Genomic DNA, 72,089 nt, shown 5'->3' on the forward strand with positions numbered 1-72,089 from the left:
TAAAAATTTGCAGCACCGAAGCATTGTGCAGTTATGGGTCGGTACTACTCTGCGGTGGGAGAAAATATGCGGACATCTTGATCCGTCATGCTCTTTGGCAGAAAACTCCTTCGTCCTTTTGAGAATCAACCCGTAATACAAAAATCATTGTGTAAAACAATATTTTCGCAACCCGGAGAAACCAGAGGGCCGACTAGAATTAGAACTCCTATCCAATCCCCTCCGTAAAGACAGGTCCCCACTCTCTCCTCACTGCGACCTCGAGGTGCCGGCTCGATCACTGCTGCCGCATCCACCCCTACCTATACTGCTACCTAACGCGATCTTTGATCCGTCCACCCTCCTCTCGTGCTACGATTCATCTGTCATCTAACACGGGCTATGTGAGATTTAGCTTTTGAAGGGACATATCTGCAAAGTGCATGTAGTTGTGTTTTTTTAACTAGGGAACAGTATCCGCAACACAAAGGACTAACAATTATTGTTATGAACAAGCCAAGCGAGTTATGATGGAGACCAGTGACAATGGGGTGTAGATGCTAATGATCCTGACCCCTCGCGAGGTCATCAATCAACTCAATCTCTCGGGAGTACTCACAGGGTAGGGTGTGCGTGCATGATTCATAAGGGTGAGTGTATGCACATGTTTGTGTACTCCTGCGTCTGAACTGTGTTTCTAAAAAAACTCCTCCACCAGGAGGTGGGCCGTCGACCTGACTTATTCTCTCACTCCTCAACGCCAAGTTGATGGAGCCTATAGATAGATCAATGAATGGCGTCGTGACCAACTAAGAGGCACAAAAGGCAGGCGTGGAATTTAGCCGCTTGATATGGTACATCCGTACATGTGAGGGCATTCCTTGACTTTTTTCCGACTAGAAGATTACAAATTTAAAGTCATTGTGTGAATTTTTATTAAGTTTAGATTTAATATTTATAGATTTAATATTTATATAAATGTGTAGTTGATATGCAGTATGTAAACAAAATCTTAGAAGAATTGCTGAAGAAATTATTTTAGGGAGTTACTACCTCCATCTAGGTTCATTGGCCCCCTTCATGTTTTTTGTCAAATTTTGACCATGGATCTGAATAACAAAATATAAGTTTATGTCACAAAAGTTATACTGTTGGATTTATATTTGAAAGAGATTTTGATACTATTTTGTGTATTAGCAATGCTAGTCTCAAGGATAAGTAACCACAACCACAGCCACCACACGTATGACAATACATGCTACACTTAGACCAACCTCATGCCATTGACGATGAGGCAAGCCACAGAGCAACCAAGCCACATTGCTAACAACGCCGGAAACCTCAGCAACATGACCAAGACTCAAGGACAACATAGACCAACGTCCCACCACCCATTGCGCCAAGAAGAAGTTGGAAAGTGGACAACAACGCTTGGGCGGAACTATAGAAGGCATTGTCAAGAGTGTTGCTTGTTGTTTCATAAGAGTGATTGGGATTCCCCGGGTGTAATGGTGATGTAACCTAGCAGTATGTATTTCCCTCTGTTAGAGAATCAAGGTTTATTGAACCAGTAGAAGCCACCTTCAGACCAAGTGAACAGTACACGCAAAACACAAAACATAAAACACGCTTGTCCCCAACACGGCAAGAGGATTGTAAAGCCCATTGTCTTACTAGTTAAAAAAACGCAAGTGATAAAGATAGTTGGTAGTAAAGGCAACAGGGCATCAGAGAATATATTTGTTTTCAGTAAAGGAGAATACCCAGGAGGCCATAGGTTCACTAGTGGCATCTCTCTCAAGCATACAAGTGTGGTGTGGTGAACAAATTATAGTCGGACAACAATTAAATTACAATATTTGTATTTATGACTATGATCATTCATTGTATAATCTCATATAGGCACTACGTCCGTAATAAATAGACTATTATTCCAACTGCATCTACTACTAATGCTCCACTCAAAGACCTCTATCCAGCATGTATCTCGAAGTATTAAGTTTACAAGAAACAGAGCATTGCAATAAGCATAATGGCATATTGAAGATAGCAATATGACGAGACACCGTTGTTTTATCCTTAGTGGCAACAATACAATATGTGTACGGGCCCTTATTATCAGTGGGTTAGTGCACCACAAGATTGAACGGGCCACAAAAACACCACTTCCTCTGAAGAAAAATCCATCAAACATGGCCAGAGAAGACAGATAAATCAAAGAGCATGAAAGTGTTTCCCATTTAATTATAGAATAAGAAAACATCAAATGATTCAATTGTATTTAATGAACAGTCTGCTCATAATGTGATAATTCATCATATCTCAGCAAACACACCGCCAATTACATCGAACTGATCCCACTAAAAGTACAAATTTCCTTCTTGTGAAAAAAAGGGAAAATACAGCCTACGCTTCTAAAAAGTTACCTTCTTGTGCAAGCATAGATGGGCTTCCCCGCAACGTGCTTCTGGGCTCCAGGTTTTTTCTTCCTTTTTTCGCTATTCTTTTACATTAACCTTTTTTTCGGCTTTTGTTCTTCTCTGCGTTTTTTGCATTCGTTTTATTTTATTTCATGTTTCTGTTTTTTTTTTGAAAAAAGTTCGTCGAAACCTATTAACATAGATTTAGTTTTGAAAATCTCGATGCGAGAAATCCAACCGTGAAAAAGTTTCAGTATTTGACGCGCGGTTCAAGAGATAAATTAAGAAAAATAAATCACGAAAAAAGAAAAACTTTCAGGTAGCGACAAGTGGCACACATGCAGTGTGCCATTTGTCAAATCAGACAAGATGACGGAGTGACCATTTCAAGGGCTTCACTAGTGATTTTGGATTTTTTTTTTAAATTGCACATTTTCTGTTTTATATGTTTTGCAATATGTTGTGAACTTTTTCCCAGTATGTGGTGAACAGTTTTTCAAATATACGCTGAACCTTCTTTAGTATATGGTGATTTTTTTTTGAAATACACACGAACATATTTTTATAGCATAAGAGCATCTATGGTCGGACTTTGCAAATCCGGCCGCCTGCGAATGCGACCAGGCGCGTCCGCGGACAGTGACCGGTCACGTCACAAATTAGCCACTTTGCATCCGCCTCTCTCATATTTCATTTCGTAGATCCATACAAAGCATGTAAAAGAAATCCTACCTACTACATCTACGTACTACCCTAGCTACTCTTCATCGTCGGAGATGTACAGGACGACGGTGTCGGGCGCCGGCTGGACGGGCGGGTAGGAGGGCTCCGGCTCATCCTCCTCCTGCTCCACCTCATCCATGTAGGCGAGCATCTCCGCCTCCTCCGTGGCCTGCTGCGCCTCCATCTCCTACCGGCGATGGCGTCTGGCCTCTACAGCCGACTTCGACCGAAGGGAATCGAGGATAGTCTGCTGCTCCGCCTGCAGATCCCCGTCGCCAGCATTCCCCACATCCTCCTCCTCCTCCTCCTCCTCCTCCAACTCCTCCTCCGGATCCACTGCATCCGGAGGTAACCACGCGGCGATCTGGGCTTCAGGCCTTGCCCAGATCTGCTCAAGGAGCTCGAGCCGGCGCTCCGGCGTCAGAAATGGCTCGCTCCTCACCCGGCGGCGTGGGGGCATGACTACTAGGCGGACGAGTGGAGTGGAAATTGGCGGCGGCGACGGACATGAGGAGGAAAATATGGATGGATGGTAGGGTTCCGGTGCCGCGATCGACTTAAATAGCCGGGCTAGGTACTACGCGGCCCGCCGGAGCTGCGCCACGCGGCGCCACCGGTCCGACAGAGGAGACGAGATTCGGACCACCGGGTTTCAGGGTGTTTCTGGCTGGGACCCCTTCGTCAGTCCGACGTGGCGTGCGTGCCCAGGCGCCCCCATTTCCCCCCATATTTGGGCTGGATATGAGGGGGGTCAGCCCGGGCATTTTTGGCCCATTTGAGGCGACCGTCTGGGTCGAAAAATCGTGACCGGTTAGGACAGCCCGCCCGGACGATTGAGGAGGGTTTGAGGCGCCCAGCTGTAGATGCTCTAAGATGAACATTTTTATATACATTAAATATTTTCCAATATATGTTGAACTTTTATATTATACGATGAACATTTTTTAATACACGCTGAGCATTTCTATAAAACACATACTGAACAATTTTCCAAAATATAACTTTATGTGTTTTTAAAGGTCTCGACTTTCCAAGGCTTTTCTTTCCTCTCTTCCAAGGCTACTTGGGAAATTCTTCCTCCCCTCGATCTCCGCCAGCGAGCCTGTGGATTCGCCTCCCCTCCTTGTGCCGCTCCAGCGGCCGGTGGTAGAGAGGAGAATCCTGGTGTCTCGTCTCCGCCAGTAGATCGGTAGGGTTTTAGTCCTCGTGGGGGCGATGTTTGGAGGGATGGCGGCGCTCCTTCTTCGAGTCGGTCTTCCAGGCTCCGATCCTCCTCAAGTTCGTCCGTAGATTCCTGCCAGCTCCTTGGGGTGGCGAGGTTAGGCTTTCTCGTTGTGCATACGCAACAACGATATTTGGTGTCAGGTTCTTCAGATCAATTCAAGGATTCAACGGCGACAACTGCAGCTCTAGGGCGCTGGTCCTTAGGGGCACGTGCACAAAGACTTTCCGGCTATCATCGATAAGGTCAGGCCGGCTCCGGTATGGGAACGACAACAATGGCGCGTCGGCGGCTCGTTCTGGCGGCGGTAATGGTTGTTCGGTGGTTCATGGACTTGATGTAATTTTATTATGTTTGAGGTGCTTTATACTTCCGGTGATTTTTCGGCAAAAAAAAAGGTTTTTTAAATATTTGGCTCCTAAAAAAACAATAGACTTCTTTGGAAAAAACGACTAAAACCAAAGAAGGAAAATAGATAGAAAAGAGCTCGCTGGCAAACTGGGCGAGCCCATCTTTAGCGAAGCGAGCCCTAGTTGAAGCAGATGTCGGAAAAGCGGTGGTGTCTCCGTGACTCCTGTTCGCATGTTCATCTCTCATACCCGTTTCTCAGCAAAATAATATAATAATAATAATAATAATAATAATAATAAAATCTCCCACTCCCACGCGCCGCCGTTGTGCCCCGTTGTCTCCGCGCCGCCAGTGCAAACTTTCGGGACAGAACTCATGGAGGATATATATATGCCCCTAATGGCTGCCGAGGCCAGATGCAGGATCGTTTGTCTGTTATCCCTTCCCATGCATTTGTTCGCTCTTAAGACTATTTGCTTGTTTACTGATGATGAATCTTTCGTCCCAAGATCCTATAGGTTCGCAGTCATTTGGGCATACATGCTCGAGAGTCGAGACTCCTGGTCGTCCTGAAGGTTGAAGGCACCGGCAATCAATTCAGCTTCGCCTGGTTACTGGTTAGTTACTCCCATCACATGGTCCCTCCCAACTGAACATACACACACGACACATGCCACTGGTTTCTGGTTCCAATCAGTTCCAAATGAAGCGATTCTGGGGACGCCTATAATTCATTTTTTTTCTATTACTTGGAAAATTAATACGCGGCCCCTTATTGCATTTGGCACCGGGGCCTCAAATTCCTTGAGACAGCCCTGGAGTGTGTCGTCGGACGTTGCAGCGGTGACTAGTTTTTTCTTTTTGACAAAGGGAATATATTTATATCACGAAGATATCAATTACACCCGGTTTCTGTATCAACAAGATGTCCAAAGACATCAAGGATACACACAGCCAAAAAAAAAAAAACAGAAGAAAGAAAAAATACCCCGCCATGGTGAACAATACTAGCAGCAGCAGCACTCTAACCACCATCAAAGACAACACCTGAAATACAAAAGAGGTTCTTCAAAAGCAACGCCTCCAAGAAGGAAACAATGCACAAGCGTTGTTGTTGCCCGATCAAAGATCTCGGGTTTTCACCCAGAGAAAGTCCGAGTTCACCCAAAACAATGCCTTCAACAAGGCCATTACCAGGTACAACGAATAAAGGCCAGACCTTGGGTTTTCACCCCGGGGATCAAGACTCGGTACTCGAGGAGCACCACAAAAATGCAGTCCTCCAGTGCTGCCGCCCCTGCTTGCCGAGGCCGCTGTTACAAGTCACCATACACCTGGCACACAATATTCATCGCATCCAATACACCCTTTCACCGAAGGTTAAGACCTCCAATCGCAGCCACCATGACTTTCCCCACCTCTATCAATGCCTTGAAAATCTTGACTTAGACATGTCCCGTGGCATGGATAAGAAAGCGAAGCTTCGCGCCTGTCCTCGTAAGGCCTTGTTGGCTGATAATATGAACGCGCGCGACCGGAACCTTTCCGATCTAGATATCCAGGGGCGACATACGCCAATCCATATGGATCTTCGACAGGGATGACCGGAACTCGTGAGCAGCCAGATCCAAGAGATCAATATCCGATAGAGCGATGACTTGGCAGAAGAAGATTGTTAGGGCCAAGATCCGGCAGAACCAGATTGGGGCAAGCGACACCATGGAAGGGAGGTCCACCTCGACCCAGCCCACCGCCGGACGGGCCCTCGCCTGAGCCGCGTGCGCCGGCGAGAGAAGGCCAGGCCGCCGTCCAGCAGGATTCCCGCCAGCCGTCGGCGCGCCTCGCATTGCCGGCCATGGCCCAGATGCAGCGGAGCCGGCTGGATCCAGACGAGGCCGCCACCGCCCGGGGTTGCCCTAGCATCCACGAACAGGATCCTCCAGATCGTGGATCGGATCTGAGGGTAGATGAAGGTTGACCAACCTTGGAGATGAAGGAAGATGAGAGCCGAACAGGTGGATCCCGCCGCCGCCGTCAGCACCGACGGCTCCTTCGGCGGCGGCGGAGGAGATGGCCGGCTGTGGTGGCCTGTGTTGTGGCGGCAGGGGAGGCCTCCGGAGTCGCCTGTAGGAGCAACCCGGGAGGCAGAGTTGGCCTTCGTGGAGGTGACTAGTTATTCTGAATATTCATTCATCATCTGTTAGTAGCTAGAACTGATGCAGAGTGAATTGACATATCCTAGCTTTGTTAGTCGTGTACAGTATTGATGTGTATGACCTTCTTAGTAGTCCAAAACATAAGGTTGAGGCCGTGATCACTTTTTCCGAGGGACTTCTTTTGACGAAATTGAACGGATGACTTGCTTCTGAAACAATAGCAGAAATTAGTAGATCAACGTTGCTCTTGAGTTTCAACTGCTGACAAACATAAGACATGGAGGATCATTGTAATGGTGAGAGCATTTTGAGATGACCAACTCATCTTTTGGCTGAGTTTTAGTCTTTAAGATGGAACCATTCATATCTACATTGCCAAACAACAACAAAGACCTATAGACGACTGAAAGGGATACACTTGAGAAGAACAAGATCATACACTGGAGAGCAACCAAGGTGAGGCATTCCACTGCACATTAGCACAATTTGCGCACCACGAATTACTAAAAATGGATTACTGGCAGACACTCCACAGTACACTTTTTATTCGAGCAACAAGTAGAAACCTGCCCGGGTCCAGTATCTCAGTGTGACGACCATTGTAACATTCACAAGGGCAGAAATACTTTAAAACGAAAGAAAACAGAAAAACACATTGAGGGTTCGCTCCACCACATCAATGGCCATTAACAGGCATAGAACAATGTATTCATGGGAAGAGGTAGCAGGGGATATCTTGTTCAGCGCATCAACACCCGGTGTTCGGGGTTAGCAGGTCTCTCCATCAGTCCTGCATTTCTTTGGTGCCATCTTAAATTGGGACTCTGCATCATCAAATTTCGAACAGACGCACTCCACATGACATGTAAACAAAATGTTCTTTGTGAAGATGGTAATTTCCCTGCTTAATCTGCAAGTGGAAAAAAAGACAGCTATTGAAATCTGAATGAATATGGTCTTTATCTCTTAAACTGTTAGTGCAAAAATATTCAAACAAAGAACGGCCGAATGGGTATACCAAAGATTAATCCTACATATATCAGATTACAAAGCTGTAAGGTAGATTCGATGAAACAGTCGCAATAATTTCATTAGCATAAGACCACATTTTTCAGAACTTTAGAACAACAACACTGTAATTCTTATTTCCACTTATCTTTCCATAATAACCAAATAAAAGGAAGGTAAGGTATACATGTTCTGTGCAAGTGAACCATATAAGGACATGCATGGCCATTATGCTTAGGTTGGTTGTTCAGTGTTTCAGAATCATTAAGAAAAAATAAATCTCCCAAACAAATCTCATGCAAAATCTGAAATGCTGTGTATAGATAAGCAACATGTTTAACTTTCACACAACAAGACGAGTAGAAACGAAATACAAGACCATGGAAATTATTTTTTATCATACCATTTTGATCGTGCATGTTATAAACATTGAACAAGAACTTCAGGTTCAGGATACCCCAAATTCTTGTTTATCGCCTTCAAGACCTCATCCTCAAGAGCTTGCCAAATGCTAGGTGGCCTTGGTCCATCACCGCCGCCAGTCTGCGTGGCCATGAAGAAGTCATGGTGGTAGATGTTCACCTTGCATGTCATGAGGCTCCCTAGATGCTCGATGCCTTCAAGTACAGTATCAGCCCGCTGCACTGCTCTTGTGTGACACTCCACAGTGAGATTTTGAAGCCTGGGTGTGGCCCCTGCCCTGAACTTGAGACAGGGCACTTTACATCTGAAGAAGAAGCCCTTAAGATTCGGAAATGCTGCACCAGGGATGACAACGCCCTCTGCGGGAAGAGACTTCCTAACAAATAGTCGGAGGTTCACCAGCGAGACCAGCTGGGAAAGAATATGGATACCCTCCCTTGTCATGGAAAGAATTTCAATTTCCAGACTTCTGAGGATGGCGAATTGGGTGATCCAATATGGGACCACTGAAAAGGGGCAGTCCTGCACATGTAATCTACGGAGTCGGCGTGGAGGTGGAGACCAGCAAATCAACACATCAACAGGGAGCCCTCCATTGATGATTAGGGATTCAAGGCTGCCGAGTCTGCTGAAGGAGGATAGTAGAGAATCACAAATGGCAACTCCACGTAGATGAGGAACATAGTGGTGTTCGGGTTTGGCAAGGGATTCCCTAAAGGACAGTTGACGTCCACCTGTGTTCCAAACAGATGCGCTCACATATAGCCTTAGCTCCCTTAGGTCGGCCAGATTACCGAGCCCCTTCATTCCCTCCATATGTTTGATATCACCTATTGCTAAGGTAGCTAAACAAATGAGGGATCTCATCCTTCCTATGTCACCAAGTAGCTTTGCAAAGACAATCAGATGCAACAGCGTCAAGGGTAACTCACCAATGTCTAGGTAAACATCTTCACTTCTTCTGTGTGCGATCTCCAGTGTCTGCAGATGTTGCAATTTACGCAATTGTTTGAGAAATCCCGTGCACCAAATGCCTACAATCCTCAGATATTTCAGTTGGAACAGGTTACAAATGCAAGACAGATCATAGTTCTCATCCCTGTCACCAGAAACAACAATATGTAGAACTCGGAGAAGTTGGAACTTTGAAACAGAAGGAATGCTTTGAGCAGGACCCCAGAAGTTAAATGACCTAGCTTGGGTGAGAGCTATGTTTTCCACCAGGTCATTGCATCGAGAATTTTTTATTTTTTGGAGGGATAACCGGCGAACATCCAGACAGCCTTTCGTGCAATGCAGATCATTCATTATAGTGACAAAGTTTTCTTCTGTGGACTTCAGTATGATAAAATCAAGCATGATATCATGGACTCGACAAGACAACACATGCCCGCAGTCATCAATATTAGCTATTTGGATCATGTTTCTATTAATCAGCTCACTGAAGTAACTTTCTGCAATATCATGTGGGCTACGACCATGCTTTTCAGTAACAAAACCCTCGGCAATCCATCTTTTCACCAAATCATCCTTCATTATTTCAGAGTCTTCTGCAAATATACTAAAATATAGCATACATGTCTTAAGGTCCAGGCATAAATCATTATAGCCAAGATTAAGCACATGCCTTATCCACCCTAACGCACGATGTCCTTCCAAATAGATAACAAAATGATTATGTATCTTCTCCCAGATTTCTGTTGAATTTACCTCTTCATGACAAGCCAGTATGCTGGCTACGCTAATTATGACTAATGGCACTCCTTCACATTTCTTCAAAATTCCACCACGTACAGTCTTCAGTTGCTCAGGACAATTAAGAGGAAAAATCCTTCTGTCAAATAATCTTCTGGAGTCAATACAATTAAGAGGTTTGATTCTGTAGACAAGGCCATGGAGAGAAGAACAACATGCTTGAGCTATATCTTCAAATCGTGTAGTTGTTATAACTCTACTGCCAAGACTGTTCTCCAAGAAGCAACCTTTAATAGCATTCCATGCTTCCATTGTCCATATATCATCAATCACAATAAGGTATCTGTCAAGTAATAAAACAAAGTATGTCATGCCAAGAGTATAAGACATAAGGATAACTATTACCACTAAAAAAGTTGAGACTATATGATATGTGAGGCTTTTGGTTTCTCAAGCTTACTTTTAATAAAATTTATGAATTATATTTAAAAAATTGTATCATGGACGTAGGAATGTGTAACCAAATAATAGTTGAACAGGGTAGTGTGCGCTAAACCACTTTCATATAGTTTTACCTATATCTTATCTTTATTTTATTTTATGTAGGTACATATTTGACTCCACCTCCTGTTAACCACGTTGCTTTGAGAATTTTAAAGTTTGCTACAACTAATATACAGACAGAAATTTCTATGCAACAATTGTTTGTGTAATTACAGAGATATGAAATTTGGTTGAAAACCATTGTCCTTAACTTTGCAGATTATCAAGAATCTGGTTCATGGTTATATCAGCGTAATCTTTGCATGCATATATGTGACATGTATATGGTTTCAGATTTAGTTTGAACTTCTATCACTACTTCTCATTTTTTTTTTACTTTATTGATGTGCGGGTCTAGACCTAAACTAAAAATGGCTAAGCACCATTCCGCAAATTCTAATGAGCTACCCGCAGTTAGTAGTACATTTTATCAGTTACATCAGTCGTCCATGATCTATACACCATGCATCCATAAACTGTTGGATTACAAATCTAAACCGGCTATTGTTTTACAAGCGAGCAGACAAGAGTATTGGATATAAACGAACGGAAGAGAACATTCAAGTCTTTATTCATTCTAAGCCCATGGACAAATTTCATAAGATTTTCTTAACAATAACCAAACCGAATAAGTTGCTAACAAGTCAAAAGAAGTAACGTGAGTGTTGTTCAAAATATCAAGTAAGCTTCTGGTGTGGCAAACCTACCTAGTTTACCCAATTACTATGTAGATATAATGTTTCTAGTGTGAGCCCTCATACCTTTTGTCTTCTAGACTATTCCTGAGCCGGTCAATGATTAGCCGCTCATCATTACAATTGGTGTTTGGGTCCGTCGTTGCCGAATATATATCTGACAAAATCTTGGCTATATTTGGAATCCGAGACACCGATACAAAGGCCGTGCAATCAAACTGGCCTTTCATCTTGGTATAAACTTGGTTCGCAAGAGTTGTCTTGCCCATACCTCCAAATCCAGCAATGGCTACTAGTTTAAGTCGTTGTGTATCACCAACATCCATCCTCAGCAACTCGATGAGCTTCGCCTTTTGGGCATCAATGCCAACAAGGCTATCAGGATCTACATAGAGTGCCTGTAGACGAGGGTCAACCTCCACAAGGGCCCTAGAGCTAGGAGAACCAATGCACTCATCGGGCTTGTATCTGTTGTGACGATTGCTTAATTCGACAACCTGAGCCCTCAACTCTTCAATACGGTGGCCAATCTTGTACCGCGCCTTGATCTTCTTAAGCCTGCGCCTCAGTCCACCCTTGGCTTCATGCCTATCAAGCTCATGCGTGAAGATGTCGATGCAGTCTTCTATATCATAGGACAGCTCGCGCACCTTGTCACGCCAGTCTTTGTCTCGGGGAGTTAGCTCCTCCAGCCCAGCTAGCGTCACGAGCAAAGCACTCATGCTGCTCATCTCATGCCTCAAGGAAGTGATCTTCTTCCTCACTCCACCAGACAGTTTGTACTTCTTGTGTAGCAAGGCAGTGAGCTTGGGCAAGAGCGTCCTTATTGCTCCGGTCACCGCGCTCGCCACCACCGCCACCTCCATCGTCGGCACGGTGGTCAAGCGATGCCAAAGGCGCTATAGTACTGGAGGTATGAGTTTGAGGAAGAAGCATACGTCTAGAGGTGCCGTGTATGGGCTAATGTGCACACTCAGCAGGCTGGTTAACAATTATTGTTGCAAAAAGGTTGTGAGCTGTCGAATAATGTTTCCGCGTAGCGTTCACCGCGTTGACACTGGATGTGGGCCAACCACTCTAGCTGCGTGAGCTGACACGGCTGCTAGGAATCCGAGGCAAAGCTGTCCACCTGCTCTAACATTCATCTCCTCTAAACGTCTGGTAGGAAAATTTACTCTAGGCCGGCCTCCTTTTTGAAAAAAAAAAAAGGAAAAACTGCTCTTTGCTTCTCAAGTAACATGGGACAGCTTTCTCGATTACCAGCTGGTTAACGATGCAAAATGCAGTGTTCACACGGAGTATTGTTTCTACATTAGAATTAGTATTTGCTGCATCAAAGTACGTACGTTAATTTGTTTGTTTAATAAACCTAACATTGAAGTTAGCATCTTGGTTAGTGAGCAAGCGGTGCTACCACATGAAGATCTGCTTTAAGACTTAAGAATCACCCATCAAACTGTTGTGTTTGACTTTGCGCGGTCCGAACTTCCAAGCACCTTCTGGCCATGCATGCTTCGATGCAGCTTCGAAGCGTTGGCTAGGATCTGAGAGGGCGTTTGACTTTGGGTGGTCTGGCACGTGGGCGCACGTTACCTTCCCCCTCTCCGCATTTACACTTATCTTCATCTCATTCGTCATCTTAGCCCTCGAGGCCAAGCAAAACCAAGGATACTCCCAATGGCTACTCGCCATTGCCAAAGGATCGTACTAAGTTGGCAACTAAGCTAAGTACCGAGTGAACATCTAACTAAGGGCCTGTTCGATAACTCTCCAGCTCCTGGCTCCTCCAACTTCATATACCGAGCTGGCCCGCATGGCCTAACTCCTGGAATTGCCCAAGAGAAGCTAGCGTACTGTTGTAGTACAAACTAGATTATGTGTGTTGCGGCGCCTGTCAATTTTGACGATAAGATGCAGGAATTTATAAATTATATGAAGGTATGCGAGATGAGCTTTTAATGCTTCGAACTATTTATTATTCTAAATAACAAAAAAATGATAATATTACACTGACAAAAACATAAACAATATCTGTCAAACGATGATCTTGGAGAAAGGAGTCAGTGGACCAAATCCAATCATTAGAAAATATCAGGTTTGGAAGTTAGCCTCTCACAATAATAACACAAAAACGTTTGTAGAAGTAGAACATTGTTGACAGGAATTCCTTCAAATGTCCTCGGATCTTCTTTAGCAGCAAGTTCAACTTAAGTTGTTGGATAATAAAAGTAAATACTTTCAAAAAAATACTACTCAAAAAAATACTTTCAAAAAATCGGCCCAGTCACGCCCCCGGGGGCCTTTTTTTCGCCGGCTCGGGCCGAAATTGGCGCCGGCGGACCCAACCCGAACCCGGCGCGCTGGGGGCGCCGGGCGAATCGTTTTTGGCGCGAAAGCGCCGCGGGCCAGCCGCGTCAGCGACACCGCCCGCCTCGTCTTCTCCCGACGACTCGGTTTCCCGCGGGGAATCAATGGCAAGGCTGCCGCCGGTCAGCTTTGCCATTGATTCCTCACGGGCGGCACGTTCACGGGGCGGCACGCCGACGCCTCCCCTCCCTCGGACGAGTACACACGGACGCGGCGCGGCTATATATGGCCTCGCAAGGAGGAGAAGGCCGACGATGGCGGCGACGACGGCAACTTCTCAGACTTCAACAAGTTTTTTTTATTAGTTTTTATATGTAATGGCGACTCGACTTAAATCCGCGAATATAAGCCCAAATTTGCTGAAATTTGGCGTGTTTTAGCCGAACTTTGCGTAAATTTGCTACACAAATTTTTTTCCCCGCGCCTGGGGCCGGCCCTGGGGGCGGCGGCTGGGAGCCAACTCGCCCCCAGGCCCATTTTTTTCGCCGGGTCACCCCCAGGCAGCGATTTTAGGCGCCCCCTGGCAGGCCAACGACTGAAGATGCTCTCATGGTCATGCTTTCGAGACTTGCCCAGGATCCACTTTTGCATTTTGGCCGGCCAACGACAGGGGCGTGGGCGGCGCGAGCTAGGGTTTGTCGGACACATGGAAGTGTGTGGAAGCTGATTGCAAGTGCACTAGCCAGTCTACGCACACGCGATTGAAATAAAAAGGACCCAGGCAGAGGCATCTGGGTGGATGACATGGGGGCCCCATCCACATGTTTGGATTAAATGGGGCCGATGGGAGTTGGTTGGTCAACTAACAGGCAAGCCCCAGGACGAACACCCACAGGTCCGTCTGCACGCAAATCCGGTCCAAATTTGCACTAAAAATGCATCAAGCCAGACAGATTTTGCGCCCAAGACCCCTGGTATTTGTCCGTCTCGACGCAAAGCGTTGGAGTTGGCCTAATGGTAGAAAGCTAGAGCGAATATGTTCCTTTGTGCTCCCAATTTGGTCCCAAATGAATGTTACATGACTATTTAGTTCCATGTAAGTGACGTGATACGTTGCAAAGACATTAAAATAGAGAATTCAGCCTACATCGTTGTGGATAGGCAATACAATCCAACACACAAAGGGCGAAGTGGACTTTTTCTCCGGGTGTAGAGACCATACGGTATATTTTCCGCAGCAGTTGCATCGACTTGTCTCGCTGACTCTCAAATATGTAACCAAGCATTTCATCTCAAGACTCCATCAACATGTCCAATCGCAATATATTACTATAGAACGCATTTTTCAACTTTTCGAAATGTGTATTTCGACAATGGGTGCATATGCACGTAGGAGCAAAAGGGAATATCCAATTACTATAGTAGTACTACTTGGCATCACCATAAATAAAAGGTTGCAGGAATGAAAAAGAGGAACATAACACAACTTTTACACTGAAGAGAATAAGAGGCAAAAATAGAAACAGGGGGGAGAGCTGCAGATTAGGTTGCACATACTGTGTACCAAAAATAGAAGGGCAGATTCAAAACTATCTATATACATCAAAGACCAAATGTAGTATATTCTTTGCTGATGCTCGAGAAACATCAGCAATAATGTAATAGTATTATTGCTGATGCTTGAGGTGCCATAGTTCAGAAAATGCATGAATGAAAAAGAGCAATGTAGCACAATTTATACAATACCACAACCAAGGTATGAGAGGAAGAATAACCATGCGCGAAATAAAATGCAGGAACGACTAAATGGGGGAATGCTGAGCAAAGAAACAGAACATATGCAAGTAACAAAGGACATACAGTTGAAAATAATAGCATAGTTTGAACAAAAGATGTGAAAATCTCTGCTTGCTTCCCGGGCCCTTGGCACACAGGATTGTTTTTTATTCAAACAAAGTAGAACCTATTGATGCATCACTAATTCAAAGCACATTCTGAGCATGTAAGTGTAAAATAGCTCAACATCCAGTTCGCCATGAGCGTATATCCCAAGTGTCTAGATGATAACATATACTACAGTGAGATCCCAATACTGCTATAAATCATTAACATATTGAGAAGAAAAACCAATAATATTCAGAAATATAGATGAAGCACATAACCACAGATTGTAGAAAGAGAGGTCATATTTATTAAAAAAATATGGGAGACTCAGAGTTGGCTCGTCTATCATATGGGCAACCCACTCTGTAACCGACAAGTTTAGTGATCAGCGTTTGGACATGCCCTTAAACCCATGTGAAGTAGCATTCAAATGGTTGCTCACAGAAAGCAAGCCGTCCCGATTTGCACACTTCCAGTCACACAAAACCCTAACCCTAACCCATACCATAAAAACAAGCAATGGTACCTGATCTCAGTACACCTCTGAATGAGCCTTACTCATCATCGCCGTCAACAGCACTTAGCGCCAATCCCACAAAAAGAATAACAGAGAGAAGCCAATTGTCAAAGAACAAAAGATGACCAGAAACCAAAAGAGAATCAATGAAAGCAGGAAGAATCACTATATCGGGAGCAAATCATGATCTGGTGGACACAAAAATTGGACATGCATAAGTAAATGGCTGAGACATACCCCCATCTCAACACCATGACTGAACTTCTGGTAGAATGACTTATGGACATACTCCTATTATTTTTGTGAACAGAGGGAGTAATAGTTAGCCGCTAAACTGGTTACTTTCTGTGACACAAGCCATCCTAGTTTAGCACCAACTGAATCAATTCAGGTGTTGGATAGAAGCTCTTGCAAGGAAGCTATATCATCACAGCCATTCATGAACATGACACGAAAGAATCAGTAATCTTGACATCTGAACTTGCCCTATACGTCCCTTAAATTGAAACCAGTAAAGAGTAACCAAAAGAAAAAACTGATAAGTAGATAAAGAGTAGGGTAGAAAAGAATGAAATTATCGAGTCAAATAGCAATTGAAACAAGCAAACTGACCCAGCACCAAATAAGATAGTTTCAAATACTATCCAAGGGACTTAGGAACAGCAGAATCAGCATAGCAATTCAAGAAAAAGGAAGAACAGAAGACAAGAATAAGTGCAGCTGCAGTACTATTTCTCAAACAACAGAACTGGTTGACATACTGCAAAACCAACAAAATGTTAAGAAATAGGTAAAATATAAACTTGCAAAACAGTCCTTTGTATCCACCAGAACATGATTTTACCGAAAGAACTAATATCATAACCGAACTATCAACATATATTTTATCTATACATGGATGCCAGTGAGCAAGAATAAAAATTCTCAAACAGGAAAAGATCAGTTCAAATTTTGTTGAGGAAACGATCATTTGTACTCAGAAGTAGCTCTATTTAGCAAGAGGCTCGGAGTTGGCCCATTTATAGAAGGTGGTATGGTATTTTCGCAACAAGAGGTTATAAGAAGTAAATGCAGGTGTATGACAATATTGTGATTTTCCACGTATGGGCTTCTATAAGCATTAATATGATCATCAGCAGAAAGCAAATTTGAGGCCAGTTAGCAGTTGCTGTGCTGGACAACAGTAGACAAAATATTGACAACTGGCCAACTTGAATGTACATCACTGCCAACAGTAACCATAACCCATACCACAAAAACAAGTGATGGTATCTGATCTCGGTACACCGCTAAATGAGCCTTATTCGTCATCTCCATCAACTGCACTTACCGCCAATCCCAAAAAAAAGAATAACAGGGAGAAGCCAATTGTCAAAGAACCAAATATGACCAGAAACCACACAAGAATCGGTGAAAGCAGAAAGAATCACTACATCGGGACCAAATCATTATCTGGCGACACAAAAACAGGGACATGCATAAGAAAATGGCTCAGATATACCCCCATCTGGACACCATAACTGAACTTCTGGTAGAATGACCATGAACATATTATATTTGTGGACGGAGGGAGTAATATTTAGCCGCTAAACTGGTTACTTGCTGTCACACAAGCCATCCTAGTTTAGCACCAAGTGAATCAATTCAGGTGTTAGATAGAAGCTCTCACAGGGATGATCTCACAGGGAAGCTATTATCATCACAGCCATTCATGAACATGACAGGAAGGAAACCATAATCTTGACATCTGAACTTGCCCTATATGGCTATTATCATCACAGCCATTCATGAACATGACAGGAAGGAAACCATAATCTTGACATCTGAACTTGCCCTATATGACCGTTAAGTTGAAACCAGTAAAGAAGTGAGGAGTGACCAAAAGTACAAACTGATAAGTAGATAAAGAGTATAGTAGAAGAATGAGATTGTCAGAAGTCAAATAGCAATTGAAACAAGGAAACTGACCCCGAACCCAATAAGATAATCTCAAAAAACTATCCAAGGGACAGCAGAATTATCACAACCATTCAAGGAAAAGAACAGAAAAGAAAAAGGCCGAATGCACCAAACCGGTTCCCACCATGGACAACAAATTCATGAGAAGGCAAACCAAACACCACGAGAGGTGATTTGTGTGTAGCTGCTCCTAATGAGATAGCAAATGCCACAACCATGACAATTCATCACTTTTAAACATAAAAAGGCGATAGGACTAAATAAATGTGTGGAGGGCACAATATTAGTTGCATTGAGATTTGAGAGGGCTCAGATTCGCCTTTGATAGATCATACAACCTAGCTCCACCATCTTCTTTCACCAGATCAACCCCCACCATTGAAGTCGAGCTCCTCTGGTTATCACTCAACAGAATGACCATCCAAGAGAGAGCCGTCAATATTCGGTGAGAATGAAAAGGTTCTAAAAGAGGGGGGAGTGGGTTTTTGATGCCCACAGCTCCTCGAATAATCGAAGAAAAGTTTATGTCAGCCAAGTTTTATCATCATCGCCCCAGATAAGTTTCCAACATGGTTCATTTCGTGCTGAGCTTTTCCAAAAAGGGTCAAAACACTGATTTCGGCCGCAACATGGTACACACATGCATGCATGCATGCATACGTCACTCTGGGGTTGAGAGTTCTGACACCATTGACAATGTCAAGGCCAAGATCAAGGACAAGGAGGGCATCCCCCCTGACCAGCAGCGCCCGATCTTTGCCGGCAAGCAGCTGGACGATGGCCGCAGCCTCACCGACTACAACATCCAGAAGGAGTCCACCCTTCACCTGGTGTCACCTCCGTGGTGGCCATCCATCCATCAGTCTCACGAGCTGCTCATACCTGGCCTCGACCGACCAAAGCTCCCCGCTCGAAGGACACCTCTCAGACAAGCTGTACGGTTCCCAGCCCACGCCACAACCGGATCCAAGGCAATGGAATGTCGGTGGCTGGCGGCACCATAGCGACGGGAACTGGGAGGGCGGCCACCGAAATGATGGGTCAGTCAGCAAGTCCGGCTGTAGATGCTCTTAGTACCCACCACCACCACCACCACGGCTGTCTTGATTGCTCAAGACATGATTATTTCAGCAACAATCTTCATCATCGCCCCGCCACTATTTTCTCTGATGAAAAAGAGGTTGCACGCCAAGCAACATGACCATGATATTTCTTTACAGAGGGAGTACCCATCAAATGCATGCATGCGTGCACGCATGAGGAGCTGCTCATACCTGGCGTCAGCCGACCAAACCTCCCAGCGCGGAACACGCATCAGACAGCACCGTATGGTTCCCAGCCCACGCCGCAACCAAATCCAAGCCAAAATGGAGCGGCGGTGGCTGACGGGGCTGTAGCGGTGTGATACTGAAGCGGCGTCCACCGGGAGGATGGATCAGCGATCCGGCACGAGCGCTCGCCTGATTCGGGTTAGGGTTTGGGTTCAGGTGCTGGCGTCCACACCGAGGGAGAGAGTATGCAGGGGACCAATAAACCAGACGGAGGTAGTAGTACCAAATCCGAAGAAATCCATGGACGGCGGCTCAGATCAGATCCCGCGTCGGCCCGAGAAAGCCCTCGAGCGGGAAACCCGCCGCTCGGTCCCCAGGCCGCGCGGCCGCGGACGGCTCCCGCACCGGGGGCGGCCCCGAGGGGCCTCCAAGCCGATGCGCGGTCCGGCGCGGGGGAGGGGAGGGCTGGCCCCGAGGAGCGGCGAGTCCGTCAGTCGGCCGGCTGCCTCCGTCATCATCGCCGCCGTCTGGGGAGGGGCGCGGCGAGCGGGACGGGCGGGGTTCGATCGGATCTAGCCAGAGCGGTCGCGTCGCCTGCTCTGCTCCGCGGCCGCCGCGCGCACTCCAACTGATCTGAGGTAGCGAGCTAGCTAGGGTTAGTCGACGGGAGATGCAGATGCAGATGCAGATCCAGATCTCCGCTGCAGAGGGGTGAGTGGGAGTGGGGAGGCGCGGGCGAACGCAAGTGGCCACTAGACTAGAGTTTTGACCAAGACTCCAAACCGGCCACCCTCGCCAAGGTTTCCAAAGGTTTTCGTATACACGGCCGCCGGTAGAGTTGAGGACATGAGTTTTTGTATATACCACTCGCCAGGTTCTCATATACGCGGCCGATCAAACAAAATACTACGTACTACTTAGGTTCTATAGTACCTCGAGGCTGGCTTAAGTTCCTTCGATCGCTCGTCCGTAAAGCTGTTGATCAGCGATGGAGCCGCGTCGAGCTCAGGTCAAAAGGTGATCTGTTTCATTTTCCTTAGCGGAGAGGGACAGGCGCTGGTTTTTGAATAGCACGTATATACACTCACCGCCGGTAGAGTTGAGAACACGGTCGGACATGAGTTTTCGTATATACACTCACCAGGTTCTCATATACGCGGCCGATCGAACGAAATACTACGTACTTACGAAAAATCTACAGTACCTCGAGGCTGGCTTTAAGCTCCTCCGATCGCGCGACGTAGGGAGTATCTCAACGAGGCATGGACCGTGACGAGACGACAGTGACATCGCTCCCGGAGGACGTGGCCAGCGAGGCCTCCTGCGCGCGCTTGAAGGACTTCGCCGACCTCTTCCGCTGCGCCAGGATGTGCAAGCAGTGGAGCCGCCTCGTAGCCGACATCCGTCGCTGTCGGCCAGACCACACGTCGTCGTTCATCTCCGGCTTCTTTGTGCAGAAAGGCAGAAAGATGCACCTCATCCCGATTCCGGGATCAGTGTTCGGGCCTCATCGCCGCTTCCTCGGCTCCTTCTGTCGCGGCACTCTCGGTCGCGCAATACCGCTCGGGGCGCACCATGGCCTCCTCCTAGTGCGTCTCCTCTCCTCCGACGCATCAAGCATCATCCATCTGGTTGTGTGCAATCTGCTTGCCGGCACATGCGATGAGCTCTCGCCGCTACAGATCAGCTGGAAGTATGGTGACAGTGGCTATGTCATCTTTACCGATGCTAACTGTTCCTCAAACGGTAAGCAACATTCCTTATGGCCATGGCCTACTCGACTCTTGTTCAAAGTTCTAGTCATAAGCAGCGATAGCAATCACCGGCCATGCATCCTTCACACGTTCTCATACAACGAGGGGAGATGGAACCAGCCTACAAATTTAGGTCGCGAGGCTAAGAATTTTAACAGCAGCTGTGGGTCACTCAAGCATTCCGACGCAGTCGTGTGCCAAGGCATGGCGCACTGGATTGCTGGGTACCACTATTACTTGCATATTGTTGATGTAGATGCTGAGACTTACCGTGTCTCCCTAACTAAGATCGTGACCCCGGCCGAAGACATTTTATCTAGAATGTATGATGAACCGCAACTTAGTGTTGCTGCTGATGAGACACTATCGTTGCTTTTCATGCAAAGACCAGGACTCCAAGTAAAAATGTGTATGCGGCAAGGCAACAAAGTGAGTGAGAATGGGGATTGATGGTTCTGCACCCGAGTCGTCGAGCTAAAACCACCCAAGCTGATTCGAGCAGAAAAAATGCACTTGACCTTTTTGGGGGAGAAGAGTGGCACATTGCTCGTCAAAGACAATTGCATGAATGTGCACACTGTCGACCTTAAAATTGGGGAAATGAAGAGTCTCATGTATTGCGGTAAAGATGTTACCCACTTGAAGGTTGTGCCCTTTGAGATATATTGACCGATTACCCCTACTTCTGCATCAAAATGATGTATGCACCCATATTATTAATCAAAGTACCCACCAAGTACATACTATCATACAAGAACTCAAAATGAGTTGAAAAGAAAATAACATTGCCACAACCGGCAAAAATAGGACTAGATGACTATACACCTATCCTATTGTTGGATCGCCATCCAACCCGGTTGTAGGTATCCCGTGCTACCGTTTACCAACATTTGCACAGTAACGGCTATGTACGGATCCAGTCAGTTGATCTGTAGATGAATTTCAGACTAATGGTGAGCTCGTGACACGAGTTTTGACCAAGAGTCCAAACCGCCAGACCCAAGGTTTCCAAGGTCTTCAGGTTTTGGTATACACGGCCGGTCGGACGGCGTAGCTCACCGCTCGCGAGAGACATGGTCCCTGAAGAGACGGTGGCGATGTCCCCAGGAGTCCAGGCCGGTTGGACATGAGGTCCGACGAAGAGTCCAACTCCAAATTGGCCACTCCCGAGTCCCGAGGTTCTCAAATACGCGACCGATCAAATAAAATAATACTCCCTCCGTTCCTAAATATAAGTTTTTGGAGAGATTTCATTATGGATCACATACGAAGTAAAATGAGTGAACCTATACTCTAAAATGCATCTACATACATCCGTATGTGGTTCATAGTGAAATCTCTACAAAGACTTGTATGTAGGAATGGAGGAAGTACGTACAAAAATCTACCTCGAGGCTAGCTCCTCCGATCGCACGACATATCCCACACGAGACATGGACCGTGACGCGACGACGGCCACGTCGCTCCCGGAGGACGTGGTCGGCGAGATCCTCCTGCGCGTAAAGGACATGGCCGACCTTTTCCACTGTGCCAGGACGTGCAAGCGGTGGAGCCGCCTCGTCGCCGACATCCGCCGCCACCGGCCGGACCAGATGTCGACTTCATTGCTCTCTGGCTTCTTTCCAAAGAGAGGCAAGGTGAGGTACCTCTTCCCCACACCCGGGTCCTTGTTCAGGCCAGATCGTCGCCTCCTCGGTTCCTTCTTGCGAGGCACCGCGAGAGACCTCAGTCGCGCAACACCCCTCTTCGCGCGCCATGGCCTCCTCCTCATGCGTCTCCCCTCCTCCGATGCACCAAGCATCATCCACCTTGCCTTGTGCAATCTGCTTGCCGGCACATGCGATGAACTCCCGCCGCTAAAGATCAGGTGGAAGTTTGACAACGGTGGCTACGCCATCATTACCGATGCAGACCGTTCCTCAAACGGTAAGTAACAGTCCTTGTGGCCACGGGGCTACTCGACTTTGTTCAAAGTTCTAGTCATGTACTACAACGATAGAGAGTATTACTCTCCGTGCGTCCTCCACACGTTCTTGTACAACGAGGGGAGGTGGATCGAGCCTACAAATTTAGGTTGTGAGGCTAAGAATTTCTCCAATTGCGGGCCGCTCAAGCATTCCGACGCAGTCGTGTGCCAAGGGACCGCGCACTGGCTTGTTGGGTACCATCCAAGCCACCACAATTACTTGCATACTATTGATGTAGATGTTGAGAATTCCAATGTCTCCATGACGAAGATTGTGACCCCGACTGAAGACATTTTATCTGGAACATATTATGAACCGCAACTTAGTGTTGCTACCGATGAGACACTATCATTGCTTTGCCTGCAAAGGCCAGGCCTCCAGGTAAAAATATGTATGCAACAAGGCAATGGAGGGAGTGAGAATGGTGGTACATGGCTATACACCCGAGACGTCGAGCTAAAACCACCCAAGCAGATTCGAGCAGAAGAGATGCACTCGACCCTCTTGGGAGAGAAGAGTGGCACATTGTTCGTCAAGGACAACTGCATGAACGTGTAAGCTGTCGATCTCAAGACAGGGGTGATGAAGAGTCTCACGTACCAAGGCAAGGTTACCCACGGGAAGGTCGTGCCCTTTGAGATATACTCGCCGATGTTCTAATCCTTTTTATTCTTGGTACTCGCTAGATGCACATGGACTTGACTTGAGGGAACCGTCCTCTCATAATTGTTTTTCATTTACTTTTATAATCAGTTCGGTAAATTGTTATGTTTTGGTGTGGATGGATACTGGCTTGTGAGCTTAATAGTACCTCGCAAAAAAAATACTCGGTAGTAGTATGAAATATTTCTCACTTTAGTACTTTGCAGGAAGTTAGATTGTATAAATGGATTATTTCGATGGTAATATGTAGATTATGAATAAGGAGAACAAGTGCAGAGAAAATATTGTCCCCACCTTTGCAGAAAAGGTAATGCGGAACTTAGATGTTTTTTAGGGTCACATGTTTCCGTTTTAGTCAATTGAGGGGTCACACGCTCTAAAGCATCTGAGAAAACCCTTCTGTATGGTAGGCTTCCCAGCTGTGGGCCAATTGCTTTAGCCCAAGAACTAAACATTGTAATGAAAAGGAGACATAACATTTGCTGATAATCGATCCTTATCTCCCCCCACCCCCCAAATGATACTCGATCCTCCTTCAATGACCCACATTGCACACGCGATCATGCTACACACAGAAGAAAAGATGGAAGATACGGTGGCGATGGTCACCATGTTATTGTTACGAAAGGAGGACGTCCGTGAGATCCTCATGCACATGGAGGACACAACTGCTGTCTTCCATTGCGCGGCAATGTCCAAGCTATGGAGACGCCTCCTTCCCCCGTCGTCGCTGGTCGGATGATCTTCCCCGCAAGGTTCTTCACTCACAAATGGATCGGACCCCATATCGAGCCCACCTTCGCGACGTTCTTAGTCACGACGCTGCTGTAAGTGTTCGACCCTAGTCTCGGCTCCCTCATCCCCGACAACACCGACACTCGCCTTCTAGACGACGCGGTGTCGCTGACCACACACAACGGCCTCCTCCTCGTGCGTCGGACCTTGGACATTGCTCATGCCTATCAATTTGATAAGTCCGCCATTCGTTTAACCATGTGCAACCTGTTGCTGGTGTGTGTGACATGCTTCCCCACACAATTTTTTCAAATGTTTTCTTTTGTGGAAATCCTGAAATTTAGGAGATTTGAATTTTAAATTTATGAACTTTGAAATTTCTAAAAGTGAATTTTCAATAATAAAAATTTCAAAGTAAAAAATTTGAAAACATCAAATATCTCAAGTTTCAAATTCTGAAAGTGCTACTTCTTGAGCTTGTGTTGATTTTTCCCTTGAAGAGGAAAGGGTGATGCCGCAAAGTAGACATAAGTATTTTCCTCAGTTAATAACCAAGGTATAAATCCAGTAGGACGCACAAGCAAGTCCCCAACAGATGCACCTGCACAAACTAACAAACACTTGCACACAACGCGAAAAAGGGGTTGTCAATCCCTTCACGGTCACTAGCAAGAGTGAGATCTAATAGAGATAGCTATAAAAGATAAATAAAAGGCAAAATAAAGTAAATATAAATAAATTGCAGCAAGGTATTTTTCGATTTTTTGTTTTATAGATCTGAAAATATATAATGAGAAATAAACCCGGGGACCATAGGTTTCACTAGAGACTTCTCTCTCGAAGAAAGTATATGATGGGTAAATTAATTACTGTTGAGCAATTGATAGAAAAGCGCAAAGTTATGACGATATCGAAGGCAATGATCATGAATATAGGCATCACGTCCGTGACAAGTAGACCGATTCCTACATGCATCTACCACTGTTACTCCGCACATCGACCGCTATCCAGCATGCATCTAGAGTATTAAGTTCATAAGAACGGAGTAACGCCTTAAGCAAGATGACATGATGTAGAGGGATAGATCCAATCAATATGGTAAAAAAACCCATCTTTTATCCTTGATGGCAACAATACAATACGTGCCTCGCTACCCCTACTGTCACTGGGTGAGGACACCGCAAGATTGAACCCATCACAAAGCATCCTCTCCCATTTCAAGAAAAACCAATCTAGTAGGCCAAACCAAATCGATAGATCGGAGAGAAATACAAAGCTATCTTAATCATGCATAAAAGAGTTCAGTAAAGACTCAAATAATATTCATAAATAATCTGATCATAAATCCACAATTCATCGGATCTCAGCAAACACACCGCAAAAGAAGATTACATCGAATAGATCTCCAAGAACATCGAGGAGAACATTGTATTGAAGATCAAAGAAAGAGAAGAAATCATCTAGCTACTAGCTATGTACCCTTAGGTCCGTGATAAACTACTCACGCATCATCGAAAGGGCAGCAAAGTTGGTGTAGAGGCCTTCCGTGATCGAACACCCCTTCGGCGGAGTGCCGAAAAAGGACCCAAGATGGGATCTCACGAGAACAGAAGCTTGCGGCGGCGGAAAAGTATTTTTGGTGTGCCCCCTGACGTAAGGGGAATATTTGGGAATTTATAGTGCTGGAGTTAGGGTTAAAGGAGCCACGGGGGGCCCACAAGCCTAGGGGGCGCTCCCCTAGGGCTTGTGGCCTCCTCGTGGGTCTTCTGGCGTCCTCCCGAAGCTTCCTAGGTGTCTTGTTGTCCAAAAAAAATCGTCAAAAAATTTAATTCAATTTGGACTTCGTTGGTATTGATTTTCTGTAAAAGTCAAAAATAAGAAAAAAACAACAAACTCGCACAGGGCACTAGGTTAATAGGTTTGTCCCAAAAAATGACATTGATGTTCCTAAAAACATCCAAAATAGATAATATAATAACATGGAACAATAAAAAATTATAGATACGTTGGACACGTATCGAAAGTTATGGGTAGAATTTTCGGAAGTCGGTTCTAGGATTTTTGTAAATTTACAAACATTGATGTTGCTAAAAAAAAGAGTGCCGAAAATGAAAATTAGCCAAACAAAAAAATATTCTCAAGTGACCGCACGAGAGCATTGGTACCGCTGTCTGCAAATTAGTTGTGCCCTTGTTTTTAGTGTCATCAGGCTCAATGATTGTCTTAAACCTTGTGGAGGTCATCCTGGGCAAAATTCAATGAAATTGGCAACCACTTTTCTGGATCAGATAGGTTTTGCAATCGTTACATGGATGATCTCTATGATGATGGATACCGCGACCCTATTAACAATGGAGATGGCGAGCGCTCTGCGTCGGCCCATCAATCACAACATGCGATCGGCTAGGCCTGAGCTGTCCGATCGGCCTCCGCATCATTGAATCATAGCCCAAACATCCCTTCCCTTACCAACCTCCCACCTCACACAAATGGGAAACAAAATTGGTAGGGCAGTGAGTAGTAACCATCGATGTCGTAGCAGCGCCACCCGCTATTGTTGCACCAACCATTGTTGTCGTAGCATTGACGTTGTAGAATCCATGTACCAACAATTCATAAGCTGGAGCAGAACATTGAAATGGCAGCGAATTAAAAAGAACTGAAATATTTCCCTATCTCTACTTTGTCTTCTTATTACGTGATCGAGAAAAGAGACCGTGTAGAAACCTATTTGATTGGTTGGACAAAAGGTCAAACCATTATGTATCTCGAGTGACAAATTATGCATCTCTACCCTTAGGAGCATCTCCAATAGAAAATGCAAATTTGAAGATGTAAAAATTTACATCCAAAAAAGAGGAAACTCCAACGGACGATGTATATTAATGATGCAAAAAGTCCAACTCCAATAGATGTTGTATATTTGGTGATGTAAACTGAACCTATTGTTGAAATTTGAACCTAATGTCGATACTGAACCACCGATCAAAATGGCCGATCCTCTCGCACGCCGCCGGCCAGATTCTCACGCGCCACCAGATTCTCAAGCAAATCGAGCTGCCGCTCCTCCTCACCCCTCCTCTGCTGCACACTGCTAGCAGCTGCTGCCGCTCCTCCTCTGCCCCGGCCACTCTTTGTCGCCTCCTCCTCCGTGGACACCGCCGGCCGGGTCATGGCCCGGGACGGCGTCGAGGCGGAGCAGCACGGCCATGAGTGCCTCCGAAAAGCGCGTGCGACCTCCGTGCGTGTCTGGCAACCTCCTCTACTCAGGCCACTCCTCTACTCAAGCGCGGCGGATGGCCGAATTCGGGTGGCGGGGCTCGCGGCCACTCCTCTGCTCCAGCGCGGCAGATGGCCGGATTCGGGCGGCGGGGATGGCGGGCAGCGGACTGGAATGGGTAGGGAAAGGGCCGGAGCTGGGGAGGGCGACAGAGTGGCGCCGGTGCTGGCCGAAATCGGTTGGCGACGACGGCGAGCGAAAGAGGACGGACGGCGGCGGTGGAGCGCCGATTTGGTGGAGGGTGGGGGCGCAGGAGTGGTGGAACCGGCGGCTGGGCCGGTGGAGCGCCGGGATCTGGCGGCGGCGCGATCCACCCCCCACTAATTTTTCTCCTTGTTTTCTTTTCTTACCGTGGTTTATTTTCATCCGTCACGGTTTTATTTTCCCTGAACCAAAGAGGCGATAACTTAGGAGTCAGGAGCCCAGCCCGCACACCCCTCTCTCTCCCCTCAAGCAATAAGGTGCGCTAGGGTTGGCCCGCCACTGACTGCGATGGCTATCAAATGGCAGCTAGGGCGATGTCGACGCGCTTTATCTCCCACCGCTGCCGCCTCCTGAGATCCCGATCCCGACCGTGGTGAGCTCCCTTCCCTTCCCCACTTCCTCGCTACCATGCCCCTCCCGACATCCGTTCCGTTCCCAAGGCAACGGCCGCTCCACGGTCCGTCTAACCTAGGAATAGGATTGTCGACCTGATCTGTCGGTGTGCACATGACGATGGTGAATTGGCGATGCCGGACTCAATCGCCCTGATTTGGTTTGACTGAGAATCATCCATGTGTAGGCGACAAGCAGATTTCCTTGCATGCCAATTCCTTAGCTGAAACAATATATAGTTCTCCGACTACCGTGCTCGATTTTATTCACAGGCTTCAGGACCAATTTGTGGTAAGAATCGAACTCATGTACTGTTTTCTTTTACTACTTTTTTGATGCAATCACAGGAACAGACGTAATCATATTTATTGAGTAGATAACCATATCATCCTTTGATGTAAGCTGGCGCACCATCTTTGGACAGATTTGGGTGTTCTTTACTAATTTTAATAGTACTGTTTTGTCATGGTCAACCGAGAAACATTAATATTAGTGTGTATGTGCCATGTGTCATGTGCTTGCTGCTCCACCAGATGTCTTGAAATGTATGTCATTCTGCTGTACATTTTTTTAGTTGAGGAAGACAGAGCTCATAGATGGTTCACTTGCTGATTCAACTGACCCCATGTTTGATGGAATCAAAAGCCTATTTGCCACTCTGTTGTTGGGTTTACTATGGATCTTGAAGCTTTTGCTTGTATCATCTATTAGATATTTTTCTGAACTCTCTATGTTATCCCCCTTTGCACTGACCTATAATTTTGGTTTGAGCAGGGAAAGTGCGGCGAACACGAGCAAATAAATTGGTAGAAGGTGCGGACAACTATCTGTGCAAAGGCTTGTGTAATATGTAAAGTGAATTGCAGATGCATTATCTACCTCTTTGATAAGTATTGGGATGTAGGTAAGACACATCTAATCTGAATTGAGATATGGATGTCATGAATAGTCTGTTTGTTCAATTTTCGATTGTATGTTGAATTATTATCAACTAGATCTGCCTCCACCGACATTACTAGCTCCTCCTTGAATATCAACTGTCGGAAAGAGAGCAATGGCACTGTGATTGTACTGTTTTATGCCAGGTGTTAAAGAATACTATTTGCAAGCAGTTAGCGACGAACTGATGGTGCATTATATTGTATAGAAGGTTCTTTTGATCCTACAAAGCCAACTGTGCATTTATTGTTCTGTACCTAATTTGGCCCTCCCGAATCTCTATATACTACATATACATATGATGGTTATGTCAAGTACTTTGTTAGTCTCCGCTTTTGTAAATCTTGTGACTTATCAGTGCCAGCTTACTAGACAATGCGAAGGAAGCCCAGAATTGTGATTCAGTGGATATATTGTTGTTGCATGTGCCTTGCATGCAAATTTAAGTATGAGGGATTCAAGGGCTAGGTAGTAGTCCTTTTCCCCTGGTGCTTCTACTTGACTGAATTTAAGTAGGAGAGATTATCAATTGCGTGCCGAGTCTTGTTGCACTTTCTGGGTTGTTTGATTTCCTTTGGTGGTTTTTCAAAATAATATTGATTTAACCATGATTTCCTTTGGTGGTTTTTTGAAATAAACTTTGTTTCGCAGCGGTATCACGGTGATTGCGCCTGGTCTACTCCACGTCTTTGCTTGTGGTTTGTGTTCTTCAGGTCTCCACTTGACATGATATTTCGGCTGGACGTGTTTACTTCTGATACATCTTCCAAATTACTAATGAATCTCTCTCTGATTTCTTGTTCTCTGTTCTAATTAGAGTCTGCTTCTGTTTGCACCTATTCGAGATAATGGTCGTGAAATGCAGCAGCCAAGACAACAAGATCAAGCTCTACTTAGGTCTGATGACAAATAAAATTAGATTCAGATGGTTCCTTGCATCTTCCACTCATAATTAAAACTGATAATACATTTTTTTGTGCTCTTGCTTCTGCAGATTCTAAAGAATTGATTTGTTGTTCGGGCATTTCGTGCATTTGGAGTTCACAGGTATCTAAGTTTCTCTGATATGTGTTTTCAAAGGATTTGGTACTAAGCACTAGAATTTTTTGTCTGAGCATGTCATCTCAAGGCTTGGGTAGAACACGAGCAATTGTGAGATAGAGCTATTTGCTGCACCTTTTAGAAAATAGAACTGATAAATTCTCGGTAGTACCTATATTGATTAGCTATGTGCTTACCTCTAAGTCCTTAGCAAATTATTGTAATTGTTAGTACATCAAGGTTTAAATAATTATTATTAAAAGTACATGTTGAGCACTGCTTATAATGAAAAATGTATGTCCATGGTTTAAAGAAGCTTTATTGTTTCAGTCTATACTGAAGCTTATATTGTTCCCCAGTTGATCTAGACATCAAATATTTTAAGCTTCTGTTTTTTGAGCCAACAGACGAACTACAACAACAACAACAAAAAAGCCTTTAGAGCATCCCCAACAGACGGGCGCAGGCGCGGCACGCTAAATTTTTTTTACAGCACGCGCAACAGCTGTTTTTGCGCCCGAGTAGGCAATTGCTTCACCAAGCGCTGCAAGTTTTAGCGCGCCACTGTAGCGGTTCAACAGGCGCGCTAAAATACAGCACACTGATACACATACATACGCAAAAACAAGACATACATATTTCAACCAACATAGACATAGTCATATTTCAAACAAAATAGCATATTTCAACCACAACATATATAGTTCATAGCATAGATAGTAAAAAAAAAGATACAAAAGCCCGCGGCTAAAAACTACTCGTCGTCCTCCTCCGCCTCCGACTCTGACTCGGTGGTGTCCTCCGACTCCGACGTCGTAATGAAGGCGTCAATCCACCATTCATCGTTGGAGCCCTAGGTCGACGCTTCTTTGAGCTAGATGTTGAAGAGCGCGGCCGCCTTCCGCATACGCTTGTCCTTGCGATAGGCGGCTCGCTCCGCCCTCCTTCCCGCCCTCCTTTGCGCGTAGAATTCGCGCTCGTTGACGACGTCCTCCGGGAAGCGTTGGCGTCACACAGCCATGGCCTCGTCATCCATCTCAACGATGCCGAGGCGGCGCTCCCGCCTCCGGTTGTCGCGACGGTCCTCGTCGGTGAAAAGCCGCAGGCGAAGCGCGAGCTCCTACGCTCGCTCCCGCGTCGCCACATTGGAGAGGTTCATCTCCCTACGAGGCCGCCGGAGGCGCCACGCCGCCGCGTCGTACGCGCGGGCGGCCTCGTGGGTGGTGTCGAATGTGCCAAGGCCGACGCGCATCTCACCGGAGCGGATCTTGGCATAGGAGTCGGAGGGGCGCGCACGGACGCGGTAGCCCGAACTTCCCTGGCGGCACGGCGGCATGGTCGCACGGCGGCGGCGAGGCGAGAAAGAGCGGCAGAGAGGGCGCTTGGCGAGGCAGAGCGATGGGTCTGGGATTTATAGCGCCCACGCGTCGACACGCGCCAACACTGCCGCACGCGCCCGTTATTTTTGCACGCCACTTTTTCCCGCGCCCGCTGGAGCACCCCGCGCGGACGCGTGCGGGGTAAATGCCATGTTTTTCGCGCGCGCGCTTTATTTGCCGCGTCTGTTGGAGATGCTTTTAGTCCCAAACAAGTTGGGGTATACTAGAGGTGAAACCCGTAGATCTCGCAACCAACTCATGGGTCTGGCACATGGATACCGACATTCCACGCACCCCTGTCCATGGCTAGTTCTCTGTCGATACGAACCTTCCTATCCCTCTTTACGGACTCCTCCCATGTCAAAGTTTGGTCTATCCCGACCTCTCTTGACATTATCGGCACGCTTTAGCCATCCGCTATGCAGTGGCGCTTCTGGAGACCCGCGCTGAATATGCCCAAACCATCTCAGACGATGTTGGACAAGCTTCTCTTCAATTGGCGCTACCCCAACCCTATCTCGTATAACATCATTCCAGACTCGGTCCTTCCTTGTGTGGCCACACATCCATCTCAGCATGCGCATCTCCGCCACACCTAACTATTGAACATGTTGCCTTTTAGTCGGCCAACACTCAACACCATACAACATTGCGGGTCGAACTGTCATCCTATAGAACTTGCTTCTTAGCTTTTGTGGCACTCTCTTTTCACAGAGAATGCCAGAAGCTTGACGCTACTTCATCCATCCGGCTTTGATTCGATGATTCACATCTTCATCATATCCCCATCCTAGCCAACGGGCAAACTAATAAGGGGAAATTTGTTTCATAAATAGTAGTGTCATTTACTACGCAGATGATACTCACTTCTCAAACAAGTCAGCATTATTTTTCAGTCAGTAGGTTTCAGAATAAGGTCGGAGTTCGCATGGAGCACCAACGATAATCTCAAGCAGATGCATCGGAGACAGGTGATGAACTCTCCTATGTTTCCTCACCTGAATCCTTGCTCCAATCACTTGATTGTTCGATCCAGTTTGTTGTGACAATACAATGATTTTCTGTTTTTCCTGTGGTGCAACCTCTGTTTGGTTTGGAAAGATGGGGACTTTCTGTTGAGTTATTTCAATCTTCCATTGACCATAACATTCCAGATTCCTTTTTTTTATTTCCTCTTTTTTCGTGGCTTCATTTCGTTGGTTGGATTGGACCTTGTACTGTTGTGACAATTTTTTTACTCCCATAACAATGGACGGTTATGTTTACATTTGATGATGATGATCTTTGTTGTGTTGAGCCAAAACAGTTCAATTCTTTGTTTTACAATCTTACCTTCAGACTTGGAGATTGAGATGCTACAGCAATACATGTTCAAGTTTCCTCACAAAGAAGTGAGGGAACAAATCAAATAACTGAGTGTAATAATTTTAGAATTATTCCATCTATAAAATTGATGCACCTGAGTTATTAAATGCCCTTCTTGATTCATTTTCTCTTACTGTGCTAGATTTTCTGCAAAAATAATAATATTATTTTCACAACGCACGTCTAGAACCACTAAACATGCTAGATGGAAGGTTGTGGTATTTTCTTCTCATACTAGGTCGTTATGGATTATGGCCCCCATTTTCAGATAAACATGTGTCTGCATTGCTCAAACTTAGTGTTTTCTTCTCATACTAGGTCGTTATGGATTATGGATTTGCGTTCCGACTACTCCTTAGTCGATTCGCCCCTTGGCAGTGATCTCCTGGCCTGGCTACTCCTTAGCTGGTAGGGGGTGTGAATCATGGCACCTTCCTGGTGTCTCGATTCCTGCTAAGATAAAGGGAGATGGAAAAATTATGATGACTTGGTGGCTAGCGTGGCTGTCCAAGTATTGAGGTGGTGTGATGATGACTCACAACTATAGGGGATCAATCATAGTCCTTCTGATAAGTAAGAGTGTCGAACCCAACAAGGAGCAGAAGGAAATGATAAGCGGTTTTCAGCAAAGTATTCTGCAAGTACTTAAAGTAGCGGTAACAGATAGTTTTGTATCAAGGTAATTCCTAACAAGTAACAAATAACAATAGTAACCAATGTGCAACAAAGTGGCCCAATCCATTTTGTAGCAAAGGACAAGTCGGAAAGTTCTCTTATAGTAGTCAAAGCGTTCTCGAGGACACATGGGAATTGTCGTCTAGTCACATTCATCATGTTTAGTTGATCCACGTTCGCTACTTTGATAATTTAATATGTGGGTGGACCGGTGCTAGGGTGATGTTCTTACTTGAACAAGCAACCCTCTTGTGATTACCCCCTCTCAAGAATCCGTAATTACAAAATAAGAATTAAGATAAATCTAACCATATCATGAAACATACGGTTCATAATCAGCCCCTTACGGAATAACACATAAACTCAGAGGAGGGACCGTTGCGCACCAAGCCGTTGAAGTCGCAGAGGTGCTGCTCGATCTCCTTACAAAGGAGGCGACAAGGGTGTGCAACCTTGTTTATGGCGTGATGTTGTCCTTGGAACATTATCAGGACCTGGTCATCGACAAAAGAAGATATCATTTCTCATGCAGCCCAACACAGAAATAAGAGCTCCAAACTTGAGAGAGACAGACAGACAGAAAGTAACATGGTCTTTACAAGCTTTACATTCGTAGTGCCCCCCACCTTCTATAAACATCTTATTATCCAGAACCAAAGATTTAATGTATTCTCCAAGTCCATTAATTTCTTTGCGTCCATAGAAGATTCCGAGAGCTAATACTAAAAGAGAAAGAAATTATATGAGCTATAAGCATATATAATAGAAACATTTATTGACAGGCCATGTTCTGACTGCAGCAAAGCGGTCAAGCATTCAAGACCTTAACCTTATTTAGGATGAACCAAAAAATAAAATTCCTTATTGTAACTCAATAAGTACTTTATGTAATCCAGAAGACCTTAACCTTATTCTTTATGTCCTTCAAGTCATCAGGGGTACTCATAGTGATCATTCTCTGGATGTTATACAAAATATCGACACCACAGTCATAGCCATTCTTCTGCTGAGGCACCTGTCAGAAAAAAGGTAAAATTGTAACATTTATAACAAAATAAAGTGACGAACAAACAAACCATCCGTTTTCAAATGCACGGCAGGAGCACTGCCTATTCTATTAAGGAGAAAATTTTGAAATTATTTATGGCGCAGCTACCTAGGGCGTCAAGATGTTGATGACATCTACTTTTAGTACTACTCTTGAGAATCTGCCCACAATATACAAGGTTTCAAAATATATCACAGAAGCCTACACCAAGTACTACATCAGTTTTTAATGTAACTTACAACAAATAGTACAACTGATAAATGTTTCTGACTTGCTGCTCAATATTCTGGAGAATAACTTTCCTCCGAATAGAACTGATTTAGTCCAGATGCAGTTCAGTAACAATGTTAACATCCTTGTGAGGCCTATATATGACGGTCAAGCTAAAATGATTCGTACTGAAACACATAGCAGGATATCATATTGCTAACCCCCAGTGGTATCACCATAGTACAAGATAGTAAATATCATCTAAATTTAATATTTCTTAACAAAACAATAAGATTTCATACCCTGTATGGATAGGGATAAAAATGTATATCTCGTCTGTGATGTGTTCCCAGAACCATTCTCCTTGCCCAGTAAGAAATTACAAGATATATGAGGCAGAAAATTGCCACTAGGAAGTCAAAACAAATTAAGAATGTTACCATTCTTTCCAGCTCAACCATATCTTTTTTGTCTATGAATGAATCAATTTTTGTGTATAGATATGCACTGCAAACATGATACAGTTCTTTCATTAGACCATTTTCAATAGCCTTCAGCGGTAGTAACCTATTCAGATGACTACAAGAAATAAAGTTAAAGTTATAGGTGTTATGAGAAAGTGAATAAAAGTAGATCCTAAAAATAGTGGATTCCAGAAAAGCGATACTTAGTTAGACAGTATAGCTCAATTAAATTATAGGTGAACCAAGCTTCATGTGCAAGGCCTCGAAGGTCCCTACGTAGAAGTGAGAGGACTATCCTATCATCATTTGCAGGATACTTAAAGTTTGGTGCGTATTTTCACCTTGGTTGGCTGTCGTCTTAAATAACAACTACCTAAACCATGTTGCAAAAAATAGATTAAACTTGTGTAGGAAAGAACCAATAAAAATTCCTAGATTTTTGGATACTAGATTAGCTTACTGTTAGTGAAGGATGATGTTTGTGCTTGCCCTTTCCTGGACAGGGGCTTGGTTCTGAAGAAGTTTAAGTTCACGAATGACAGTGTTAAGTGTTTCCTCAGCACTAATGTCACGGACTTAATGATTTTAGATAATTGATCGACATCACGTATTTCACACTGAAAAAGTGGGAATTACTAAAATATTAGATACTATACTGAAAAATTAGCACTATGGCATCACCTTATGTATATTGACTTACATCCACTTGTGACACATCTCCATCTTCTTTAGACCGGATGTTTCACCTTCTTTATTTTTGACATATTTATCACCGTAAATACTCTTAGAAAACTTTCTCAGCTGCAAAAGCAAGGATTTTCCTAGAGTTAGAATTTCTGTCATTCTCCTATAGTGTTGGATTTTCGTTTAGCCACCTTCAATTTGTCCCATGTTCCGTGGTGTCTTCTCAGCCACTTTAGATCCATGTCTATTTTAACCGAGGTCCGTGGAAAACCTCTGGCCATGTCCCGACCCACCGCCATGTCAAGAAATATGGCTTGTATGGAAATATGTTTAAGAAATATAGAAATATGTGTCAAAATATGCTTCAAGAAATATGGGCATATTCTGATCCTATTTACTTAGCACTAGCATAAGCATATTTCCATAAAGAGAATAGAGTATGCCTCTGTTAAGGTTCTTGATAGCCTGAATCAAATACCTGAGTACAAAGTCACACCAATTGTACTTGTTCATCTCATCAAGACCGAGAGATATTTCAGGAATCTTGCATTCACATTCTATGAACTATTGGAGCATAAGATACAACATAGCACAGTGGACGCGTAAGTCGAGCAGGTGAGTTTATTTTCTGCCTCTTTGAGACGATTTTGGAAGTTTTTGACATGTGGACCCCTGCTTCTTCCATCAGCAATACGATCGAAGACATGTGGACCCCTGGTTCTTCCGGTAGCCCGTCGCCATTTCTATCACATTTGCTAGCTCAATCTCTACTTCTCTATTCTCCCCTAACTCTAGTTCTCCTGTTTCTGTGTTCACTCTATGAACTAAATAACTAGCGAAATTCTCTGGTATGCTTTATCCCTTGACCTTTACTCCCAACGCGTTTGCACGCCAGGACTCATCGATTTATTCAAATTGCCTACGATCTCGGGGACGCATCTGTGCTTGAAATGGGGGGTATGGTTTATCAAAACTTTCTTGGGTCGACCCATCTTTTTGGCTTCCTTGACTTTGGGTCCTTCCATGCATCCTAATTTGGTCAAATAGAAGAAATTTGAACGCACCTCACAACAAGATATATTAATATCAATGCACATGTAACAATACCATGAACAATAACATGTATATAAGATAAATGATAAATCATCTAAATCATAAACATAGTATCTATGGCAGCCTACAAGATTTTTAGTGTTACAGTCATGTATGGTGGTCTGTAAGATTTTAAAATGACAAACCACAAGCCTAGAACAAGTATGGATAACTTAGCTAAACAATCATGGGTCATTTCAGTGGTAATGGATGGGTAACTTCACTGACATGAGTGATTTAGCTGATCAAGAATGGGCCATTTCAGTTAAAATGAGTGGGTAACTTAGCGGGTCATTTCAGGTGAAATAACTTTATCAGCAGATACAACTCAGTTGGCAACCCATCTGGGCCAGGAGCCGATTTTTTGCAATGAAATAGGGAGCCGCGGGCTCCTTGATTCAAAAAAGGTACCTAATGATGCTTCGGTTGAGACAGAAGAGCGCGAGCATTTCAGGCAAAAGCATTTCAGGTGTGCTCGTTCCTGAAATGTTTTTCACAAGAAGCTAGTCAGAAAAGGGGCATGCAGCTAAGCGATTCTAACTGCTCTTGGTTTTCTTACTCATTGCTCTTGGTTTCCGACGTGGGTGTTGGTCCGGATAACATATCTTAACAAGGGATATAAAAGGGCGAAGGATTGTAAAAAGATTTTTTTATTCTTGGTGGTGGTTTTGTTTCTGTGAATAAAAGGAAGAGGTCGCCAAGGCGCGGAGTGATGAGTATAGCCCATTAGTAGACCGCAAGCGCAAATCAAAATCCCCACTAGAGCCGGAGGCAAGGGCCTCCCCAATATGCAGCGGCTGCTCGCGCGAACTAGTAGGGATCAAGCTCCCGTGCTCTTCCATCTCAACCGAAGCTTCATTAGGTACGTTTTTTTTTGAATTAAGGAGCCCGCAGCTCCCTATTTCATTGCAAGAAACCGGTTCCTTGCCCAGATGGGCTGCCGGCTGAGTTGTATCTGCTGATAAAGTTATTTCCCCTGAAATGACCCGCTAAGTTACCCATTCATTTGAACTGAAATGGCCCATTCTTGATCAGCTAAATTATTCATGTCAGTGAAGTTACCCACCCATTACCACTGAAATGACCCATGATTTTTTATCTAAGCTATCCATTCTTGTTATAGGCTTGTTGTTTGTCATTTTGAAATCTTGCAGACCACCATACATGAGAGTGACACTAAAAATCTTGTAGGCTGCCATAGATATGATGTTTAAGATTTAGATGATTTATCATTTAGCTTATATACATGTTATTGTCCATGATATTGTTACATGTACATTGATATTAATTTATCTTGTTGTGGGGCTGCGTTCAAATTTCTTCTATTTGACCAAATTAGGATAGATGGAAGGGCCCAAAGTCAAGGAAGTTAAAAAGATGGGTGGACCCAAGAAAAGAAAGTTTTGATAAACCATACCCCATTTCAAGCACAGATGTGTCCCCGAGATCGTTGGCAATTTGAATGAATCGCTTAGTCCTGGTATGCCAGATGAAGTGAAGAGGTCGCCATTTGCTAGCACGCTGGGAATAAAGGTCAAGGAAGAAAGCATACCAGAGAATTTCGCTAGTTATTTAGTTCATAGAGTGAACCCAGAAACAAGAGAACTGGAGTTAGGAGAGATTAGAGAAGTAAACATTAAGCTGGCAAATGTGATAGAAATGGCGACGGGCATGAAGAATGAAGGGCAAGAAGTACCAATTGACATTGGCAAACTTCTGAGTGGCAAAAATACTAGCAAACCCTTCTGCCAGAAAATCCATATCTCCGATCGTACTACTGACGGAAGAAGTAGGGGTCCACATGTCAAAAACTTCCAAAATCGTCTCAAAGAGGCAGAAAAGAAACTCACATGCTCGACTTACACGTCCATTGTGTTGTGTTGTATCTTATGCTCTAACAGTTCACAGAATGTGGATGCAAGATACCTGAAATATGTCTCTAGTCTTGATGAGATGAACAAATATAATTGGTGTGACTTTGTACTCAGGTATTTGACTCATGCTATCAAGAAACTTAACAAAGGCATTTTGCATTCTCTTTATGGAAATATGCTTATGCTAGTGGTAAGTAAAGAGGACCAGAACATGCCCATATTTATTGAATCATATTTTGAAACATATTTCTATATTTCTGAAACATATTTCCACACAGGCCATATTTCTTGACATGGCGGTGGGCCGGGACATGCCCAGAGGTTTTCCACAGACCTCGATTATAGTGGACGCGGATCTAAAGTGGCTGAGGAGACACCACGGAACATGGGACAAATTGAAGGTGCCTAAACCAAAATCCACCACTATAGGAGAATGAATAGAAATTCGAAATTTAGGCAAATCCTTGCTTTTGCAACTGAGAAAGTTTTCTGAGAGTATTTACTGTGACAAATATGTCAAAAATAAAGAAGGTGAAACATCTCGGTCTAAAGAAGATGGAGATGTGTCACAAGTGGATGTAAGTCAATATACATAAGGTGATGCCATAGTGCTAATTTTTCAGTATAGTATCTAATATTTTAATAATTCTCACTTTTTCAGGGTGAAATGCATGATGTCGATCAATTATCTTAAGTCGTTATGTCCGCAGAAGACCGGAGTGACATTAGTGAGGAAAAACTTAACACTATGCGTCGTTGGCTGCTGAAACAGAGCATCACCGAGCTGCTGGAGCATCGTCGGTGCTGTAACGGAGCTCGCCGTGTCGCGCGGAGCGTCGTCAGTGCTGCAAGGGAGCTTGCCGGCCCGCAGAATATTGTCTGTGCTGTAACGGAGCATCATCGGGCCATCAAAACTTCAAGGGTCATTCCCGAACTTAAACTTCTTCAGAACAAGCCCGTGTCCAGGAAAGGGGCAACCACAAACGCCATCCTTTACAAAAATCTCACAATTTCTATTGGTTCTTTCCTACACAAGTTTAATCTAGTATTTGCAACATGCTTCAGGTAGTTGTTATTGAAGACGACATCCAACCAAGGCGAAAATATGCACAAAACTTTAAGTATCCTGCAAATGATGATAGTATAGCCCTCACACTTCTATGTAGGGACCTTCGAGGCCTTGCACATGAAGCTTAGTTCACCTCTAATTTAATTGTTCTATACTTTGAGTAAGTAAGTAAGTATTGCTTTTTTGGAATCTACTATTTGTAGAATCTACTTTTATTCACTTTTCTCATAACAACTATGACTTTAACTTTATTTACTGTAGTCGTCTGAATAGGTTACTACCGCTGAAGGCTATTGAAAATCTTTAGGTGATTTGGTGAGTTAGGAGTTGTAATGGACATGAAAGACTGCTCATTGAGAACTACATATGATTTTCCACTGATTTTATTTGTTGTCTTCTCAAATTCTGATGTACTTAAAATTTGAGTTGTGGAGCCTAAATTTTGGAACGTACGAGGATGCACATAGTTGGAATCAATGAGAAAGGTATGTGACATTATGTTTTTCTAATAGCTACAGGTCTGAAAATATACCTATTGTGTTTACTGTGGATATACTTGTAAGGATATGACAAACACAGTTACTTTGCTTGAAGAAATCGCCTTTTTAGGAAGTCATGTACTAACAACCATTCCACAAAATGCAGACACATAAGAGTTTATGGCACCAGAACTCTTCACTGGCAATTATAATGAGTTGGTGGACATATATTCGTTTGGGATGTGCATGCCTGAAATGAAAAGGTGAACCTTCTAAGCAGGGATTTTCTTTGTCTTCCTACCAGTTCTTTTTTTTGTTGCTTGACTTTTGAACTCCATGGTTAGAAAATGATGGAAAAGACTTGGACCTTGCTCAATGCTTGGAACTACACCTCTCCAAACATCCTTGTTGCTTGATGCCAAGAGGATTTCTGCAAGAGGCTGGAACTATGTTTCTCTACAGTTCTCCATTCGGGCATTTCTATGATTTGAGCTTTCTTCTGACAAAATTGTGCTGGTTCTAGTTGTAAAACATATTTCCTATTACAGAAGAGAAAGAGAGGAAGTAAATAGGGGTAAGCCAAGGGCTAGCCTAAAATCCCAAAAGGACTATTTCCTGAGGTATTTGTCGCCGGCCAACCTGTCATCAACTGAGCGGTTGGTGCTTGAACAATGACATTCACTCGGAGGGAGTTTTGATTAAAAGTTTGTGAATTATCATGCATGGAACATGTATACTTTGTAAAAAATTCATTGTATTATATATTATATAAAAGCGACAAAGTAGTGTTCTGGTCATTGCTTTAGTAAAACATACATGTACAATATGGTTATGAACTTGAATCAATGCTCAATGGTCATTTTCAAAGACTTTGAGAAATTCATAAATTGTTCTGTGTGTTTTGATTAAAATGTTAAAGTTGGCCTACCTCAAGTTGCCAGACTGTGGATAAGGGGATATATGGCCAACCCTTTGCCGGAATACCAATACTTAGCCATTTTTTGGGTATAGCTGTCAACCTTTGGTATAGCTGTCAACCGGAATCCAGACCTTCACATTTCTCCTTTTTTAAATGTTCTCTAAAATCATGTAACTTATATGGCACAATTTTGATGCCACTTGTAAGTTGTAACGCCACATGATTTGATTTGTCATAGATCGATCATGTCAAAGAAGAAGATGGGGAGGGGGGGGGGGGGGGGGCTATTGAGCCAACAAAGGAGGCGCCTAGGGTAGGGCAGGCCGATGAGGCGTAACACGTTAGCGCTGCTATGTGAGGGGATCAAGGCAGAGAGCAGGGCGTTTGGCAGGGGACTTCTCCTTGGCGGTCCGTGGGGAAGTATGGTGTGAAGGAGAGAGGGCACCATGGCGAAGGTGAGGTGGGCATTATCCGGTTTTAAAAGAAAAGGTCTCCAGTGAGAAATGTCTCGGTACAGAGGGAAACTGAGCGGGAAGGGGAGAGTCCGGCAGAAAATGGGAAGGGTGCATCGTGGGGTGTTTTTTTTTTAAAAAAATTTCGTGTTGGGCATGCGTGTTGGAGATAGTATAACGGATAATCTAGACAACCACATTTCTCCCGCACATATGGTCTAGATTTGGGGAAGTCCGGACTGTCAAGATGGTTGAATTTTGGGGAGCCTACTGGACGGCCATTTGATGTCCGAACACGTTCTGACTTGTGAGAAAGAAATGAGTTTCGATTTTAAAGACGATCTTAATCATTAGTTTGATTTATTATATGCATACTAGCCTGTAGCAAACGTATGGGCATTCTACTACTTATACCATACGTTTAAATTTACTTGGAGATGGTCCATGATTCTTTGCATTAATGATTCAGAAGTACGAGCCGACGCAGGCCAAGAGACAAACGCAGGCCAAGAGCCCAAGAGACAAAAGGGCCTTTTCAATTTGAAATCGTGAACACGTGAGACATACGGACGTGAGTTCGACGAAGAGTCCAAACCGGCCAGTCCCAAGGTTTTCATATACAAGGGCCGATTCGACCAAAGACAGGTACGGAAAATCTACCTACTCTCCTCCGATTGCAGGCGTAGCTCACGTACGCGAGACAAGGTCCCTGAAGAGACGACGGCGATGTCGCTCCCGGAGGACATGGTCAGTGAGGTCCTTGCGTGCGTGAAGGACGCCGCCGACCTCTTCCATTGTGCCAGGACTTGCAAGCGATGGAGCCGCCTTGTAGCCAACATCCGTCGCCGACGGCCGGACGACATGTCAATGTTGCTCTCTGGGTTCTTCACTCGGAAAGGCAAACTGACGTGCCTCGTTCCAACGCCGGGATCGGTGTTCGGGCCTACTACCCTCTTCCTCGGCTCCTTCTTTCGAGACGCCCCGCGAGGCCTCTGCCTTAGTCGTGCAACACCGCTCGCCGCACACCATGGCCTCCTCCTTGTGCGTCTCCCCTACTCCGACCCCCTGCTTCACCTCGCCGTGTGCAATCTGCTCGCCGGCACATGCATTGTGCTCCCCCCACTAGAAAGCAGTTGGAAGTATGGCGACAGTGGCTATGCCATCTTTACCACCGCAGACCGTCCCTCAAGCTGCGACGAACAACCATCATGGCCGCCGGGCTACTCGGCATTGTTCAAAGTTCTAGTCATATGCTGCCATGGTTATCACAAGCCATGCATTCTTCACTCATTTTCATATGGCGAGGCGAGGTGGAAGATGCCCACGGAGATAGTCTGTGAGTTGACAAAGCTCAGCATCTGCGGGTCACTCAAGCATCCCATCGCCGTTGTGTGCCATGGCACGGCGCACTGGCTTGTTTGGTGCAAGTCAACCGACGTTTATCGGTGGCATATTATTGATGTGGATGCCGAGACATGTCATGGTTCCCTGAGGGAGATTGTGATCCCGATCCAACATATTTTACCTGTAACTTATGAACCACAACTTAGTGTGGCTCATGATGGGACATTATTATTGCTTTACCTGCAAAGGCCAGGCCTCCAGTTAAAAATATGTGTGCAACAAGACAACGTAAAGGGCGATAATGGTGGTAGATGGCTTTGCAGTAGAGTGGTCGAGCTAAAACTACCCACGAGTATTCAAGCACAAGAGATGTATTTGACCCCTTTAGGAGAGAAGGGCGGAACATTGCTCGTTAAGGACAACTGGATGAATGTGTATGCCGTCGATCTTAAAACAGGGGTCATGAAGAGTCTGGCGTCTTGTGGTCAGATTAACCGGAAGATCGTTCCGTTTGAGTTATATTGGCCAGTGTAGTACTCCCTCTGTTCCAAAATATAATGCGTCTTCGGTTTCCGTGCTTCAACTTTGATCATAAATTTAACCAACGAGACCGACTGCGGCGGGAGCGAAAATTATATAATTGAAAACTTCTTTTGAATACGAATTCACTGGTGTAATTTTCGCTCCCACCACAGTCGGTGTTGTTCGTTAGATTTATGGTCAATATTGAACCTTGAAAAGAGCGGGCGCGCTATATTTTGGAATGGAGGAAGTAATTAATTTTTTCTTTGCACTAGATAGATGCACATGAATTATGAATTTGACTCGAAGAAACCTTCCTCTCATAGTTGTTTATTTTACTTTTAGAAACTGTTGGGTAAATTGTTACTTCTCCCAATCCAAAATTGAGTACCGTTGTTTCTCTTTGAACTAAAACCAAGACACCTATTTTGAATTACGGGTGTATGTTTTGCGTGGATGGATCCTCCCGATGAGCTTAGTAGTTAATGCAAAGTAGAGGTCTGCTTCTATGCTTTCCGGGAAAAAAAAATTGCACGAAAATTGAGGCATATCAATGGCTCTGATTAGAGGTGCTAAACAACCAGCTTAGTGCGAGCAAAGGGTAGTTTCGTCCTTTCGTCCCACTCAGCCTTTAGTTCCAAAAGTGGCCCGTTCAGTTTCCAGCGAAACCACGATCCGAAAGAAAAAAAAAGCGAGCCACGATCTCTCCTCGACCCCACCTGTTACTCGCCGCGGTTTCCTCCCCGTCGCTTCCTTGTCGGCAGCCCCGGATCCTCGTGCAGCCCCTTACGTGGTCTCCTCCTTGCACCCCGCCGGCCGGTCTCTCCTCGCCGGCAGCCCGGGGTCCTCCTGCACCCTCCTACGCTGCCTCCTCAACTGACGCCGCCGGACGTTCTCTTCCTCGGACGCGGCCGGCCAATTCCTACCCCAACGCCGCCGGCCCTTCTTCCCTCTCCAACGCCGGTGCGCCTCCAACTTTCGAGCTGCTGGCCCCGTCGCCGGTCTTACATGGACTCTGAAAGGTGCGTTTCTTCTCTCATTTAGAATTTCTGCATTTGGTAAGAGCTTCGAGAGATACTCTGTAATAGAAAAACAGAGTGTTTTCCTCTCTTCTAGGATAAACAACCCTGCAGTGAAAGTAGATGTAGCTACTTGATAAGAATTTGTCCACAAGAATAAACAGCAACATTAGTTGTTTCCATCTGCTTCGTTTATTCTCTGACTATTACTGTATGTTACTGTATTTTTTTTCCACGAGCAATTTTGTATGGCTCGCAAAATCAGCGAGTGGTTAAGACTTGAAATTAAATAGCCTAGATTGATGCTCGACCACCAGAAGGTGTGTGGTACTGGGTTTACAAGAGCTTGAATAAGTTACACATCAGGCTCTCTTGATAGGAATACCAGTGAAAAGTTGTTAACAATTTGTACCGTGGAGGCTCAATCTTTGCTCTGTATACCTGCTTTTTGCAAATCATAAAATAACACTTGGTAGGGACTGTTTCAACTTTACAGGTACATCAAGTGCAAAATTTGACAATTATAAAAGCTGATGGAAACAACTAATGGAAACAAAATTTTATGTTTGGAAATGAACGAACTTTCCTAACCTCGATGTCATTGCACAGCAGATTTGAGTGTACCCTTTATATGATCTATAGATCCTTTTCAATATGTAGGTCTTTGTTGTCTTTTTCATATTTTCATTTCTGTTGCTAGCAGTGAAGATCGGATGGGTGATTTGCATGGTCATTTATTTGGATACAATACGTCTGACAACCACAACATGGAGGTTAGATTGTTATGTTATAATTGGTTTACTTATGTTGATGTTTATGTGTGATAGGGATAGAAATCATTATGAACTGAACTGATAGGTAAACTGTTTATATTTTATGATAGGAAAATAGCAATGAGATAGGATCTCATGAGTCTGAAGCCATTCATGGCATGTTTAGTAATTTGGGGGCAGAAAATGAGGCTCTAGATGAGTACTGGAAAATTGTCCAGATGACCTTTGAAAGTGAAGAAGACTCCTATAACTTCTATTATGCATATGCTAAAAAGAAAGGGTTCAATGTTAGGAAGGAAATCGTGAGGCGTGAGAATAAAATAGGAGAGATTTTCTATAGGAGATTTGTTTGCTCAAAGGAAGGGATTCGTGATCCAGCTACAAGGGACATCAAGGACCGAAAAAGAAGGGAAAGAGCTGAGACTCGTGAGTATTGTGGGGCTGAACTGAGCATTAGACTTGATAAGCAGCGCCGAATCTGGTGTGGACAATTTTGTAGATGACCATAACCACATATTAACAACTCCAGATGAAACCCAATTTCTTCGTTCCCATAGGAAAATCAAAGACCATCAGAAATCAGAAATAGTAATGATGGAATCGATGGGCCTCCGTAAGCATCACATAATGGATGTCTTTCAGTGCACGAGCAGTGACAAAGCGGGCGCTGGATTTATCGATAAGGACCTGTACAATTTCTCATCTAGGTACAAGAGGTCCAGAATTGCGGATGGTGATGCAAATGCTACAATACGGGCGTTGAAGGCTAGGAAGGATAAGGATCCAGAGTTCTTTTTTGAGTACTGAGTTAACAAAGAAGGTCGTCTGAAGGACCTGTTTTGGTGCGACGGGCAGTCCCGGATGGATTACCAATCATTTGGTGATGTTGTCGTGTTCGACGGTACATACCAGATGAACAGGTACAAGATGCCTTTTGTTCCATTTGTGGGACTTAACCACCATCACCAAACCACCATATTTGGATGTGGTATTGTTTCTGATGAGTGTGCTGACTCGTACATTTGGCTGCTTCGTACTTTTTTGAGGGCGATGTGTCAAGTAAAACCAAAGTCGATAATAACAGACAGTGACAATGCAATTATCAAAGCGATCCGTAAGGTACTTCCAGGAACAAATCATCGTGTATGATTTTGGCATATTGAGAAGGGAATCAAGAAGCATCTTCACTTCTCATACCTCGACTTATTCAGGTCATTCATATATGAGGTTTGCTCAACTGATGTCTTTGAGGACAAGTGGAATGTATTTGTTGGGAAGTATCGAACTAGTAGGAACCAAGACTGGTTGAATAGAATGTATAGAAAAAGGAGGTTGTGGGCTGCGGCTTTTTTGTGCGACAAGTATTTCATGTCCATGAAAACTAACCAACGGAGTGAGAGTCTGAATTCAGTTTTGCATCTACATCTCAATGGTTACATGTCCTTGTTTGATATGCTAGAGCACTATGAGGTATGTGTTTCGAACATGCATCGTAGAGAGGCACAATCTGATTCTGTGGCATCACAATCTTGGCCTGTTGCTGTTACGGATAGTCGTGAACTTGAAGAGGCTGCAGCACGTATTTTCACATTTGCTAATTTTCAGCTAGTTCAAGAACAGCTACATAAGATACACATGTTTGATGTTGGTGAGGTAATTCTTGAGGGAAACTATACGAGATATAATTTGATTTCTAACATCGTACCTGGACGGACATTCTCAGTTGAGTACACATGTCTTGGGGCTGATTCCGACATCAAATGCAGCTGCCGAAAGATAGAGCATGACAGCTTACCTTGCAAGCATATTTTTCGTGTGCTAAAGCATGTTGGGATGCCACATATACCCAAGTGTTGTGTGTTGCAGCGGATGTCCTTCGCTTAGGCATAGTGATTTGCATATTTGGACACAGAAGCAAGCACAGTATAATGAGTTGAGATCACTAGGGTCTGAGTTGTTTGACATGGTATCCAACAGTGATGATGACTTTGCGGAGGTGAAGGACTATCTTCTTAGTCAGCTGTTGAAGAAGAGAAGTTGTTCCAAACCAGTCAATGATGCCCAAGCACATGGTAATAAGAATATTGGAAGTGGAGCTGTTCCCGAGCCTGGAGGTTTGGTCCTAGATCCCTTATGTGTAGTCACCAAGGGCGCACCTAAAGGGAGAATCAAATCATTTGATGAAGGCCCAAAACCAAAACTATGTGGTCGATGTCGCAAACCTGGTCATAATATCCGTAAGTGCCCTGATGCAATGCAGCAACAGTAAGTTTTGTTGCTGCAGGTTGAGCTATATCAGGTATGAATTTGTATTTGTATTTGCATTTTGTAATTTCTTTGTTGCGCTAACATTGTGTAGTCTGAAGTCTCATAACTTGCATATTTCATTTATTGCCTTCTTGAAGGATCACTTGAGAAAAATAATTGAACCTATGGGAGGAAGGCAATCATTGTTTCCGGGTACCCCTACCGATACCATGGAATATGTTCGTTCTATCCAAGCGGTAATTGGTAATGGCATTAAGGACAACGTTTTTGTAAGTGCTGGGCTCTGACTATGCTATCATTTTCTATGTTTCTTTACATGTTGTGAACATGACTGCACCTGTGATTCTGACTTTGCTATCGCTATCTTGGAAGAAACAGAATGGTGGCTTCTCAACCTGGGCTCTTGCTAGACTAGTAAGTGAAGGAAATATGCCCTATAGGCAATAATAAAGTTATTATTTATTTCCTTATATCATGATAAATGCTTATTATTCATGCTAGAATTGTATTAACCGGAAACATGATACATGTGTGAATACATAGACAAACAGAGTGTCACTAGTATGCCTCTACTTGTCTAGCTCGTTGATCAAAGATGGTTATGTTTCCTAGCCATAGACATGAGTTGTCATTTGATTAATGGGATCATATCATTAGGAGAATGATGTGATTGACTTGACCCATTCCGTTAGCTTAGCACACGATCGTTTAGTATTCTGCTATTGCTTTCTTCATGACTTATACATGTTCCTATGACTATGAGATTATGCAACTCCCGCTTATCTGAGGAACACTTTGTGTGCTACCAAACGTCACAACGTAACTGGGTGATTATAAAGGTGCTCTACAGGTGTCTCCGAAGGTACTTGTTGGGTTGGCGTATTTCGAGATTAGGATTTGTCACTCCGATTGTCGGAGAGGTATCTCTGGGCCCACTCGGTAATGCACATCACTATAAGCCTTGCAAGCATTGCAACTAATGAGTTAGTTGCGGGATGATGTATTACAGAACGAGTAAAGAGACTTGCCGGTAATGAGATTGAACTAGGTATTGAGATACCGACGATCGAATCTCGGGCAAGTAACATACCGATGACAAAGGGAACAACGTATGTTGTTATGCGGTCTGACCGATAAAGATCTTCGTAGAATATGTGGGAGCCAATATGAGCATCCAGGTTCCGCTATTGGTTATTGACCGGAGACGTGTCTCGGTCATGTCTACATAGTTCTCGAACCCGTAGGGTCCGCACGCTTAAAGTTTCGATGATGGTTATATTATGAGTTTATGTGTTTTGATGTACCGAAGGAGTTCGGAGTCCCGGATGAGATCAGGGACATGACGAGGAGTCTCGAAATGGTCGAGACATAAAGATCGATATATTGGACGACTATATTCGGATATCGGAAAGGTTCCGAGTGATTCGGGTATTTTTTGGAGTACCGGAGAGTTACGGGAATTCGTATTGGGCCTTAATGGGCCATACAGGAAAGGAGAGAAAGGCCCCAAAGGGTGGCCGCACCCCTCCCCATGGACTAGTCCGAATTGGACTAGGGAGGGGGGGCGCCCCCTTCCTTCCTTCTCCTTCTCCCTTCCCTTCTCCTACTCCAACAAGGAAAGGAGGAGTCCTACTCCCGGGAGTAGGACTCCCCCCTTGGCGCGCCCTCCTCCTAGGCCGGCCGCCTCCCCCCTTGCTCCTTTATATACGGGGGCAGGGGGGCACCCCAAAGACACAACAATTGATCTGTTGATCTCTTAGCCGTGTGCGGTGCCCCTCCACCATAATCCACCTCGATAATATCGTAGCGGTGCTTAGGCGAAGCCCTGCGTCGGTAGAACATCATCATCGTCACCATGCCGTTGTGCTGACGGAACCCTCCCTCAAAGCTTGGCTGGATCGGAGTTCGAGGGACGTCATCGAGCTGAACGTGTGCTGCACTTGGAGGTTCCGTACGTTCGGTACTTGGATCGGTCGGATCGTGAAGCGACTACATCAACAGCGTTGTGCTAACGCTTCCGCCTTCGGTCTACGAGGGTACGTGGACAACACTCTCCCCTCTCGTTGCTATGCATCACCATGATCTTGCACTACTAGGAAAAGGGCTATAGATGGAATGGCCACTAATGGCGCACCAGACATGTGGTGCGCCATTGCTATATAGCAATGGCGCACCACATGTCTGGTGCGCCATTAGTGTGTGAAAGACACTAATGGCGCACCAGACAAACGGTGCGCCATTAGTAACAATTTTTTTTATTTTGCCAGACATACTAATGGCGCACCAGGACATAGTGCGCCATTACTAGTTGTAACTAGTAATGGCGCACCAGCAACATAGTGCGCCACTAATTTTTTTTTTACTTTTTTGCAAAACTACTAATGGCGCACCTGGTGCAGTGCGCCATTACTAGTTTAAGCTAGTAATGCCGCACTGCTCCCCGTGCGCCATTAGTGTATATTTTCTGGACACTTGATCTCGATCCCCCTCCATCTCGATCGCTATCCCACCTCGCCAGATCCGGCCCCCCTCGCCGCCGAGCACCCCCCGCACCCTCTACCCCGCTCCACCGGGCGCCGCCGCCGACCCCCCGCACCCTCCCCCGCTCCACCGCCGCCGACGACCCACCGCACCCTTCCCTGCTAGCTCCACCGCCGCCGCCGACGACCCACCGCACCCTCCCCCGCTCCACCGCCGCCGACGACCCACCGCACCCTAGCTCCCCTGCTCCACCGCCGCCGATGACCCACCGCACCCTCCCCGGCCCGCTCCACCGCCGCCGACGACCCCCTGCACCCTCTCCGGCCTGCTCCACCGTCACAAATGAATGCTATAGCTAATTTCTCCCTCTCCCTCGCCAGTTCCCCTTCGTCCCTCTCCCCCGCGCCAGTTCCTCTCCGTCCGCTCCCAATCCGCGCCCCCGCCGCCTCCCTCTCCCCATCCTCCCCTCCGACCCCACCCCACTCTCGCCTGAGCAGCGCCGCAGGGCCGACACCAACCTCACCCTCGCCCGCGCGCGCCGCAACCTCCGCCTCGCATTCAACAGCTACACACATTCTACACCGAGGACAAGGACATGAAGAGCGATGGTTATCAGAACTCCGGGGTAACGATGGAATCCTACACCGGTAACGACAAGGACAGAGCACCCCCCGCAACCCCCGACGACCCACCGCACCCTCCCCCGCTCCACCGCCGCCGAGCACCCCCCGCACCCTGTTTTTATAAAAATTATTACTGTTTTTATAAAAAAATATTACTGTTATGATTTAAACAAGTTTCAACATATTTAAACACAAATAAATATCAAACAGCATTTTAAATGCATTTTTATAAAAATTATTACTGTTTTTATAAAAAATATTACTGTTATGATTTAAACAAGTTTGAACATATTTAAACACAAATAAATATCAAACAGCATTTTAAATGCATAAAAATAAAAGTGGGGAGCCTGGGAATCGAACCCAGGACCTCCTAGTGTGTGTGCTGTGTGCTGACCAGTCGGGCTAGTGGGCGTGTTCTGATGGAGATAGGGTTAGGTGGGATATAACCTGACCAGTCGGGCTAGTAAGTAAAACAAACTTCTAATGGCGCACCAGGGGGAGGTGCGCCATTAGAATCGACGTACTTATGGCGCACCATGGGGAGGTGCGCCATTAGAATTTATACTTGTTCCCCTCGCACTGTCGCCTCCCTCCCTCCCTCCCTCGCTCGCCAGATCCCCCACTCCTCGACCCCAACCGTACGCCGCCGCCCCCTTGCTCCGCCCCCTCCGTCCGCCGCGCCTCCACGTCGTCCGCCGCTGTGGTCTTGCACTACCTCGACGCCGCCGCCCCGACCCCCGCCAGACTCCACCCCCGCCCCAGCACGTACGTCCCCTCCCTCCCTTCCCCCATCCCCCTAGCTTCTCCTCCTCCTCTCACCACCCGTGCCTTCTTCTGCTCGAAAGGTCAAGAAGGCGGCCAAGGACGCCGACGACATCACGGGCCCCTTCCTCCGGATCGCCGCCCGCAGCCTCCTCGACGCCGGCGTCCACCGGAGCACCACGACCGCGTCTGCGACCTCGTCTCTGCTCCGCCACCGTCTACGACCTCGTCTGCGACCGCGTCCATCAAGGTGAGTTCTTCCATGGATCACTTCCAGGCCATCGGTGCCATTCTGATAATCAAGAGTGCTACTCCATCTAACTGTCATGAGGGATTATGGTGAATTTGCAATGCAATGCCAGTACTACACCTGACGATTTGCAATGCCAGTGTGAATTTGCAGTGCAAAAAAATTGCCAGGTCTGCACAATTGTTGTTCTAGTTACTTTCGAAACAAGGAGAGCTTTGATGTTGACTAGCATGCTGATAAATTATGAGAAATTAAAGTTTCTCAGATATGCCAGCAAGAAAATTCCTGTTGTTAAATTCACTGAAAATTCAGTTAATTTGGCTTTACTGAAAACCTTACTGAAACTAAATTCAGTTAGCTGGGTCATCTTCCACTTGAGAGGCTGGAATGATATCAGTGGCAATTATTTCCTATGATATGATGTAGCAGTAGTAGTAGTATATTGTGCTTAGGGCATGAATCATATGCAGCAGTAGTAGTAGTATTTTGTGATGAGGTTGGAGATTATGACCCCCAAACTAAATCTCCTAGGACCACAAATCATACCATCTCATCCATATAAGAAGCTTGAACAGCACCTTAACAATGAGGCACTACTAATTGGGCTGCTGTTTCCTCCCCAAAAGAAGGCATCTGTGTGTTGCTTCTCAACCCTGGTGCCTTGCAGGTGAGATCACCTGCTTTACAGCTTTCTCTTGCTGCATAGGAAAGGTATTTTGCAGTGCTCAAGCAAAGTGAGGATAGTTTTTGCACAACAGCTGAATGTAACTGAATTTTTGAACACATGAATTGTAGATAGTTTCAGTTAACTAAGATTGGCAAAATATCTTGTTTCAAATATAGCCTATGCATGTCTTGTTTTCTGGTTATGGATATTGTATAGTACTGCATATCTTGTTTTTTTGTAATATAATGCTTACCAAAGGTTTCAATATTTTGCTGTTACCATTGTTCTTTGAGCATAATTCTTTTTCATTTCCTACTATCCTTATTCTAATTCTCTGAAATTTTGAAGCTGGAAATAAACTGCCAAAACTGAAAGAAATTGGAGTGTTGAAGATATGCTAGTGCTGAATTTTAGTAGTAGACTAAAATAAATTTTAGAATGACTGAATGTATGCAGCCTGCAGTAGTGTAGCTGTACCAAAATCACATATGCCCTAATGTATGCAGTCATGTTTTTATGCCATTCTGACTTGTTCACTGGGATTTCTCTCCTGTGACGTCTGTTTTGTTTCTGCAAAAACCCATTCAGTAGTGTGGGACTGTGGATCATTAGCAAGGAAACCCTGCTTTAGTTCAGACTTCAGAGATATTTGCCTTTGCTTCAATAGGTAGTTTGCTCACAGTCTAAGTTGAGCTGATTTTGTTGGGTGACCTATTAGATCTGGAATGGAAGCTCACATAAGTTGAGCTGCTTTTTGTCCATATGAAAGCAGAGGACCATATGGTCTGTGGCCTTTTCATCCATATGAAAGTAGAGGCACATTGTGGTGCTAGTTTGCTGGGTTTTGTCTCCGACCATCGTGTCGTGATGATTTTGCAGGTACCCCGAGAGGCCCTTGAGTTTGCCGGAATGTCGATTAACTTCCGTTCCGGCAAATTCGGGTACTCCATTTGTCCTATTTTCAGCAAAGGTCATGCTGAAATTTTCCGTGAATTTTAGCATGACTTTGCTAAAAATAGGACATATGGGGCACTTGCGACTAATGCATGGGCCGGGGTATCTTAGTACTTAATTAAGTAGGATCAACTGCCCCTTTATTCTTGCTGCATTAAACCATAGGTGGCAATAGAGCCAAGTGATTAGGCCCAACTTAGAATTCTCCTTCCCTTTTCTTGATAGGGTGTATTATTAGAAGATACCCATATATATCAGTCAACCTAGGGTCCCTCGGCATCGATAAACCCTAAATGATGAAAACTTAACTTAGCATTTAGGGTGCCTCAGCGTCGACAAACCCTAAAGGATAAAACCTTGGCTTTTAGGGTGCCTCGGTGTCGATAAAAACCTAAATGATGAAAGCTTAGGCTTTTAGGGTGCCTCGGCGTCGACAAACCCCAACATATTCTATTTGGATGGCCCTGCTAACCCTTGACCATAAATACTTGAGATGGATGTAGCAGGCTTAAAGCTGAAAATGCACAAGTGTGCATGAGTAACAATATTCTATTGTAAAGCTAAACAGGAAAGAGGAACCACTCATCCTAACCATTAGCTCTCAAAATTACCACTTCACTTCTTACTACTGAAAATCATAGACTATCTCCATTCACCAATTGCTCAAACCAGTTCGAAGGGCGTGTTTTCACCACACTGTGGATTATCTTATTGGACCCAACAGAGATGATGTAGTTTTGAATTATGAACATAGGAAATGTCGTCATCGGACGACGAAAGTCTCTCGGGGGAGTGCGACTGGTGCCACGACGGTCGAGGTCTGTGCGACAGGCCTCACCTGGACGATGATCGGCGCTTCAGCATTAAGCTCGAGGAGACCTTCGAAGTTGAAACGGTACGCAACGACGACAAGTGTTTTTTTCATAATTAAGCATGACTTCAACTATTCCAACGTGTAATTTCATCTTTTACAATTCGAGTATAGTTTATCCCATGCCATGCAAGACGCTATGTCTTGGAGAGGATGGATTTTGAAGATCATGAAAATTTTGAAACGAAGAAAATTCACCTAAGGACACATCATGATGTGGATTTTGAAGTAAATCTGTATAATGCTGAGAGCGTAACCCATTTTGGTTGCAAAAATTGGGAAGCATTTTGCAAGATGTATGGTTTTGATGAGGGTATGCTTGTCACCATGGATCTTGGTGATCCTGGCATCGACCAAGACAATATGGACATTTGGGTCCTTGTTGATACGCCTCAAGTTCTACCGCTATGTGAGTTTCTCAAACATAGTTAATTATTAACTAATCTATATTGTTTATTTCAAAACAGTTGACAACTTATTTCCATTGACAGCTTATTTTGATTGTTCAAAAAATGTGCGGAAAATGGTAGACAAAACCCACTACACCGATGGCTCCGAGTTAACTTATAAGGAGAAAACTCATCTGGTCGGATTTTGTACTGATATTGAGAATTACAATATCTACAATCAAACTCCTCATCATTATGGTCCTCAATACGTGCCACTAGTGCACGTGTTGAACTACGGTAACTACTATGGAGATACCCTGGTAAGATTTCTTACTATTACGACATCCGTGCATATTTTGCATAGTTCTAAAACTAGTACATTATCATTGCTAACTATGAAGTTATTACTATGTTTTTCAATAGATAATCCCAGAGGATTGTGTGCCTCATTTGATGTATCAGAATGGTAGGCTTGATGTTTTGAATATACAACCAGGTCATCCTACGAATCTCAACTGTCCATACCGGATTTCTAAAAGAAGTGGAGACATGCAAATCAAAGAATGGAAAAAATGTATGGACAGTCGCAAGGAGCTTCTTGGAAGCAAAAGGAAGCGAGGCGCAAGAATTGGAGACAGGATGATCTCCATTCTCCATAATGGAGAGTCAGGGTCTATATTGTTTTATGCTATTTTACCTTAAAGAGGGTATTTCGGTCCTACCTAATACTGATGATCATGTGCTAAGAACAATTAAGTAGGGTTGGTTCGATGACTGTGAGGATGATGATCGTATGACTTGTTATTAATAACGAGTAGAAGTTGTATGATGATGATTAGTAGGACTTGTTAGGATTAGTATTAATTTCGACAAACTCGCTACTCGCGGTCTCGAGACTTGTAATGTTCTATCTTTGTTCGGTCTTTTGATTTCGGAGACTAATATAATGAATTGTATTCGGAGACTAATCTTCTATTGTATTCGATGAATCTGCTGTTGCTGTGTGGTGCTGTTTATATTCTGTCCAATAATATATTTTGTAATCTGTGCAAATATCAGAAAAGAAAAAAAATCCCTAATATACATACTAATGGCGCATCATCCAGATGTGCGCCATTAGTATGCCAAAGGATACTAATGGCGCATCGCCCACCAGTGCGCCATTAGTATGGCAAAGCACATGCCCACTGGGAGGCATACTAATGGCGCACGGGGGCCTACACTAATGGCGCACTGCCTGGTGCGCCATTAGTAAAAATTACTAGTGGCGTGATGCTAGTGGCGCACCAGTGGTGCGCCATTAGTAGGCAAAACTGGTGCGCCACTAGTAAGCCTTTTTCTAGTAGTGTTGCGTGTGCGTAGAATTTTTTTGAAATTACTGCGTTCCCCAACAGTGGCATCCGAGCCTGGTTTTATGCGTAGATGTCATATGCACGAGTAGAACACAAGTGAGTTGTGGGCGATATAAGTCATACTACTTACCAGCATGTCATACTTTGGTTCGCGGTATTGTTGGATGAAGCGGCCCGGACCGACATTACGCGTACGCTTACGCGAGACTGGTTCTACCGACGTGCTTTGCACATAGGTGGCTGGCGGGTGTCAGTTTCTCCAACTTTAGTTGAACCGAGTGTCGGCTACGCCCGGTCCTTGCGAAGGTTAAAACAGCACCAACTTGACAAACTATCGTTGTGGTTTTTGATGCGTAGGTAAGAACGGTTCTTGCTAAGCCCGTAGCAGCCACGTAAAACTTGCAACAACAAAGTAGAGGACGTCTAACTTGTTTTTGCAGGGCATGTTGTGATGTGATATGGTCAAAGCATGATGCTAAATTTATTGTATGAGATGATCATGTTTTGTGACCGAGTTATCGGCAACTGGCAGGAGCCATATGGTTGTCGCTTTATTGTATGCAATGCAATCGCCCTGTAATGCTTTACTTTATCACTAAGCGGTAGCGATAGTCGTAGAAGCATAAGATTGGCGAGACGACAACGATGCTACGATGGAGATCAAGATGTCGCGCAGGTGACGATGGTGATCATGACGGTGCTTCGGAGATGGAGATCACAAGCACAAGATGATGATGGCCATATCATATCACTTATATTGATTGCATGTGATGTTTATCTTTTATGCATCTTATCTTGCTTTGATTGATGGTAGCATTATAAGATGATCCCTCACTAAATTATCGAAGTATAAGTGTTCTCCCTGAGTATGCACCGTTGCGAAAGTTCTTCGTGCTGAGCCACCACGTGATGATCGGGTGTGATAGGCTCTACGTTCAAATACAATGGGTGCAAAACAGTTGCACACGCGGAATATTCAGGTTAAGCTTGACGAGCCTAGCATATAACAGTATGGCCTCGGAACACGGAGACCGAAAGGTCGAGCGTGAATCATATAGTAGATATGATCAACATAGTGATGTTCACCGTTGAAACTACTCCATCTCACGTGATGATCGGACATGGTTTAGTTGATATGGATCACGTGATCACTTAGAGGATTAGAGGGATGTCTATCAAAGTGGGAGTTCTTAAGTAATATGATTAATTGAACTTAAATTTATCATGAACTTAGTCCTGGTAGTATTAGCATATCTATGTTATAGATCAATAGCTCGCGTTTAGCTCCCCTGTTTTATTTTTGATATGTTCCTAGAGAAAAATTATGTTGAAAGATGTTAGCAGCAATGATGAGGATTGGATCCGTGATCTGAGGATTATCCTCATTGCTGCACAGAAGAATTATGTCCTTGATGCACCGCTAGGTGACAGACCTATTGCAGGAGCAGATGCAGACGTTATGAACGTTTGGCTAGCTCAATATGATGACTACTTGATAGTTTAGTGCACCATGCTTAACGGCTTAGAATCGGGACTTCAAAGACGTTTTGAACATCATAGACCATATGAGATGTTCCAGGAGTTGAAGTTAATATTTCAAGCAAATACCCGAGTTGAGAGACATGAAGTCTCCAACAAGTTCTATAGCTTAAAGATGGAGGAGAATAGCTCAAGCAGTGAGCATGTGCTCAGATTGTCTGGGTACTACAATCGCTTGGATCAAGTGGGAGTTAATCTTCCAGATAAAATAGTGATTGACAGAATTCTCTAGTCACCATCACCAAGTTAGTAGAACTTCGTGATGAACTATAGTATGCAAGGGATGACGAAAACGATTCCCGAGCTTTTCATGATGATGAAATCGATGAAGGTAGAAATCAAGAAAAAGCATCAAGTGTTGATGGTTAACAAGACCACTAGTTTCAAGAAAAGGGCAAAGGGATAGAAGGGGAACTTCAAGAAGAACGGCAAGCAAGTTGTTGCTCAAGTGAAGAAGCCCAAGTCTGGACCTAAGCCTGAGACTAAGTGCTTCTACTGCAAAGGGACTGGTCACTGGGAGCGGAACTGCCCCAAGTATTTGGTTGATAAGAAGGATGGCAAAGTGAACAAAGGTATATTTGATATACAGATTATTGATGTGTATTTTAATAGTGTTCATAGCAACCCCTCGGTATTTGATACTGGTTCAGTTGCTAAAGAGTAGTAACTCGAAACGGGAGTTGCATAATGAACAGAAACTAGTTAAGGATGAAGTGACGATGTGTATTGGAAGTGGTTCCAAGATTGATATGATCATCATCGCACACTCCCTATACTTTCGGGATTAGTGTTGAACCTAAATAAGTGTTATTTGGTGTTTGCGTTGAGCATGAATATGATTTGATCATGTTTATTGCAATACGGTTATTCATTTAAGTTAGAGAATAATTCTTGTTCTGTTTACACGAATAAAACCTTATATGGTTACACACCCAATGAAAATGGTTCGTTGGATCTCGATCGTAGTGATACACATACTCATAATATTGAAGCCAAAAGATGCAAAGTTAATAATGATAGTGCAACTTATTTGTGGCACTGCCGTTTAGGTCATATTGGTGTAAAGCGCATGAAGAAACTCCATGCTGATGGACTTTTGGAATCACTTGATTATGAATCACTTGATGCTTTCGAACCATGCCTTATGGGCAAGATGACTAAGACTCTGTTCTCCGGATCAATGGAGCGAGCAACAGATTTGTTGGAAATCATACATACTGATGTATGTGGTCCGATGAATATTAAGGCTCGCGGCAGGTATCGTTATTTTCAGACCTTCACAGATGATTTGAGCGATATGGGTATATCTACTTGATGAAACATAAAGTCTGAAACATTTGAAAAATTCATATAATTTCAGAGTGAAGTAGAAAATCATTGTAACAAGAAAATAAAGTTTCTACGATCTGATCGTGGAGGAGAATATTGGAGTTACGAGTTTGGTCTTCATTTGAAACAATGCGGAATAGTTTCGCAACTCACGCCACCTGGAACACCACAGCATAATGGTATGTCCGAACGTCATAACCGTACTTTATTGGATATAGTGCAATCTATGATGTTTCTTACCGATTCACCACTACAGTTTTGGGGTTATGCATTAGAGACAGCTGCATTCACGTAAAAAGGGCACCATCTAAATTCGTTTGAGACGACACCGTATGAACTATGGTTTGGCAAGAAACCAAAGTTGTCATTTCATAAAGTTTGGGGTTGCGATGCTTATAAGAAAAAGTTTCATCCTGATAAGCTCAAACCCAAATCGGAGAAATGTTTCTTCATAGGATACCCAAAGGAGACAGTTGGGTACACCTTCTATCACAGATCCGAAGGCAAGATATTCGTTGCTAAGAATGGATCCTTTCTAGAGAAGGAGTTTCTCTCGAAAGAAGTGAGTGGGAGGAAAGTAGAACTTGATGAGGTAACTGTACCTGCTCCCTTATTGGAAAGTAGTTCATCACAGAAACTGGTTCCTGTGACACCTACACTAATTAGTGAGGAAGTTAATGATCATGATCATGAAACTTCAGATCAAGTTGTTACTGAACCTCGTAGGTCAACCAGAGTAAGATCCGCACCAGAGTGGTACAGTAATCCTGTTCTGGAGGTTATGTTACTAGACCATGACGAACCTACGAACTATGAAGAAGCAATGGTTAGCCCAGATTCCGCGAAATGGCTTGAGGCCATGAAATCTGAGATGAGATCCATGTATGAGAACAAAGTATGGACTTTGATTGACTTGCCCAATGATCGGCGAGCCATTGAGATTAAATGGATCTTCAAGAGGAAGACGGACGCTGATAGTAGTGTTACGGTCTAGAATTGTCGCAAAAAGGTTTTCGACAAGTTCAAGGTGTTGACTACGATGAGAGTTTCTCACTCGTATCTATGCTTAAGTCTGTCCGAATCATGTTAGCAATTGCCGCATTTTATGAAATCTGGCAAATGGATAAACAAAACTGCATTCCTTAATGGATTTATTAAAGAAGAGTTGTATATGATGCAACCAGAAGATTTTGTCAATCCTAAAGGTGCTAACAAAATATGCAAGCTCCAGCGATGCATCTATGGACTGGTGCAAGCATCTCGGAGTTGGAATATACGCTTTGATAAGTTGATCAAAGGATATAGTTTTATACAGACTTGCGGTGAAGCCTATATTTACAAGAAGTGAGTGGGAGCACTACAGCATTTCTAATAAGTATATGTGAATGATATATTGTTGATCAGAAATAATGTAGAATTATTCTGCAAAGCATAAAGGAGTATTTCAAACGAGTTTTTCAAAGAAGGACCTCGGTGAAGCTGCTTACATATTGAGCATCAAGATCTATAGAGATAGATCAAGACGCTTGATAAGTTTTTTCAATGAATACATACCTTGACAAGATTTTGAAGTAGTTCAAAATGGAACAGTCAAAGAAAGAGTTTCTTGCCTGTGTTACAAGGTGTGAAATTGAGTAAGACTCAAAGCCCGACCACGGCAGAAGATAGAAAGAGAATGAAAGTCATTCCCTATGCCTTGGCCATAGGTTCTATAAAGTATGCCATGCTGTGTACCAGATCTATTGTATACCCTACACTGATTTTTGCAAGGGAGTACAATAGTGATCTAGGAGTAGATCACTGGACAGCGGTCAAAATTATCCTTAGTGGAATAAGGATATGTTTCTCGATTATGGAGGTGACAAAAAGGTTCGTCGTAAAGGGTTACGTCGATGCAAATTTTGATACTGATCCAGATGACTATAAGTCTCAATCTGGATACATATTGAAAGTGGGAGCAATTAGCTAGAGTAGCTCCGTGCAGAGCATTGTTGACATAGAAATTTGCAAAATACATACGGATCTGAATGTGGCAGACCCGTTGACTAAAATTATCTCACAAGCAAAACAGGATCACACCTTAGTACTCTTTGGGTGTTAATCATATAGCGATGTGAACTAGATTACTGACTTTAGTAAACCCTTTGGGTGTTGGTCACATATCGATGTGAACTATGGGTGTTAACCACATAAAGATGTGAACTATTGATGTTAAATCACATGGCGATGTGAACTAAATTATTGACTCTAGTGCAAGTGGGAGACTGAAGGAAATATGCCCTAGAGGCAATAATAAAGTTATTATTTATTTCCTTATATCATGATAAATGTTTATTATTCATGCTAGAATTGTATTAACCGGAAACATGATACATGTGTGAATACATAGACAAACAGAGTGTCCCTAGTATGCCTCTACTTGACTAGCTCGTTGAACAAAGATGGTTATGTTTCCTAGCCATAGACATGAGTTGTCATTTGATTAACGGGATCATATCATTAGGAGAATGATGTGATTGACTTGATCCATTCCGTTAGCTTAGCACACGATCGTTTAGTATTCTGCTATTGCTTTCTTCATGACTTATACATGTTTCTATGACTATGAGATTATGCAACTCCCGCTTATCGGAGGAACACTTTGTGTGCTACCAAATGTCACAACGTAACTGGGTGATTATAAAGGTGCTCTACAGGTGTCTCCGAAGGTAGTTGTTGGGTTGGCGTATTTCAAGATTAGGATTTGTCACTCCGATTGTCGGAGAGGTATCTCTGGGCCCACTCGGTAATGCACATCACTATAAGCCTTGCAAGCATTGCAACTAATGAGTTAGTTGCGGGATGATGTATTACAGAACGAGTAAAGAGACTTGCCGGTAACGAGATTGAACTAGGTATTGAGATACCGACGATCGAATCTCGGGCAAGTAACATACCGATGACAAAGGGAACAACGTATGTTGTTATGCGGTCTGACCGATAAAGATCTTTGTAGAATATGTGGGAGCCAATATGAGCATCCAGGTTCCGTTATTGGTTATTGACCGAAGACGTGTCTCGGTCATGTCTACATAGTTCTCGAACCCGTAGGGTCCGCACGCTTAAAGTTTCGATGATGGTTATATTATGAGTTTATGTGTTTTGATGTACCGAAGGAGTTCGGAGTCCCGGATGAGATCAGGGACATGACGAGGAGTCTCGAAATGGCCGAGACATAAAGATCGATATATTGGACGACTATATTCGGATATCGGAAAGGTTCCGAGTGATTCGGGTATTTTTTGGAGTACCGGAGAGTTACGGGAATTCGTATTGGGCCTTAATGGGCCATACGGGAAAGGAGAGAAAGGCCCCAAAGGGTGGCCGCACCCCTCCCCATGGACTAGTCCGAATTGGACTAGGGAGGGGGGGCGCCCCCTTCCTTCCTTCTCCTTCTCCCTTCCCTTCTCCTACTCCAACAAGGAAAGGAGGAGTCCTACTCCCGGTGGGAGTAGGACTCCCCCCTTGGCGCGCCCTCCTCCTAGGCCGGCCGCCTCCCCCCTTGCTCCTTTATATACGGGGGCAGGGGGGCACCCCAAAGACACAACAATTGATCTGTTGATCTCTTAGCCGTGTGCGGTGCCCCCTCCACCATAATCCATCTCGATAATATCGTAGCGGTGCTTAGGCGAAGCCCTGCATCGGTAGAACATCATCATCGTCACCACGCCGTCGTGCTGACGGAACTCTCCCTCAAAGCTCGGCTGGATCGGAGTTCGAGGGACGTCATCGAGCTGAACGTGTGCTGAACTCGGAGGTGCCGTACGTTCGGTACTTGGATCGGTCGGATCGTGAAGCGACTACATCAACCGCGTTGTGCTAACGCTTCCGCTTTCGGTCTACGAGGGTACGTGGACAACACTCTCCCCTCTCGTTGCTATGCATCACCATGATCTTGCGTGTGCGTAGATTTTTTTTAAAATTACTGCGTTCCCCAACAGTAAAAAAGTTACTGTTGCGGCAAGATGTCTCCCGTTTGATCTTTGGTAATAATGCAGATATGGGTCTTGAAAATCTGTTTCTTTTTTTAGGACAGGGTTTGGATATCTTCTTGACCTGACGGATGAGAGAGTAGAGTTGCCTTCCATTGGGCTATGCAAACGAAGGTGGCAGTGTGCTGTGCAGGTGCAGACGTGTGGCATTCGGCCTTGCCGGCTGGAACGGCTGGCTACGCCTAACGCGCATCTGGGCTAAGGAACCGGGATGCAACCAGCTAGATAATAGGCTTGGCTCGGCTGAACGCTTTTTTTTTCAATTGTAGAAGGTAGGCTTGAGCTTGTTCAAGCCCGTCCCAGTCCGATAGATTCACGTTCCCAACAGAATTTTTTAAAGTACCACTGTACCACCCTTTTTTTCTGGGAGCCAAGCAGTCCTTATCCACCGCATCACTACCTAACAATAGCACACTTATGAAAAGTTGGACCATCTCAAGGTTTTCTTCAAGCTCTGCACCAATAGTTTTTACCAAAAAGGAATCAGACAAGCCTTCTTACATATATTATGGCATAGAAAAAACCTGTTCTAAAATGATACCATGAATCCAGTGAATCCACAGCGAATCTTTTAACTAATATTTCATCATGGTTTGGGATTGTGCAATGGAATAAGGATAGGTTAATCTTATGGCCCATGAAAATATTCAAAAGTGAATTAACCTATGATTTATAGTAAGACAGGACTGAACTAAAACTGATTATAGAATAGTAGGATGTTGGTTTGTTGCCAATAAAATTCAACGTAGATTAGTAGGCCAAATTTCATCCAATGTTGGCATGATCTTGAGGAGGAGCATCAACGTAATTGCAGCGTACCTAATACTCAACCACTGAATCTTCCTTCAACTATTGTCATGCCCACATACATGTCCACCTGCACCATGAAACTCAATCAACTGAGAAAAGCTATAATCTACTACCCCTATAAAAGCACGAGAGGAGGCAGATCCAAACAATTATACATGTCCATCTACAATATCTGATGGCCCTTATCCTCCCGTGGTTAATACAACAAGCCACGCAATTAAGCCACTGATCCTCAAATTCTTGTGTGTAAAATTTTCGATTTCAAAAAATTCATCTTCTTGTATGTACACACAAATAAGGAATTATGCACACGTGATCCTCAAACTATGCAAGATAGAGCATGGTATGGGCCTAGGTAGCACACGGTTAGCCTCTTGTATGTAAGTACGTTCATATATATAGCCTCACCGCCACCCTATAAATATGCTGCCCACCCCGAGCCTGGGCGCACAAGCAACCTGCCTAGCTTTCGATCTCTCAGAGCGTAGCGAGTTCACTGGGCCATCACCGACCTGTAGGAGAGTTGATCCCGTTCCATGTCTGACTTGACTTCCCTGTCGATAGCTGAATTCTGGGGCTTTCAATGCATCGCGGTCTTCTTGGGGTATCTCATGGGCATCGGTACGATGTTCATGGTGAAGAGGGCGATGGGATGGGGCGCCGTGTCACATCAGCACGCCACAAATTTGCTGCTATAGGTGCAGCAGCACGCAACAAATTTGGTGCATGGGGCCAAAGGGGGCTATTCCCCCCCCCCCCCCCCCCCCCCGACCGTTTCAAAAATAATAATAATAAGTACTCATCTTTATTTCTAAATAAAAAAAGCTAACTAGGTCACGAGCCACATCATTATCTATTTCTCTTGGACAATGCATGAATTCCACATTCCCAATTGACGTAGGTGTAACAACACTGTCCGCGTAGAAATTAATTAGTGACCTCCAAAGAGTCTTTAACTCCGCATGCACCATCTTGGAACCATACAATTAGCTGGGTGCAACCCTTCTCGCATTGCTATGGCATCCATGTGACATCCATTGCGTAGGTGTGGGCAAAAAGAAAAGCCGCAATAATAAACTGCACCAAAGGAAATTGGATCGGACATAAAAGGTTCATAATTGATTAATGACTGGAGATTAATATAAACTTAATTATATTGAGCACGAGATATTCTTTAGATAGCAGGGCCCGAGATATTATTGCAGCCCTGATCAAAGTTGTTCTTCATTATAGTACGCGATGACATCATATATTCATACTAGATGATACCCCACGCGTTGCTGCGGGAATTGCTTGTAACATAGTTCAGTGAGATTTAGTTATAAGAAATGTGAATAGTTGAATTAATATTATAAGAACTAAAACTTGCCAATCAACTAACTGGGAGGTGCACATTAAGGAAAGAAAAAAAATTGTTGGCTATCTGGTGGTGGTACAATATCTGCTGACGTGCATGAAAGGATTAACCTGAATGCCATTTAGTAAAATATCTACTCTAATTAAATTGCTTCATTTGATAGAGTCAAGAACTATATGATCGTATGTGTAGCGTTGAGATTATCTTTGAGAACATTCCATGTTTATATGTAAATGGACTTCATGAATGGATAATGTTATAAAGAAATGTGGTGCCAATGGGGTGCAAAGGTTTTGATATTTGAAAACATTGACAGAGAAACTGCTATACTCGATCTCGACTGAAATCTTGCGAAACATATATACCTGAAGAAATAATCAACAACCCTCCATATTTGCAATAAATGTGAAAGCATGAGCGCTAAAATATAACGGAGTTGCATTAATCAAGAAAGGTCCAAACCTGAACAATGAATGTCTATTAGAACGGCCATGCATGTAAATAAAAGAAAACTCGTTCTGCATGTACGTGCAACCGGATGGGGAGCGGACACTATGGAAGGTCATCTGGCAGTCTGCAGTACCACAGAAGATAAATAAATAACACGTTGTTCAAAGGTTTATTCTGCCGCTATTCAAAGGTTTTTCGTCTTCTTTTTTTAATCATTCTACTACATACTTCAGCCTCGTTCGATCGTTTAGGTACGTTATCTATCTTTTTTTTTAAATTGTGCACTAGCTATCTAGTACTAACAATCCTTTACAAATACATCCGCCCAAACAACAAAATCTCGCAACCAAGTGCATAACAATTTGCAGCCAGCACCCTAAAGTTTTCATTTCCTTACAAACAAGGACAAAATTTCGACAAGTCGTGGGATTATTTGCCGGAATTTTCAGCAGCATAACACGTTGGGAACAAAGAGTCGCAACATATGCCTGCATAACAGCACTGCACTACAATCGCTCCACGACAATGCCTACTATTTTATGTGCTTCACCTGGAAGGAAGGAAGGAAAGAAAGAAGGGAAACACTGCCATGCCATTACAACTACTCCACCGCCCCCGCCAGCCTCTTCATCCATTTTAATTCGTTGGCAATCAACTAACTAACTGCAGAGAGATCGAGGTCTAATCCAATTCCCTAGTATCCATTGTATGGACTAATTCCTTCCTTGCCATGATAGGACTAGTATTATTATTAACGGCCTCGCATCGAAAGAAACGTCCACATCTCTCTCGAGAGCAAGTATCTATCTATCCATCCATCCTTTTTCTTTTATTTACTTCTTTTTTGAGGGCTTGGTATCTATCTAACTATTTTTTGAGGGCTTAGTATCTATCTATCTGTCTAACTATTTTTTTAGGGGCTCTACTCTTCTTCTCTTATTCTTGCTGTGCAATGTGCTACTAATTAGTTCCAGTCTAGTGTCAAGCCTGATAATTACTATCTACGTTAGTGCTGGCGAGCCTGATAAGAACTCTAGTGCTCTCTATCTATAACAGAAAACCCTTGCACCAAAACTCCATGTGCACATGCCCTCTCCTGGAGTTTAAAGAGATTAGCACTGTTGCGGTTGCATGCTTTTACTTGTTGTATGCATGTACTAACCTAGTGGCTGCTAACATTTTCTACCCTAACCTAGTATGCATCAACCACATGTACTTACAAAACCAAATTAACCACTTTAGACATGCACACCAGTAGTAGCAAGCAATGTTGCCAACCACCTATAGTTACTAAAAAAGGATGTTCTGCAAAATTATTCATGGTAATACTCTCATACACACCAAGATACACGACATACCGAGCACTAGTTTAGTTGAATTGAACCTCAGTTCTTACTGAAACAAAATGCTATTACTACTCCATCGTGCAGCAGCGAAGTGCTTTGAGTTTCAGAAAAAAGGAGTTCGAGTGATTATAGGGTTTTAGCTGATGCTGGTCTTCGGTGGATCTGTTTGGATCCGGCCTTCGTTAGTCTTCGTTTGAGTGTTTACAGGGTTTGACCCTTCTGATTTACGACTTCCTTCATCGGCGATAGTTGCTACTCTGGTGCGCTGGTCCTATGGGGCCTTAGCACGACGACTTTCCCACGGTCTACTACAACAAGGTTTGCTCGACTCCGGTGAGGGAGCGGCGATGACGGTGGCGCGCCTTCGGCTTGCTCCAGTGCTTATAGTCGTCGCTAGGTGGTCCACGGACATGGTTGTAATTTTTGTTACCTCTGTTGTTCTGTGTACTGCCATGATTGAAGATGAATAGATTGGAAGTTTTCGCCCAAATAAATCGATTATGTACGTTTGGGCAAAAAGCAAAGCCGCAATAGTAAACTGCACCGGAGGAAATTGGATTTTTGGACACAAAAGGATAATAATTGATTAAAGGGCACTGCTACGCGTCGCCCGGCAAATCTTCTAAAAAGATCCGCCGCCTCGCGAACCGTTGGAATTGACGGATGAGCGGCCAGCGCCACGTTCTACCATCGCAACACATGTCGTGTTGCAAGAAATTTCTGCAACACCGGTCATGTTGCAATTCTTTTTGCAACAAAGGTCTTGTTGCAGAAATATTTTTGCAACAGAGATCTTGTTGCATATTTTTTTTCTACTACAAAGGTGTTGGTGTGGATTTTTTCCATCTTCACCTTTTTTTGCAACATAAGTGTTGTTGCAGAAAATTTACAATGGAAATCATGATTCAAAATGCCACCGTGGCCGTCGCTTGCAACTCCATCGTTGCAATTACAACATGGGACGGTCAGTGATGGTCGGGGACGCCTGGAGGAGGTCGGCAGCGGCCGTGCCGAGCCGATGGTTGGGGTGGAGACAGCCCTCGACCTCCATCTGTAGTTGGAAGCACAACTTCCTCCGCGACAAGCCGAGGAGTGCCCTCGCAGCTGCAGCCTCACCACCGGATCTGCGCTGAGCCATGGTGGCGGAATTGCAGGACCTGAACGGAGGGAGCCGGCGGCTGCCTTGCGGTGCGGCCACGATGTTTGCAGGTGGGCAAGGGAACGGCCGGGATAAAGAACAAGTCATTCAGGTAGGATAAGGCAGATAGGAAATTGAGAGGAGCTAGGGGCACCACGTCACGTGGACGGTGGATAGGAGCCTAGATATCAGCCGGGTGATTTCAGTCATTTCCCATTGATTAATGACTGGAGATTACGAGAAACTTAATTATATTGAGCTCGAGATATTCTTTAGTTTTTTTTTGAGTAACAGATATTCTTTAGTTAGCAGGCTTTGTGTAGCCATGGGCCACTTGCAATTGGTTTGGCCCGAGAAAAATCAGACACGGGCCAGCTCGAGGTACTTTTTAGTTATATAGTTTGATTGACATCACGTAAAACCTAGCAGAACCGGCCTCGATCCTCGTCCAATCACACATACGTTGCACTTGCACCCAATCGATCCCAATACAGATCGAAGATGGAAGAGACGGCGGCGGCCACCGCGGTGTCGCTCCCGGAGGACGCGATCCGCGAGATCCTCGTCCGCTTGGAGGACACCCCCGCTCTCTTCCGCTGCGCCGTCACGTGCAGGCAGTGGAGCCGACTCGTATCCGACGCCTCCTTCCTCCGTCGTTGTTGGCCGGATGATCAGTCAGTGTGCCGCCGGTGGTCGACCTTCCTGGCCGGGTTCTTCACCCTGAAACGGCTTGACCGAACGGACCCCACCTTCGTGCCGGGGGAGGTAACCTTCGCGACGTTTTTCGTCCCGACGCCGTTGTCGGTGTTCGGCCCCTGCCCCCGCTCCCTCTCCTCTTTCTTCCCGGAAACCGATCCATGCCTTTTCGACCACGCGGTGCCACTCGCCGCACGCCGTGGCCTCCTTCTCGTGCGGATCGGTGTTCATGGCGATTTCGGCTATCAATATCGCCTTGCCATGTGCAATCTGCTTGCGGGCACATGCGACGTGCTTCCCCTACTAAGTGGTGGTTTGAATTTTGGCAAAAGCGGCTACGCAATCCTAACCAGTGCAGACTGCACCACAGAGCAGCAACCTTTGTTGTCGTCAGCAGGCTACTCGACCTTCTTCAAAGTGCTAATCCTCGGCATGGTGTATGATGGGCTCGATCCCAACCTGTACACGTTCTCATCCAGAGAGGCCAGATGGAGCAAGCCTACAAAAATAGCTTTTGGAACCTATGGGCAGATTGGTGATTGTAGACATCCTGATGCTGTCGTGTCTCGCGGCAAGGTGCATTGGAGGGTCGGGTCTTGGTCAGTCGACGTGGACACTGAGACGAATCACATCTCTCGTATAATGATCACGCGCTCGTATTCCCAAATGTACGACGAGCCACAGCTCACGGCCACCGCTAATGGGACGCTCTCAGTGTTATTGCTATCGAGGCCGGGTCTCAGGCTTGACATCTACACACGACAATATCAGAAAAAGAGTTACAATGGTGGTACTTCCAAGTGGCTTAGTGCCGGCACTATCACATTGAAACCACCTGGGCGTATGGAAAGAAGACCAAGGCCAATATTCTTGAGCGTGTTAGGAGAGAAAAGTGGCACGATGCTACTCAAGGATAGCCAGAAGCAAATTTATATGGCTGACCGTGAGACAGGAGTGATGGAGGAGTTGACTGACTGTTTGGATGGGCTTAACCGTCGGAAGATCATATTGTTGGAGATGGACTGGTCTGCGTTATTCATTTCACGACTTTCTAGGTGGTAGGTGCATGCATGTTACTTGCATCGTTGGATGGATCATGATCGTCATCATTAGGTCAAGCCGCACTTGTTACTTGTTCTGACCAACATGAACTCCAATTTCCGGTTCTTAGGTTTGTATTAATGGTAGTAGCTTTGATAAATTTATGCATTTAGTTTTGATTTGCATTCTTTTTTATCACGTGGATCGAATCTGGCTCATGTGTCTCTGGGTGACAATGTTGTACAATATGAACTTTCAAAATTGTTGAAGAAATCAAAATTAACAAATGCTGACGTTTCAAAGCAAAGAATTTTTCACGTGCTATAGCATGAGGTCGGACCAACATCCAGGTGACCATGATCTCATCATGACGTAACATGTGGAGAAATACGATCGGACAATCCAGATATTTCTTTATTGAGGAAAATATATGTCGGTGCAGAGTGTTATGTTAAAAACAAATTAAACTTCATATAAAAAATCAGTTTCCATCGATTCATATCCGGAACCAATTTCTACCGGTTCATACCACAAACCAATTTGTAACGATGACAATGGATGAAGCGATTGCCATGAACAATTGCACGAGACTCACATTGTCTCACGTAACATAGTCGACCGAGCGAGTGATTAGATGGCCCATGTTCGATCATCATGGACTGGTGCTTAATTTGGTCCACATGCACATGTGACGAGGAACAATTTCATTGTATAGCATGTCTGGTCATTTGACCCCTGGCACTAGCACTAGTAAAAAGAGTTAAGAGTGTATGGATGAGTCGGGCATTTGTTCGTCCCTTGGTCGTTGGTGACCATGGCTGGGAGTTTACTTGCCGGCCCCATCACAATTCACAAGTTTTCGATTCTCCAAGCATGGCCGGGTTTTGACCTGATCCAAGACTCTTAGTTTTGTTGATCTATTCTATCTCATATTTTAAGTCTCACTGATCCTGAGGATGTAGAACAATTGTGGCTTTTGAACTCGCGGGAAAGGAAACAAAGGAAATTTTGAATACTTCACAATTTTTGACCATCGTCGGTGGTTTGCATGGGCTCCATCTGCCACTTATAGCCAAATTGGAACGTAAGGGTCTGTGCAACATTGATCGAAACTAGGTGCAGACAAAAAATTGGACCTGAGTCTAACCCTTCGAGCACCCGATGTATGAAGGGAAAACACTAGACTAGGTTCTAGCCCAAGAACTTGGTTTTAACTTAGGACGCATTTTCTGGATTTATTTCAGGCTTTCTGTTGATTCTCGTTCAGTGGAAGGAGACGTTCTCATCAACTACGGAGACGCTTGTGGCGACTTCATCAATATTAAGATGTTGCGTAGGATGAGTTTCTCATAAGTTCTCGTATGAGTTGGGTGTGCTTGCGTTCATTAATAGGGGTGGGTGTATGTGCACATGTATGAGTGTTTGCGTCTGTACTGTGTTCAAAGAAAAAAAAACTTAAAGTTAACCCATATACCCACCCCTATAAGCCACTACCACATAGGTCATAGATATGTTTGATCCTTATCTCCTCCCAAGAAGACTCTACGAAACAAGGGAGGCATTTTGGCGCCCGGGAGCATTTGCTCCTGGATGAATAGTATCTAAAAAAAGTGGTAGAATGTTTTAAAAAAATTGATTTTTATTTGCGGATGTTCATGTTAGTGTCGCAAGCATGCTTGACAATTTTCATGTGAAACGGAGCAGTAGTGTTTCGTTGGTGAGAAAGCAAATTTGGGGTAGCATTTGGTATTCAATTTGTTTTTATTTCTACACATGCCAAAATGTTTAACCCTTTTGCCTAAAACTTTGCAGGTAGCATTTGGATGTGACTATGAAAACAAAATAAAATTGTTAGGATTTTGTTGATATTTAAAAAATCATTTTTCACGCACGAGCACATGCTCCCGGGAGCCAAATTGGATTTCTGCTAGGTAACATTTGTTTTTCGCCAGTGGGGCCAACGAGGGTAGGCAAGCGTTGCAACGCCACTGGTTTTAGACTCGAGCTATCATTTTCCTTACTTCACACTCTTGCTGCTCATCCTCTAACACTGACAGAGAGGCCAATTTGGATTGCAAGGGTCTCAGAGTTTTTCAAAATTACAACCTGTTAGATAGTTTCACGATTTCATATACATAACACAATCCCTATGGGCATTCGATCCTTCATCAGATCTATCTCAAATCGAACACGCCATTGTACTATGGAACAAGATGAAGAAACGTCAATGGAGGT

At 44.4% G+C, this 72,089-nt stretch overlaps 1 protein-coding gene and 2 long non-coding RNA genes across 4 annotated transcripts; 1 reads left to right on the forward strand and 2 right to left on the reverse strand.

The window, feature by feature from the left end:
* Positions 1-5,759: 5,759 nt before the first annotated feature.
* On the reverse strand, positions 5,760-12,379 carry LOC109744118 (disease resistance protein RGA5). The gene is made up of 3 exons (XM_020303211.4): positions 11,282-12,379; positions 8,263-10,320; positions 5,760-7,761 (listed from the first exon to the last, which is right to left on the reverse strand). Exons 1-2 carry the CDS (start codon positions 12,079-12,081, stop codon positions 8,280-8,282), a joined length of 2,841 nt encoding a protein of 946 aa, XP_020158800.1. The 5' UTR covers positions 12,082-12,379; the 3' UTR covers positions 5,760-7,761; positions 8,263-8,279.
* Positions 12,380-14,833: 2,454 nt separating this feature from the next.
* LOC120968347 (uncharacterized) lies at positions 14,834-19,969 on the reverse strand. The gene is made up of 2 exons (XR_006666586.2): positions 19,157-19,969; positions 14,834-19,048 (listed from the first exon to the last, which is right to left on the reverse strand). It is a non-coding gene; the product is annotated as an uncharacterized lncRNA (long non-coding RNA).
* Positions 19,970-36,337: 16,368 nt separating this feature from the next.
* Positions 36,338-41,279, forward strand: LOC123494760 (uncharacterized). Of its 2 annotated transcripts, XR_006666592.2 has the most exons (3): positions 36,340-40,474; positions 40,635-40,731; positions 40,813-41,279. It is a non-coding gene; the product is annotated as an uncharacterized lncRNA (long non-coding RNA). The 2 variants fall into 2 exon arrangements; XR_006666591.2 differs by having other exon boundaries at positions 36,338-40,731.
* Positions 41,280-72,089: the final 30,810 nt, after the last annotated feature.

The sequence above is a fragment of the Aegilops tauschii genome, chromosome 7 (genome assembly GCF_002575655.3).
Source record: "Aegilops tauschii subsp. strangulata cultivar AL8/78 chromosome 7, Aet v6.0, whole genome shotgun sequence".
Classification (NCBI taxonomy): domain Eukaryota; kingdom Viridiplantae; phylum Streptophyta; class Magnoliopsida; order Poales; family Poaceae; genus Aegilops; species Aegilops tauschii.

Bases quoted from the DNA above. Each gene is read 5' to 3' on its own strand.
- LOC109744118 (XM_020303211.4), bottom strand. From the start codon at position 12,081: ATGGAGGTGGCGGTGGTGGCGAGCGCGGTGACCGGAGCAATAAGGACG. The intron at 10,321-11,281 runs GTATGAGGGCTC...ATTACTTGACAG, and splicing joins AATAGTCTAGAAGACAAAAG to ATACCTTATTGTGATTGATG.